Source organism: Dromiciops gliroides, chromosome 3 (assembly GCF_019393635.1).
Source record: "Dromiciops gliroides isolate mDroGli1 chromosome 3, mDroGli1.pri, whole genome shotgun sequence".
NCBI lineage: Eukaryota > Metazoa > Chordata > Mammalia > Microbiotheria > Microbiotheriidae > Dromiciops > Dromiciops gliroides.
Genome location: NC_057863.1, coordinates 55,842,565 through 55,903,512, shown reverse-complemented (window position 1 = coordinate 55,903,512; position 60,948 = coordinate 55,842,565). Strand labels below are relative to the sequence as shown.

The 60,948-nt window shown below is 43.0% G+C and overlaps 1 protein-coding gene across 1 annotated transcript; it reads left to right on the top strand.

Moving 5' to 3' along the window:
• The first annotated feature begins 1,277 nt into the window (after positions 1-1,277).
• GRK7 (G protein-coupled receptor kinase 7) lies at positions 1,278-40,794 on the top strand. The gene is made up of 4 exons (XM_043995243.1): positions 1,278-1,877; positions 2,549-2,986; positions 28,511-28,785; positions 38,132-40,794. The coding sequence occupies exons 1-4, from the start codon at positions 1,278-1,280 to the stop codon at positions 38,466-38,468; spliced, it is 1,650 nt and encodes a 549-aa protein (XP_043851178.1). The 3' UTR covers positions 38,469-40,794.
• Positions 40,795-60,948: the final 20,154 nt, after the last annotated feature.

The following is a 60,948-nucleotide window of genomic DNA, read 5'->3' as shown; positions in this document are numbered from 1 at the left end:
TCATTCAATTCATTTCCCTAAGGGAAAGCCTTTTGTCCTACTTTCCTAAAGGGAAAGAAAAGGTTTTAGGTTGGAAAAATATTATTTCTTAATATTTTTCAGTTGGACTAAAATGCTTCCACGTGAAGCAGCAGAGGAAATGGAGAAGTTGTATAATCAGGAAAAATCAATGTCATGAAAATCAAGAGAAAGGGGGATTTTTGAAGCATCAAATAGTGCCAATTATATGTATGAAAATAAGGACTAAGAAATTCCCACTGGGTTTAGGAGTTAGGAGAATTGGAATAGCCATGTCAAAGATTAAAGATTTCCTATAATAATTTACTTTTGCCACAGAATCCTCAAAACCAGGATGCCATTGATTAGGAGACACTTCTGGAAAGTGTGCAAGGTTGTATTGGCCTTGTGGGATGGCAACAAAAACAGTGATAATCAAAGCCAAAAATGTATGTAGAACTTTAAAGTTTGTAAAGCACTCTCCTCCCAATAAACCTTTCAAGTAGGCTTTCTTATTCTTATTGTGCAGATAAAGAAACTGAGATGCCAAGAGGTTTGGGGACTTAGCCAAGAGTCAAATAACTAATGTGTCTGAAGCAGCCTTCAACCCCAGGTCTCTCGCCCTCTTACAACTGTGCCAAGCTCCCCTGTGCCCTAGGAGTGGGGGGGTCATTTCAGACACTACCTGAGGGGTGCAGGGATTTAGGCTGACTTCTTGGAGAGGTCCCTTTCAGCTGAGGGAATGAGGAGGGAGTACCTAAACTGGCCTTTGAAGGCAGAGATGAAGAAATGATGCCCTTACAGGAAGGGAGGCTGGTCCTTACAAATGTACGGAGGCAGGAAAATGTGAGGTAGGATGTCTGCAGGGGCCTGGAGGGCTAAGAGAGCGCAGACCAGGAGAAAGGCTTTTCCCCTCCCTCTTCCTTTTAATCCTGGAACTATTATGTTTAGGATTGTTGATAATTTGGGATTTTCAGGGAATGCCATTTCTGCTACAAGGAGGGAATAGGGTGGTTTTCCTCAAGCTATAGATAGCCAGACCAAAGCTCCTTACTCGAGAAACCTCTTACTTTCCATAAAGACTTCTCCCTACCCCTCCCTCTCCAAGAGATTTAGTACAAATCCCCCAAGAGGTTATTTAACACTAGCATTGGCTAGCAACGCCCCCCCCCCCCCCGCCCCAAGCCTGCCACCTCACCATCAGGCATAACTGCCAGCCCTATCCTCGTCCTTTGACACCTTCCTTCCTTTCCTTGGGGAACTCGCCACAGTCCTGGGCCATGGTTGACATGGGGGGCTTAGACAACCTTATTGCAAACACAGCCTATCTACAAGCCCGTGATGGAGACACCAGGGAGATGCAGAAACGGCGACGCAGCCTGGCACTGCCAGCCCGCGAGCATTGTGCAGACCTGCGTCGAGCCTTGCCCACTCACTTTGAGAGTTTGTGTGAGCAACAGCCCATCGGCCGCCGTCTCTTCCATGACTTCTTGGCCACAGTGCCTGCCTACAAAGAGGCTGTGGACTTCCTCACTGAGGTGTCTGGCTGGGAACTAGCTGAAGAGGACAGTACCAAGGACAGCACTCTGAGCAGGCTGGTGAATGCTTGTGCACAGGCCAGCACCCCCACGAGCCAGCTCCCCTTCCTCAGCCCAGCCCTGGTCTCCAAGTGCCAGGTTGCCTCTGAGAAGGAGCACGCATCCCTGCTGGCACTGGCCAAGGCCGAGACGATGGCCTTCCTGCAGGATCAGCCCTTCCGGGACTTCCAAGCCAGCCCCTTCTTTGACAGGTTCTTGCAGTGGAAAGCCTTTGAACAGCAGCCAATAACAGAAAAATACTTCGAAGAGTTCCGAGTGCTGGGGAAGGGGGGTTTTGGGGAGGTAAGTGTTTCAGAAAGGTCAGAGTGAGAAGGAGCCGGCAGAGTGTGAAAGTTATTGCTACCAAAGAAACGTACTGTGAGTAAGAAGGAAAACGAATTTCCATGTCTTACCTGGAGAATTTCATGCCACACTCCACCCAACTAGGGAACATCCTCAACAGAATAAATTAAATTAGATAATTGGGTCACACTCCTCACCATGCAATCTATTCATTGACCTTACTTTTAACATATCTAGGGTTTGGGAAAGGAGACTTGATAGCATGTATTTCATAGCATTTCCTTCCCTATTTGGGGTGGGAGCAGGGGTCCTGAATCAGTGTAGAAAGACTTTTCAGAGAAAAGATGAGAAATTAAAATTTTGTTATATAGCTCATTCCTGTTGGCCCCTCCTTGCATTCATATTCCTTTTCTCCATTAACTTGTCATCTCTTTAATATTTTTATAAATTTATATCATATATAAAAACAATATAGTATGTACTAAATGTACAAAAAAGTTATAGACATTTATTTTTAAAAGATTAAATTAAATAATAAATTTATGAATAAAAATTAAATCTACTCTTTATCCTTTCCCTGTACTTGCTATCTCTTCCTTTCCTTTCCCTTCCCTCTCACCTTATGAGCTTTATCACACTTGTGAGCTCTCTCTGTGCCTCATTCTTTTAAGGTGTGTGCCGTCCAAGTGAAGAATACTGGCAAGATGTATGCCTGTAAGAAGTTGGACAAGAAGCGGCTGAAGAAGAAAAAGGGGGAACAGATGGCTCTCCTGGAGAAGGAAATCCTGGAGAAAGTCAACAGCCCTTTCATCGTGACCTTGGCCTATGCCTTTGAGAGTAAGTCCCACCTGTGCCTGGTCATGAGCCTGATGAATGGCGGGGACCTCAAGTACCACATCTATCATGTAGGTGAGCGGGGCCTGGAGATAAGCAGGATCGTCTTCTACTCTGCACAGATCACTTGTGGAATATTGCACCTCCACTCCATTGGCATTGTCTACCGGGACATGAAACCCGAGAATGTCCTTCTGGATGACCGTGGCCACTGTAGGCTGTCTGACCTGGGACTGGCTGTCCAGATCAAGGACGGCAAGCCCATCACCCAGAGGGTGAGTCTGCCTCTCTATGTCCGGGATAGACAGGGGCAAGTGGGAGGAGAGAGTCAGAGAGCAGAAGCAACAGAGCCGTGGCTATTTCCATTGCAAACTGAGCTCAGTCTTAATTCTTGCAATTTGCTAAAGCCCTTATGTGGTCATTTCATTCTAAGTGACACGGGGTAGTAAGAGGATTTGGTTCATTAACTCTTTTGATTAATTACATTGCTCAGAAAGCAAGGGGTGTGTGTGTGTGTGTGTGTGTGTGTGTGTGTGTGTGATTTGGTTTGTTTTCTGTAAGTTTTAACTTGTGCGGCTCTGAAGGATATCTACCTACCTATCTATCTATCTATCTATCTATCTATCTATCTATCTATCTATCTATCTATCTATCTATCTATCTATCTATCTATCTACCTATCTATCTATCTATCTATCTATCTATCTATCTATCTATCTATCTATCTATCTATCTATCATCTATCTATCTATCTATCTATCTATCTATCTATCTATCTATCTATCTATCTATCTACCTGTCTGTCTGTCTGTCTGTCTGTCTGTCTGTCTGTCTGTCTGTCTGTCTGTCTGTCTATTGACAGATCATTGAGGCCAATCCTGACTTCCAAGGACAGATGGTGAAATGTGCCTCCTCTCTCTTGGCAGAAAGGTGGTAGACTCGAGATGTAGAATGAGTCATACATTTTTAGACATGAACGACATTTCTTTCTTTTGCTTAACTGTGTTTGTTACAAGGGGAGGTTTTGTGGAGAGGGGGAGTCATTGGAAAGTGAGTCATGGAGGAAAATTTTTTTCAGAGCACTGACCTCTAGGAGCCTTGGATATTAGTCCCAGGCTCTGCCGATACTTATCTGTGGGACCCTAAGGTTAGCCGTCTAACCATTCTGGACCTCGGTTTACTCTCCAAGGTCCTTTCTAGCTCTGACGTTCTGTTCCACTCTGGCGTATTCTTCCATAGAAAAAAGATGACAGCCAATAAGAGGGGTGTGGGTGGGACTGTGATTTCATTGGTAAAGGGAAGTCTTGGAGAAGGAAGTTTCCCCTGCTGGTAGAGGTGGGCGACTTCACTGCCTCTTACAGTCTTAGAGTTGCCTCAGTCTTGAGAAGTTAAGTGGTTTACCAGCATCACATGAAGTATGTGCCAGAGATGGAACCTGAATGCAGTCTCCCTGACTCCAAGGCCAGGACTCCCCATCAGCTGATAAAGCTGAGGTTTATACAGAGCTTCAAGGTTTGCAGAGCCCTTTACATCTCTTAGCTCATCTGACCCTCACAACAGCCCTGCGAAGTGGATGCTATTATTCCCATTTTGTAGGTGAGGAAACTGAGGGAAGGGAAAGTAAGGAAAGGAGGTGCTTTTCTTCATCTTTAAATTAGAATTGGGTTCATTTCCTAGGTCAGGGCTCCTAAACTTCCTGAATAGGATTTGGAGAAAAGAGGCAGAAGTTTCAAATTTTTCCATCCCACTAACACTAGTTGGGAAGTAATGGTGAGACTCAACTTATGCAAGGCTTTATGGGGGATAAAAATACACACACACACACACACACACACACACACACACACACATATATATATATGGAGCACTTTATATATATAACAAGACATCTGATGTGGTCTGACCAGGGCAAAGTCCACTCAAGGACTCGTGTCCTTCATTCTGGATGTTATACCTCTGTTGTTGTTGTTGTTGTGTTATCATTGTTGTTAATAAGGTTATTGTTATTGGATACCATAACAAACTGTTGGCTCATCCTGAGCTTGTAGCTCCCCTAAAACTCTCAAGTCTTTCTCATACCACCTGTGATCCTGACATCTCCACCACCCTAGCCTTGCAAAGCTAATTTCTGAAGCCAAATGTGAGACTTCATCCCTGTTTGATTTCATCTGGTTAGTTTCAGCCATTCAGCCTGTCAAGATATTTTTGTATAGGCTATTCATCTAAGCTGTGGGTCATCTGCAAATTTGATACGCATTCCATATACACTTTTATCCTAATCATTAACAAAAAATGTTGAGAAAGTAGGGCCAAGGACAGATGCCTTGGGGACGTTCCAGCAAAGACCTTCATGTGTCTGGTTTTAAACTGAAGCCCAAGATGTTAAAACTGGGAAGAACTTAGAAATAGTGCATTCCAAACCTCATTTTACAGGGAATGAAACTGAAACCCAGAAATATTGAAGTGATTTATTTACTCGTGGTCACTCAACTGATTGCTGGCTAAGGTAGAATTGGATCGCTAGTTCAAAGCTCCTTCCATGAAAAAACTGGGATATCATGGTCTCTCCCAAATTTATTTTAGTTTCTCCTTGAGGATAAGTAGTTACCCACACACCTACCACACAAATAGTCATTTGTAACCCCTTATTAAATCCTATTATAGTTTAGTAGCTGTCTTTAATGTGAAAGAGATGGTTCGGGGCAGCTAGATGGCGCAGTGGTTAAAACACCGGCCCTGGATTCAGGAGTACCTGAGTTCAAATCCGGCCTCAGACACTTGACACTTACTAGCTGTGTGACCCTGGGCAAGTCACTTAACCCCCATTGCCTAAAAAAAAAAAAAAAAAAAAAAAGAAAGAGATGGTTCATAATAGGCTTATAATTTGGAAGAAGAATTGTTCTTCTAACAAATTTGCCTAAATTCATCTTATTTTTTGAAGCTTACAAAGTATCAGCTGCAGCAGTTGAATTTGTTGCTTCAGAAACTGCCTTCTACACTATTGAAGGAAATCATTTTTTCCTTTAAAAATTATTTTGTCATGCAATTCATTTAAATTTATGTTAAACTCACTAGCAGAGAACTTTGGCTGTTAGTGGGTGGTAAACAGTGAAATTTGAACCAAATTGATTAAAAAATAAGAAAAGTCAAAAGCAATTAAAACCTATTCACTGCACACAGCAGGACATGCTTTTCCCTGAACAAATACATGAACCCTGGGGCTTAGTACAGACAGAGTCCTGCACCTGTGGACACCCATTAAACACTTGTTGACTAAGTGACTGATAGGTGGGCCCTTGTCAAGTGAGGCGGCTTGATAGCAAGTCTTCATCTCAGAGTTCACGTGCTGCTGAGATTGAATGTGTTTTTAAAATGTACTTAAGTTTTCCCACATTTGTCTAAATGTTTAATTGTTTAGGCGTGCCAGGGCATTGAAACGAGTGCTTTATTTTCTTTTAAGAACTAACAATAAACAACATTCCCTTCTCTGAGGGCAGGGCTTGTCATTTTTTTAGTGAGGAGAGATTTCATTCCAGAGACCACAGGTTGTTTCTAATGCTTTGGGGGAAATTAAGTCTAATATATTGACTGGTGTTGTGGGGCCGTTTTTAAAATGGAGAGGAAGCTGTCTATTAGTTTATGACTGCAGTTTAAGGCATTCTTACACTTTTGCACTGGACCAGTATTGTTTGTTTCCATAAGCTTCACTGTAGGTTGTAACGAACAATAATGTCCTTCCTTTTTTTAATTCAGTGGGCAGACAGTGGCTGGCACAAAGTGAATTTTGTGTGCTTACTTATTCTTAAACTGTGGCTTTCCAGTGCCACTATCAGCATTTTATTTTGTAATCCGAGACTACATAATAATTAAATCATGGATGCAAAACATTTATTAACCTTTGACTGTGTGGCAGGACAGTGCCTTCCCTCAAATAACTGACATTCTTACGGGAGAGACAGCAAACACACGGAGGAGAGTGGTAGCCAGGAAATGGAGTTAGAGTCTGGATAGAGCAAGAGGGAAGTCAGTCAACAAGCTCTTTCCAGGGGCAATGGTGGTTCTCATTTGACTTCACTTCTCTGGGCAAGAGGTGGAATAACAATAGCAAAACAAAGCAAATATCAGTCCATCATTAGAGGTGCATTACAGTAGGCGATGCCAGCTGGGCAGAGAGACAGCTGTGCAGCCTGGCAGGAATGCTGAAATGCTGGTGAATTGAGCCCTGGCAGGATCACTGATGGGATTAGCACCATGGTCAGTGAGATGACACTGCTCCCAAGAGTCCTAGCCATAGAGTGGCATAGAGCTGTAGGCTGTACCTACTCAGAACTGTCAGATGAGGGGGCAGCTAGGTGGCGCAGTGGATAAAATACCCGCCCTGGATTTAGGAAGACTTGAGTTCAAATCCGGCCTCAAACACTTGGCACTTACTAGCTGTGTGACCCTGGGCAAGTCACTTAACCCTCATTGCCCCACAAAAAAAAAAACAAAAAAAACCTCTCAGATGAGCAGCTTGGCCCCGAGGGTGATGGAACAAGTGCACCTCCCTCATATTCTGGTGCTCTAGATGTGCCAGGATAAACTAGATCCCTCTTTGCTAGAAGTGTTTCCATTTAAATGGTGCCTACCACAAGTGCCATGAAGTGGACTGAAGACACAGATGCCTTTATTTTGTGCCAGTTCTGTCATCATAAGGAAAGTGGAAACAGATGCTACTAATTGCAGGCAAGAGCTTCATACTGCCTTTTGTCCATGGTACCCTCAGGTCTGCCTCACATAACAACATATTGCAGACCGCTGCTGGACAATCGTAAGAAATATCTTGACCCCTAAATCCAGAGAAAAACTAAATAAGAGCTGAAGTTGAAGAGCTATTAAAATCTGAGGAGGAAAAAATGAGATACCAAGGTCAAAGAAAATCTTCAGTTTGTGTAAAGTCCAGAAATCGATTATGCCTGACAATAGAACAGATGACAAAAACACTGGTGTCTCAAATGATTTTGAAGAGCTGGCGGGTGTATTTCAAGAAGCTCCTTTTTAGTTTAATAGCATAGATACAATTAGCAGGCCAGCTCTGCTAGAACAGTACAATTTTTAAAAGCCGACTTTTGTTACAGCCGTCCTGAATGAATGCATTCTCCCATAGTATAGGACAGAAAGTGTGAACATTTCAGGACCTGCAAACAATATTGTATGAGGCAGCTTTTGGCAGGGTAAGAACCCCAGGAGCAAAGGTAGAGTTGTTAAGAATCTTCTTAAAGACATACATTACCAAGGCAGAAGCAAATCGAGAAACTTGATGAAGACCTGTGCAAAGATGTTTGAAGATGACATCACTATCTATGTGCAAAGCACCATGTTGATTACTTAGCGATAGCTACAATTAAAACTATTGGTAATAAACACAAAGTAGGCTCAAACTTTTGCTGGCTCAGCAGTTTCTAGGCCTTGCTTATTATAGCAATTGATTCATATCAGCAGCAACATGGGGTAGTGAATAGAGGGCTAGGCTTGGAACCAGGAAGACCTAGGTACAAATTCTATGTGTGACCCTGGGAAACTTTTCTGTGCCTTAGACAACTCCCTAGGATTTGTCTACTAAGTCAGGGACAAGTTGAAATCTACTGCCGCGTTTCCTCCATTGGACAGTGCCCACAGACACATCTTGGGGTAAGTTTCTATAGTAAATTGTTCTTCCATCCATCTCATGTTTTTAAGTATCGGTAACTTGTTTGAATAGGCCAGGTTGAAGTTATTTTAATTCAGCATCAAATAGAAGGTCCTCTGTCATTGAAAACTCTTCATAACTTGGCCAGTTGCTACCTTCCACACCTTACACTTCACTCGCCTGCCCATGCTCAGTGATACTGCAGCCTTGGCCTGTCTGCTGTTCCTCCCAGTAGGCAATCCTCTTTCCATGTCTTTGTACTCGCCATCTGCCTGCCTAGAATACCCTCCCATCTTACCTCCACCCCCTAATTGCCCCCAGTTTTTTCAAGTGTCAGCCCAAATCCCACCTTCTTTGGGAGACCTTTGTAGATTCCCTAGCTGCTGCTGATCTCTGCTCTACTCTGTATATAACTCCTACAGACCAGTTATTATTTTTTTTAATTTTACGGGGCAGTGAGGGTTAAGTGACTTGCCCAGGGTCACACAGCTAGTAAGTGTCAAGTGTCTGAGGCCGGATTTGAACTCAGGTCCTCCTGAATCCAGGGCCGGTGCTTTATCCACTGCGCCACCTAGCCGCCCCCTAGACCAGTTATTTTCATGTAGTTTCCCCCATTAGGTTGTGAGATGCCTAAGGGTCAGGGGCCTGGCAAGTAGTAAGTGCTTAATTATTGATTAACTGAAGGCAACTGATTCAGAAACGACAATATCAATAATGGGTTGATTCCTATCAGTTTCCTTTTTTTTTGGTTAAAATCATTTAATAGAACAATCTTGGACAAGCAGAAATTGCTTTGATTCTATAAGTTTCCTTTTTGTGATATTATTTAGAGCTCACCTTGATCAGCATCTATGAATTTTTTTTCTTCGTTTAAAAAATCAGATTAGCTAATGGTTGATTTGATTTTTCCCCCCTCAAAAAAAGGAAACTTCCTAGTTTCATTTATTAATGCAATAGTGGTACCTTGAACAGAAATAGAAAAGTCTGAGTGGAACAGCAAACTTAGGGAAGAAGACCAAACATTCTATTTTGGACACATTGAACCACAGTCCCCCTGGAGAGAGCCGGGTGATAACCAGCTGTGCTGAGACTGGAGTCCAAGAGACAGATAAGTCATTGAACCTATAGTATTTGAATCTTTTTTAGGTTTTGAGTCTGAATAATTAAGAATTTTCTCCAGGATCTTTGTCAGCAGACTTGGTTGGACTTTTGACCTTATCTGTGCTTTTGTTGTTGTCGTTTTTAACTTTTTATTCTTTTTTTTAAAAAACCTCTGATCATTGGCATGTTACAAGGGGCACTGAAGGACATGGCTGACCTTTAGAGGACTTTATCCTAGGAATAATTATGTCACTTAATGCAGTCTTGCAGTAATGGAGAAGAAAACGATTATTTGTTATTTTAAGATTTGAAAGGAGGTCTGTGATTTGTGGAATACCGTCTTTCTGGATGAGTATTCTGAATCTTTAGGGGGCAAGGGTCTCTCAGGGAAAGACCAAAAGCTGGGAATGATGAATATAAACATTTCCAGCGAAATGGGCTAAGAAGAAGCATAGATAGGCTCCTTCTTGTAAATTTGTTCTCCCCAAACTGCTCCTAGGCCCTTTTTGCATGTTTGAAGGCAATCCCTTGTTGAATGATTGTCATCTCCACAGGTGTGCCAGTAACCTCCAAGGAGACCCTCTGGAGAGAGAGAAAAAACCATAAAACGAAACAACTTTCTTATCAGGATCTTACTCAAAATACACAAATGAATCAGCCTTCTTTCTCATCAATGTGCTTGTTTCTCCAGAGTTGCCAATCCTGTGTTCAGCCCACCCGTGCCCTCCCATCCTTTGTGACTCCTCTCCATGTCTCTCCCCAGGAGAATCAGCCAGCACCATGGGGCCTTTCTTACCTTCTCAGGACATTTACAGAAAGGTCAGAGCTCTTGTGCCAGTTGGCCGTGGGTTCAGGCCTGGGAGTGGCCACTGCCCTTTCATCCTGGGCAAGATAGGGAAACCCAGTCTCGATTGATTGATCAACAAAATAGGCAGAGAAGAGCAGACAAGTCAGACAGCATTGGAATTACGAGGTCACAGTTGAAATGCCCACATACACACAAACAACCCTATCCAGAATAGAGATTCACAGTTTCTTATACAGCCCTCTTGTTCAGTTTTGAGTTATGTTTTGTTTATTTTGGGCAGAAGGAAATGTTTGCTTGTTGATTTTTGCCAAAGTCGTCATAAAAAGAAAAAAGTTTAAAAAAGAATTCTCTATAAACAGCAACTCACCTACAGCTCCCATCTTTTGGATTTGGGTCCCAAATGGATTCTGTGACCATAATTATTTTATCCATTAACACATGGAAAGCAATATGCAAAATTAAGAGAACTCTTTTTTTCAACAACATCAAAATATCGAAATATATAGCCTGTAAAATAATTGCCATATGCAGCTGGAAAATTTAAGCAGATGAAGTGACCCAGTTAACTCCTATGGTCTTCTGATTCCTTCCCAAATTTCATGGGCCTCCCAGGGCTTTGTAAAGTGCCCAGCTCTTCTCTTAACATGGTCTGGTAGGTGGTTCCATCTGTTTGTCTTCACTGTACCCGTGGAGCAGAGGGATAAATATCAGGGGATTCTGCTCACACTCTTATTAACACAAACGATAGCAATTAATAGAGAAGAACAATGAGGGGCAGCTAGATGGCGCAGTGGTTAAAGCACTGGTCCTGAATTCAGGAGTACCTGAGTTCAAATCCAGCCTCAGACACTTGACACTTACTAGCTGTGTGACCCTGGGCAAGTCACTTAACCCCCATTGCCTGCAAAAAAAAAAAAAAAATAGAGAAGAACAATGAGAGAGCGTCTCTGCAGGCAAAAGCAAACATGGATGTGGAGGTCTTCAAGAGCGTCTTTGGTGAAGAAGCATCAGAACCTCAGCCATGTCCTTCAGTGCCCCTTGTAACTTGCCAGGCTCAGAACCTGTCTTCAGCTCAGTGAGGAAGCCAGCCCTTGGCTCTGTGTCAGGTCTCCTTAGAGGTACATCCGTCCAATCCCTATTGGGATTGTTGGCCAACAGGAGTGAGACAGGCTTTGGGAAGATGCTCAGAAGAAAGATGGTATAGAATGATGCCCATACATTAAGCTGGCATTAGCTCAGGAGGTCTAAAAAGAATTCTTGCAGCCTCCTAGGTGTGGGCTCAGGCCTGGAGTTTGGTTCGGTTTGTTAGACACTCTACTCAGTAACAAAAATCTGGCATGTTTTAAAGCAGATATTGTATCCCAGCCCTGTGTGACTTCTTTGTCACAAACCACAAGCCTTGCAGAAGTGCTGACAAAAAGGTATGTGGGGGGTAGGCGTGCGGGAAATTTGTAGACATTGTCATCAGGCTGAGTCAGAGCTGAAAGGGACCTCAGGCATCATTTGCCCCTCATTTGACAACAGAAAAAAAAATAAGGGAAAGAAGTACCTGCGTGGAGCATAGTGTATGTGCTGAGGTCTGTGACGGAACGTCTCCCGCCCACCGAACATGCACGTGCCGCACACTATAATTAAATGGGGTCTGAACCACTGTTTGTGTTGGGTTTTAAGCTCCACAAAGCATGGTCTAGACTGCTGTCTTTAGCTCATGGTGAAAACTATTGGCTCTTCTAGTGGCAAGATGAACTGAATACCTTTTAAAAACTAGAAAATGATGCTTCTCTCATATAGGCTTTGTCCCTCTCACTCCTTCATATACCCAGGGTCTGGCTAGACTACTCCTGCTTTCCTACCATATGGCATGGCTCCTGCAGCATGCTGGGGTAGTTTTGATGGGCACCACTATGCATTATATAGGAAAACTGGCCCTGGGAGCTATAGATTTGCCACCACTGAGGATGTTAAAAAATGCTCTCTGGCTCCAAAGGAAATTTCAAAAGAGTTCAAAAATGATAATATTGGTAAATTTGGGTAATAGTATCTATCTAGCGGGGCTATCTTATAGAAATAAGTGTGTACTTCTGGGCATCCCTCCTTAAAGAGGACAACACTCATTTGAATGTGCCCATTCTGATGGCTAAAAGAGTATAGGGTTATTTTATAGTCCTGGTGGGTACCACAGTGCCTGGCACATAGTAGGCACTTTATAAATGTGTATTGACTGACACAGTAAATAACCTGAATGGATGAAGGCAAGGTACCAGTACTTGAATAAAGGGATCGTCAGGTCCTTGATCTAGAAGGGACCTTGGAGGCCCAGGGGGAATAAGGACTTGCTCAGAGATACACAGGCGGTAAATATTAGAGGTTGGATTTGAACCCAGATCCTCTGAGTCCTGAATCAGTGTTATTTCGTTTCTCCCCCTTCAGCAAAGGGAACAATGTTGAACAGGTTGTTTGGTGTAGATGGTCTCTCGGCTGTGCTTAAGGGCTTTTTTTCCCCTTTTCTTTCTTTTCTTTTTCTTTCTTTCTTTTTTTTTTTTTTTGTGAGGCAGTTGGGGTTAAATGACTTGCCCAGGGTCACACAGCCAGCAAGTATCAAGTGTCTGAGGCTGGACCTGAACTCAGGTCCTCCTGACTCCAGGGCCAGTGCTCCATCCACTGCGCCACCTAGCTGTCCCAAGGGCTTTTCTTTGTCATGGGGAAGGTTTGATTCTGGGATGGGGAGCAGGAAGGAGTACATGCAGAAATGACTTGATAGGAAAAAAAACCTAAGGTAAAGGATCATAGGATTGAGAGCTTAGAAACCCTAGCTATAATCTTCTGGTCTAAGCTTCTTACATCATAGACAAGAAACCTTTGGCCCAGCCTCCCCCGGCTAATCACATAAGATGCCTGGAGAGAACAGGCCTTTAGCAGACAGGGGCAGGGACGTAGAGGCTTCCTGAGGCTTTGCCCAGAAAGCAGTCAGCTCCACACTCCCCTCCGTGTGCTGTGGCTCTGGATCCTGTGCGTGTTCTTCCCACTCACAGTAACTGACATTCGTGTCACTTTCAGGTTTCACCCAGAGCTTTCCCTGCCTTGGTTTTCTCTGCTCGGTGCTGGCCTCAGAGAGCAAGAAGGGGCGTATTCAGGAGTGACTGTTCTAGCACCCATTTTACAAATGGGGAAGCTGAACCTGGCTGTTAGGGCATTGTGCCTGATCACACAGCTAGCAAATGCCAGAGGTGAGATCTGAACCCAGGCTGGCAGAGCCTGTCGCCGCCTCTCCACCCCCTGCCCCCGTGCAGGGCTGCCTCTTACTGCGCCAACCTGGTTAGCTGTCACCATTCTTAAGAGGCCTGTGGTTGTCACAGCCAGAGACTGGGGGAAGGGGGGAGAGTGGGGTGCTGCAGTGGAGAGAAGAGGAAGGAAATGAGGCAGGGTTGGCACATAGGCAGAGGCTGCCCTCAGATGACCACTTCCAAACCGCTGAAGGGACTGAGGTGGCCACCCCAGAGACCTTCAAGGGTGAGTAAGAGCAGAACTGTCAGACCCTCAGCCTCGGCCCAAGTGCTGACCAAACCAACTGAAATGCCTCTGGGAGATGTTTAACCAAACAAGTAAAACGGCAGTATAGATCATATGGACCTGTGACCATTCATTCATTCATTCATTTCTTTCTTTCTTTCTTGGGGGGCAATGAGGGTTAAGTGACTTGCCCAGGGTCACACAGCTAGCATCAAGTGTCTGAGGTCAAATTTGAACTCAGATCCTCCTGAATCTAGGGCCAGTGCTTTATCCACTGCGCCATCTAGCTACTTCAAACCTGTGATCTTCTGAGTCAATTTAAGTATGACACCAATTCTGTATACCAGCATTTCTTGTGTGTGTGTGTGTGTGTGTGTTTTGTGTTTGTTTGTTTTGCGGGGCAGTGGGGGTTAAGTGACTTGTCCAGGGTCACACAGCTAGTAAGTGTCAAGTGTCTGAGCTCAGATTTGAACTCAGGTCCTCCTGAATCCAGGGCCGGTGCTTTATCCACTGCGCCACCTAGCTGCCCCCAGACCAGCACTTCTTAAACTTTCCACTTGCAACCCTTTTTCCCCAAGAAATTTTTACATAGTCCCAAGTATAGAGGTATATAAAATAGGCATACATCTCAAACATTTACTGCCAAATTTTTTGTAACCCCCACATTCAGTTCCACAGCCCCACCTGGGGTCGAAACCCACAGTTTAAGAAGCTTTGCTCTAGACCACTTTTGGATTTCACAAATGGGCAGAAGGGGCTGAATGAGGGAGGGGAACCCCAGGGCCCCAGCAGCACTCTCTTCTCTGCTTCATAGGGTCTGTACACAGAAGAGGAACAAACGGGCAATGAGGGGCTAGTGGGGCCAGCTTGGAAGCCCACAACTCTGCTGTGCCCATAGGCACTTCTTCAGTGTCATTTCCATCAACAAACATTTATGAAGCACCTATATATGCAGGTTGCTATATTAAGTACAAGTAACACAGAGAACTACAAGACCCTGCCCTCAAAGAGTTTACAATTTAATTGGGGAAAGAGGCCAGGAGTCCTGGGAGAATCTCACCATCTATAGAGCATCCCTCTTCACTGTTAACTCTGTACAAGACATCTTCCATGGTAGTATTGAATACCTTTGGCAAACGTAAGTATCCCACCCCTAACCTCTCTCTTGACCTCCAGTGCCCCATCTCCAGCTGCCTACTGGACATCTTCAACTGGATGTCTTAAACTTGAAGTGTCCTAAACTGAACTCTTTATCCTCCCTCAAAACAAAATGTTTAAAAAACCCTCCCCTCTCCCTAACTTCCCTATTACTGTCAAGGGTACCATCTTCCCAGTCACCCAAGTGCACCCCTGAGTATCATTCCCGACTCCTTCCTCACTCTCACTCCCCATATGCAATCATCTGTCAAGTCCTACTTTTTCTACATTGGTAACATCTCTAGTATGTATACCCGCGTCTCTCCTCTGTCACCATGCTGGGGCAGGTCCTCATCACGTTACCTCTGGACTGTTGCAACAATCTGCAAGCTAGAGTCTTTCCCCACCCTGGTCTCTTAGATGTCAAATGGATCTTCCTTAAGTGCGGGTCTGACCACCAGCACCATTCAGTGAACTGCAGGGGCTCCTGTTATCTCTAGGATCAAATATCAAACCCTGGTTTTCCTTTAAAACCACAACCTTTCCATCTTCTTATCACTTGACATTGGCCTCCTTACTGTTCTCAGACAAGACACGCCTCGCAGAACGCCAGGCATTTTCTCTGGCTGTCCTGTTCCCTCCTCATCTCTGCCTTCTGGCTTCTCTGTCTTCCTTCAGACTTCAGATAAAATCTCACCTTCTACAAGAAGCTTATCCCAGGCCTCCTTAATCTTAGTGCCTCCCCTCTGAGATTACAGGGCAGGGGGGTCAGAAGGCTTAGGGAAAGATGAAATGGCCATAGATTCTGACCAGATAAAGGCATTTCAGAGTTCATGAGCATAGAAATGGAACAGTTGTGGGCAATGACAGGGATTTTTTCCTTTGTCTTTGCTTCCCCAATGCCAGTACGATGCATATTTAATGTTTAATGCCTGTTGAGTAGAACCAAATATAATCCTGACTCTGCCACCTCTGTGACGCTGGGCATGGCCTCTGTTTCCTTCTCTATAAGTAGATGATCTCTAAGGTTCCTGTCAATTTCTGAATCCTGTGCTCTCCATATGGGGAGAATTATGGGAAATAAATGTGTAGAAACAGAAGCTAGATTGCTTTGAATGACAAAAGAGTTCATTCCTCAAACAGCCATTCTCTGGCGCCTACCATGGGGGAAGCTCTGCTTTAAATCCTGGGGAGAGGGGCAGCGAGGTGGCGCAGTGGATAGAGCACCAGCCGTGGATTCAGGAGGACCTGAGTTCAAATTTGACCTCAGACGCTTAACACTTACTAGCTGTGTGACCCTGGGCAAGTGACTTAACCTCAATTGCCTCACCAAAAAAAAAAAAAAAAATTAAAAAAAAATCCTGGGGGAGAGCCTGCATTTTGTTCTTTATGGGTAAGCACTGAAGAATCTGAACTGGAGGGAGAAAGAAAGGTCATGCGGTTTCTAACAGCCCCTGGTAAGCAGCAGAGTGAACTTTGTGCTGGAAGAACACAATAGAAATTGTGCCTTGAGATAGGCCCTAAGCAGCGTCTGCTCCCTTGGCGTCTCCCAAGTCGGATGCCTTTCACTAGTAAATCCTGGTCCATTAGAAGTGCCGATAGGATAGTGCTGAATGCCTAAGCAATTACAGAGGAAGCAGAGAGATTCTAGTCCACATTCACTATTTCAAGAAATTTTTTTCAGAATTTTTTTAAGATGGGGGAGGGAGCAGTGAGGTGGTATGGAATCCTAGCTTATGGTGTTATCATTGGTATGAGAAACTCCACCAATGGTCAGCATATACTCTGCAATTTATGATCTTGACTTACCAAGAATCACACAGCCAGTATGAGTCAGAGGCGGGACATAAACACAGGTTTTCCTGAACCCAAGACCAATTCTTTGTCCAGTCCAGTCCACCAAGCTTGTAGCACTCAAAAATGTTCTTGTAGCAGGAATGGCTCTTTCTAAAAGATTTGCTTCAGTGCTCTGAAAGATCTATGGCTTCATCAACATGGGTACCCGCTTCATTGATGCAAATACCCCACACTTTCCTCGGGGTACCTCCACTAAAGCCCTATTCTGTTGCTTCATGGAAATGATCCTGGGGTGATGAAGGTTGTGCCAACAGGGCATAATCTCTGCTAGTTTCTACCAAGATGGAAAGGCTTTAATTAATGTAGGAGCCAAAAACAGTCCATGAACCTTTTGTCAAAGAACCATCCTAGCTAAATATGAAGATTCCTGCTCTAAACGTCTCTATTTCTGCCAAGGCCACCACCATCTTTCTAGTCAAGTTTACAACCTTTAGATCATCCCTGATTTGTCCTTATTCTCACACCCAACATCCAATCGTTTACCAAGTCTTATTAATTCTACTTCCACTCCATCTCTTTATCTGTCCACTTTTCTCCACTCACGCAGCCATTCAGGACCTCACAATAGCCTAAGTGGGCTCCCCTACTTCTGCTCTCCCTTCTCTCCAACCCATCATCCACACAGCTGCCAAGTTAAGACCGTGTCACTCTGCCCCTCAAAAATCATAGTGGCTGCCTGTTGCTTCAAGGATAAAAAACAGACACCTCAGCCTGGCAGTTAAAGCCCCCCTCATTTTGGCACCCAGAACTTATTTTACATTTACTGCTCTTTGGACGCTCTACATTCCATCCAAACCAGACTTTGAGCCCTGGACACCCCATTTTATGTCCCTTCTCATCACCCCCTTCTTATCTCTGCTCCTACAATCCCTAGCTCTGGTACCACCTCCCTTTCTTTACTAGAGGGAGACAGCACTGGACCAAAGGGAAGGTCCTGGCTCTGGAATCTGAAGGCACGGGTTCAAATGCTACCTGTGACACTACCTATGTGATCTTGTCCAAGGCATTGACTCTTCTTGGACCCCAGCTTCCTCAGCTGTAAAATAAGGGAGTTGGGGGGTCCTCTGAAGTTGCTTCTAGCTCTGTATCTGTGCTTATCAGTTATCCTTCCCAAAATATATGGGTTCCATCTCCCCAACTACCTCCTGTCTATTTCGTATGTTTTCTGCATATCCATCTATATCATAGGATATAACATTTTCTATGCGCATGACACACATGTACATACACACATCACGTGTGTGTACACACAGGCCTCCTTCAACAGAATGTAAAGTTCTCAAGAGCAGAGACTGCTTAGTTTCTGGTTTTTCCTTCTTTGAATCCCCAGCTCCTAGCATAGCCCCCTGCACGTTCTGGGTGCTTAATTGATGTTTATTGAATTGAACCAAGTTTTGTGCTTAGTCTGATTTGTCCTGGACATCCTGGGGGCTGCAGTTAGAAAACATGTTTTCATCAGCTGGCCACACCGCGTAGCAATCAGACAAACCCACTGACCTGAAAGGCTGACGAGCCTGGGGAGAGCCGAGCAGTAACCAGTCACACCAAATTTGTCTCACTTTGCAAGATCAACATAGCAAAGGGAAAACTTTGAGTAATTAAAGGATCCTACCCCCGCCCCCACCCCCATTCCCTGTCCACCCCACACACACCATGCATAGGCAACTCCTGATGGAGCCTGGGCACCGTGACATCACAGCGGGGACTTTGCAGAGGGGGGGCTTTCACAGAGGTCACAAGACACCAGGGAAGCAGCGGCTCCCCCCAGGCCCTGCCCCTCCTCCCGTGTAACAAGATGAGTAAGCAACCAAAACAATCCAAGATGTCGAGACAAAGAGCCAAGTCAGGCCACCTTTTCAACCATCTGTCCCCTAGGCTAGAGCCCAGTAACTAGCTTGCAAGAGAAAAGGGGTAGGAAAAAAAAAACCTAAACACTTAAAGCGATGTCCAGGGCCCTGGGGTCTGAGAGCAGCATTCCTCCAAGGTCTGCAAAGGCCACTGCTTAAAGGGGCAGAAGGACAGCTGGGAAAGAGAACAAAGCAGGCAGTGGCACCCCTAGGAGGAAGAACGGACGGAGCCCCAGGAAACAGCTGATAGAGCTCAGCTCAGCGTGCTGTTTTCCTCTGTTCAACAGTTCTGGTGCCACAGCAAACAAAAGATGTACACTCTGATTCCCTGGTCTGTTTAGATTGTGATGTTGGATGATCTGTGGGAGGGAGCGAGGTTGGGGGGGGCAGTGAAAGAGGAAAGGAGACAGTAAGGAGAGAGAGAAAAGGAAAGAGGGAGAGAGAGAGGAGAGGAAAGAAAGGAGAGGGAGGCAGGAGAGAGATAAAGGGAAAGAGGGAGGGAGAGAAAAGAGGAAGGGAGGGAGAAAAAAGGAAGGGAGAGGAAAGATGGGGGGAAAAGAAAGGGAAAGAGAAAAGAAAAGAGGAAGGGAAGGAGAGGAGAGGGGGGAAGAGAGAGGGAGACAGGAGAGAGAAAAGGAAAGAGGGAGGGAGAAAAAAGAAAGAGGAAGGGAAGGAGAGGAAAGGGGGAAGAAAGAGGGAGACAGGAGAGAAAAGGAAAGAGGGAAGGAGAAAGAAGGGAGGTAGAGAAGAGACGGGGAAAAGAGAGAAGGAGACAGGAGAGAAAGGAAAGGAAAGGGGAGGGAGAGAGAAAAGAGGAAGGAAAGGAGAGGAGAAAAGAGAAAAGGGGATAGGAGAGAGAAAAGGAAAGAGGGAGGGAGGAAGAAAAGATGGGAGAGAAGAGATGGGGAAAGAAAGAGACTGAGGAAAGAGAAAAAGAAAGAGGAAGGGGAGGAGAGGAGGGAAGAGAGGGAGACAGGAGAGAAAGGGGGTGGGGGAGAGGCAGAGAGCTAAGGGGAGTCTCCTCTTCAGTTTGCCTGGCTGCACTGCAGGAGAAGGCAGGGGTTTCATCATCTGGTCGCTTCACCCCTGCTCACCAAGGCCCAACATAGCAAAGGCAGCTAGAGCACAAAGGCCCTGTTTAGCTCAGTGACAGAATTAGAAATGGCCAACCATTCCACATGAAGAGGGTCTGCCTGGACCTTGAGGCCTTTGTACTGTGTTCTGTTGGGAACTTCTGGCAGAGAGCACAAAGGAGATTTTCTGTGAACATCATGTGCGCTCGTTAAGGGTGTCTTTGGACTGTCTCTCTCCCCCGCCCAGTGCCAGAGGCCCAGCCTCTTCATTGGTTGCTGCCACTTTGCTGTGCCAGGAGAACAGGATTCTGACTTGCTCCTCTGTCACCTACCTCTGGCAGGGATACTGCTAGCCACTCACTTCTATAGCCATTAAAGGTTTACCAATGGGGGCAGCTAGGTGGTGCAGTGGATAGAGCACCGGCCCTGGATTCAGGAGGACCTGGGTTCAAATCCAGCCTCAGACACTTAACACTTACTAGCTGTGTGACCTTGGGCAAGTCACTTAACCCCAATTGCCCCGGGGGGGGGGGGAAGTTTTACCAAGCACTTTCCTCAGTCTCCCTCTGAAGCAGGCAGGCAGCGATGTGGAGCTAACAGAAAAAGGCTATCTATGGCAGTCAGTCCCCATCTAGGACTTCTGACTAATTAGTAGGGTGGGACTTGTCCAGTCTTCAGTCCTCCCCACCCCTACCAAACATCCCAATAAAGCCCGAAAAGTACATTATGAGGAACAATGATAAAGAAAAGAAGGGGGCAGCTAGGTGGCACAGTGGATAAAGCACCAGTCCAGGATTCAGGAAGACCTGAGTTCAAATCCGGCTACAGACACTTGACCCTTACTAGCTGTGTGACCCTGGGCAAGTCACTTAACCCTAATCCCCCCCCCCCCCCCCCCCCCCCCCCGCCAAAAAAAGAGAAACTGCTATAAGCTCCTTGACCCAACCTATAACTGCCCAATAAGACTATCAGAAACTTCTGGAGTCTCTGAGCAGAGACAGGCATAGACCAGTGGAAGATGTGGCATATGAGCAGCCCAGACCCCCTGCAGGAGACAAGGCCAGGCTGGTGCTCAGACCACTGTCCAGGCAGCCCTCTCTGAGTAGTTTTGATATTGAGCAAAGGAGACAAGGCCAGAACATAAGTCAGGTTGCCAAGAGACTGAGCCAAACCCTAGGTATTCCTGGGAAGTGTTGGGGATGGTTTTGGCCATAATATCTAGGACCAAGCTGGGCTTATCTCCAAGAATTTGGAAAAGAGCAGAGTTCAATGCAGGTACACATGCCCAATACAGAAACTGAGGCTGGAGAAAAGGACAGAAGAAAGAGTCAGACGTAGTGAAATAATGCTCTGGACTGGGAGAAGCCCAAGAGGGGAGCCCAGGAGAAGAGAGGGGGACTCCACAAGTCCTAGTGGGGGATCAGAACAGAGGGTGACTTGGCCAGGAGGACTGCAAGAGAACCTGGGAGAAAGCAATCATGAGATACAAATGTCGAATGAATCGAGAGCTGGGGAGGAAAGACTAGGAAGAAGAATTGATAGTTTAGAACAGAAGGTGATACATTTTAAGTAAAATTAGAGTTTCTGAAAGCTAGAATGGGTTGAACAAAGCAGTGATTCCATGAGGCAAAAAGAAAAAAATTAAAACCCAAGATATAATAATAATGATACCTGGGGGCAGCTAGGTGGCTCAGTGGATAAAGCATGGGCCCTAGATTCAGGAGGACCTGAGTTCAAATCTGTCCTCAGACACTTGACACTGACTAGCTGTGTGACCTTGGGCAAGTCACTTACCTCATTGCCTCCCTAATCATAATAATGCCTACATTTATACAGCACCTATGTGCCAGGCACTTCACTTGTGAGCAGTTCACAAATACTGCCTCACAGTTGATCCTCACAATAACCCTGGAAGGTTATTATTTCCATTTTACAGATGAGGAAACTGAGGCAAACAGAGTTAAGTGACTTGCCCAGGGTCACACAGCTAGTATCTGAGGCCACATTTTTAACTCAAGTTTTCCTGACTCTAGGCCCAGCACTCTATCCACTATCTTTTCACCAATATCCAGAAAACCTTGAAGATGACTGATGGAACTGCTTCAGAATCCACCCCAAACCACAGTGTAGACCTTACTTGTTGCTGCTCCATGGAATGTTAGGCCCTCTTGTTCTTTGCTCTGACACTGTCTCTGAGGCCCCCAAAAGGTGTTTGTCAGACTCAAAGATCAGTCTCTCATCGTGCGGTCATGGGATGCAGGCAGCCTATAAGTGAGGGCAAGTTGGAACCAAGCACAAGGAACGGGGTAGGATGTAGAAGAAGCCTAAAAAATACCATGCTTTTGCTCCCACCCTCACTAGTCAGTGAGCAGGCAGGTAGGGAGGACGCATGAGCATTATGACAGACCTGAAAGCCCTCGCTGAAGGCTGGCTGACCACTTGATGGGTGCCAAGGGAATTGTTCTTTGCACTTGGGTAGGTGCCCTAGGTTCCTTCTGACTCCGACGTGGTGGAGAAAGCCCAGGTTTTAGGACTGTCTCTGCCACTTATCTAGCCGAATAACCCTTTGAATGGGAGTTTCCTCATCTGTACAATAGAGGGAATGAGAATGACATGTACTCTGCCTTCACCCACAGAGTTATGGGGGAGGGGGGGGGAATCAAATGAGCTCATGCATTTATGTTGTGAGAATTAACATTTGCTTTACAAATAGAAGGTTGTTTGATTCCAGAGGGCTGGTGGGGAATGGTAGGAGGCTGAGGAATGGGCTTGGAACAGAGGGATGGGGGGGGGGGAGGTGATTTCTAACCCTGAGGTTTACTCTCTTTGGTGAGCCCGGACTAGCCTCTTAACATATGTGAGCCTCAGGTCCTCTGACTCCACGATCCAGGCCTCTTCTGCCTCTCAAAAGGCATGGGGAGGAGGCCACTAGGTGGCACAGTGGATAAATCACCAGCCCTGGATTCAGGAGTACCTGAGTTCAAATCCAACCTCAGACACTTGACACTTACTAGCTGTGTGACCCTGGGCAAGTCACTTAACCCCCATTGCCCTGGGGGAAAAAAAAAGGCATGGGATGAGTGCTTTGTAAACCTTAACACCTGTAGAAATGTTAGGGATATGGTGGGGTCTGTTTTTTTTAAACTATTACTTCTGTTAACCTGAAAATTAAGGAAACAATCAATATTGGAGAAATAAGGTCTTTAATCAGGGCAGAGAAACTATAACTCGTGGTATCACAAAGCTCGGAAGCTAGGAATACCCAAAGGTGGGAACCAAGGACAGGGTTTTTATGAGGTGACAGAACCGAGGGAGCTACGACACTGTTGTTGGGAAAAGTAAGTTTCTCACAGACAGAAACTTTCATGCAAATGAACCTTTTTACATAACCTAAAGTCCAGGAAGTAAGCTTGGGAATCTTTGGGAAGGAATAGCTTGTTTGGGGGAGATCCATAAGCAATCTAGAGTCTGCAAATGACAAAGATTGGTCAGCCCAGGCAATTCATATGTCTGGGAAAAGGGGACTGGGTGGGAATCAGTTCTCAGTCAATTTTGTAGTTCTCACTTCCCTAGAGGAGTTTTTGGTGCCCAAACACAGGATGTTATTATAGACTCTGATGAGACCTGCCTGGGTAAAAAGGTGTCTCTTTTTGACCTTGACCTTAGATGACTGAATGAGAAATTAGCCAAAGGGATAGAAGGCATTAATTGAAAGGAATGTTCCCTAATTTTCTGTAAGTGGTTGCACCTGGAGAGAGGAGAGAACAAGAAAAGGGGTAGAATGGGGGGCAGGGCTGAAATAATGCATAATTAATGAGACTCAATGTGTTAGGCTGAGCCTAACAGCAGCCCGGACTATCCCGGAAATGTCCCCGAGGAAAGCTGCATGAGGGCTTATCCACTGACTGCTGAAAGTTGTGCAATCCACACAGCCTTGCATTTCCAGGTGCCACAGGGCATCTGTGGGCCATGGGAACCGTTGGCGTGCAAGGTAGTATCACCCTGACCCACACAAACCTGTTAGTTCTGTTCACCCAGGCCTTTCAAAGGAAAGAATAGGAAAGAGGTCCCTGGATTTCGGGTCAGAGGGCCTGGATTCAAATTTGACCCTATTGCCACAAATAGCCGTAAATTTAGTGCTAGAAGGAACCTTGAAGTCATCTCCTCTCCCACTTCCCCTTTCCCCCTTTAGTTTACAGAAAAGTGGACACCCAGAGAAGTTATTTTTTTGTTTATTTTGTTTTAGTTTGGTTTTTGGTGAGGCAATTGGGGTTAAGTGACTTGTCCAGGGTCACACAGCTAGTAAGTGTCAAGGGTCTGAGGCCGTATTTGAACTCAGGTCCTCCCGAATCCAGGGCCGGTGCCTTATCCACTTCACCACCTAGCTACCCCCCCCCCCCGAAGTTATTTGTCCAAGGCCACAGATAATGGCAGGGATTCAAACCCAGCCCCCCCCCTCCAAAATCACCCATGTGACCCATCAAACCACTTAGTTCATCTGCAAAAGTGGGTTGGACACCAGTGATTTATAAAGCCAGGTCCAGCTCTCAATCTCTGCGATTCTGTCATGCTGCAGTAATTTTAGTGTGAAGACAATAACAGGCACAATGACCAGGAAGATTTTTGTTTTCCTGCCAGCAAGAGTTAAAATTAAAAGTCAGGCTCTGGGGTAGCTAGGTGGCACACCGGATAAAGCACCAGCCCTGGAGTCAGGAAGACCTGAGTTCAAATCCTGCTAGGGACACTTGACACTTACTAGCTGTGTGACCCTGGGCTAGTCACTTAACCCCCATTGCCCTACAAAAAAAAAATTGTTTTAAAGGAATAGCAAGTAATCCAGTTTGTCTAAATGGCAATGGATCAAGCTGACCTGAGGTAGTCTTTTTGGTAGGTAGCCAGAAAAAGGTAAATTCTAATAATTAATAATAATAATAACAATAAAAGTCAGGCTGAGTTTTAAATGGACCTTTCATTTTATTCTATTTAATCATGAAATACATCCTGAATCTTGTGTGTGCTGGGTACCATCCAACACCAGGGGGTGCCTTGGGCATCAAGCAGTCCAAGCAACCTAAATCAACTGGTTGTTACTCACGGCTAACCCCGACCTCTGTTGGGGGCAGTGCCTGAATCTAGTGCATTAGCCTGTGAGAGGGTGTGTCCTCCAATCAAATCTCTTGCCCCCAGATGTCTGGCTATCTCCTCCTTCCCTTCACAGCTGTCAAAGACTTCTACACAAAGCATCCTATAGAAAAGTTTTCATCAAAGGTGGTGATCTCAAAAGTATGGTCCGGGACACCTGGGGGTCTCTGAGACCCTTCTGTGGGGTCCTCAAGGTCAAAACCACTTTCACAATAATACTAAGATCTTATTTGCTTTCTAAAATCATCCTCCCTTTCCTATCTCTGTGAGGCTGGATTGTCTTCATATACTTCAACCAAAGTAACATATCGCAAGACAGAAGCAGATATGAGAATTCAGCTGTCCTCTATTAGGCCAGACATAAAAGAGACTTGCAAAAATATGTCAAATAATACCACTCTTCTCACTATTTTAAAAAATGTTTTAATAAAAAAATGTATATTAGCATATAATGGTATTTTAAATGAATTAATAAATATTTTTTAATTTTTATCGGTTTTAATTTCTAATATGGAAAATATTGATACATAAACAAAAGTTTTGGGGACCATCAATAATTTTAAAAAATAATTTTTAAGTGTATATAGGAATCCTCAATTTTTAAGAGTGTCAAGGGGTCCTGAATTCAAAAAGTTTGAGAACTACTGGTCAAAAGAATGAAAGAATATTTTTGTTTTGTTTTAGTCTGGATCTGTGATTTCATTACTATAAGGGGGGGGCAGCTAGGTGGCGCAGTGGATAGAGCATCAGCTCTGGATTCAGGAGGACCTGAGTTCAAATCCGACCTCAGACACTTAATACTTACTAGCTGTGTGACCCTGAGCAAGTCACTTAACCCCAATTGCCTCATACACACACACACACACACACACACACACACACACACACACAGGATCATCATTACTATAAGGGACTTCCAATGTGAAAACTCTGTCTACCAATGCAGATCAATAGCTGTTCTTTAACTTAGAACATTGGTATTATAGTCAGAGGACCCAGCATCAACTCCCAGCTTTAAAGGTTACTATCTATGTGACTTTGGGCAAGTCACTTAATGTTCCTTGACTTCATTTTTCTTAATTGTCATTAGCCTAATGCCTCTTGTCACCCCTAGATCTTTCTGTCTTGTATTTTCTAGTTAATCCTGACTCATCTTCCTGAGTTGACACTTACTAGCTATGTGACCCTGGGCAAGTCACCTAACCCTGTTTGTCTCAGTTCCTCAAGCTGGAGAAGGAAATGGAAAACCACTCTAGTATCTCTGCCAAGAAAACCCTAAATGGGATCACAAAGATTTGGACACAACCGAAGCAAATCAACAACAACAATAACAACCACCTGATTTCCATTTGTGGTAGCTGTTGGGCCAATTAATGTCCAGCTACACACTAACAATTGGGGAATACTCTTGTCATTTTAAATTCTTTATCTTATTTTTTTCAATGACCTTTGTTATCATACCATCACCATTTCTAAATATATACTCTCCACTTCTCTATCCAACAAGCCCCTGAAAAAAAGATTTCTAAAGAAAGGGAAACAAGAGCTGAGCAAAACCAACCAATACATCAGCCACATCTGGCAGTATCTGAAGTATTTTATACCTATAGGCTGCCCCTCCCCAAGTGAGGGAGGTGTATTTTCTCAGCTCTCTATGGCCAAGCTGGGTCATTATACCACCTTCCATTTCTTTGTATTGTTCTTTTCATGAACGTTATTAATTATTATAACCAATTTATTACTAAGTCATGATGTATATTATTTTCCCGGTTCTGCTTTCTTCTCTTTGTATCAGTTCATTGAAGTCTTCCTGTGCTTCCCTGAATTCTTCATATTTATCATATATTACAATACAGTGAGATTCTATCACTTGTAAGCACTACAGTTTAATGACCATTTCCCACATCAGTGGGCATCTACTTCATTTCTTCCCAGTTCTTTATTCTCACAAAGACCACTGCAATATTCATTTTGGTCTTTGATTTCCTTGGGGTATATGCCTAAGAGTAGGATCTCTGGATCAAAAGGTATAGACATTTTAGTCACTTTCTTAGCATAACCAAAAATTGCTTTCCAGAATGGTAGGGCCAATTCAGACCTCCACCAACAGTATACTAGGGTGACTATCTTTCCACAGCCCCTCCAACATAAACTATTTCCTTATTTTATCATCTTTTCTAATTTGCTGGACATGAGGTGAAACCAGAGAGTTGTGGAGGATTTTTGCATGAGAATGCTCTTCTCTGCACCTAGATTTCAAGTTCTTTCCAAAGTCTCTTTCACCCTTTATCTCATTTTGTGCTCATCACTAGTTTCCCTGGGAGTGTCCATATGTAAATTTATTTCTACATGCCCCTGCTCTGTGCCCCTCTCTCCAAACCCTCTCCTAATAAATAGAAATGGCTGCAAAAATAGCAAGGAAATGCCACTTTTTAAAATAATGGAGGGTATTCTCTTCCTGGTAGTGTTTTTTCCTCACATGTATCTCTACTCTGATCCTTTACTTGGGTGTGGAAGTGACTTGAGTTTTCAAAAGCTCTACCAAACTGGAAAGGCTTTAATAAGAAGGCCAGAAACAAACCATAGATCCATTCCATTGTCTGAGGATCTGCAAAGCTAAGTTTGAAGAGAGTCTTCATCAGGTTCTGATTCACTTTGCTTAAAGAAATTATCCCAAATAACCATGATGATGATGGTAAATGTTTAACAACTGACTCTTCCCCACCACCAAAAAAAAAGCTTGACACACATTAAAGTTTAATATGCATCATTAACATTTTCTCCTTCACTTTAAGTCTAGAAATCACAAAACAATAAATCAAGCCCAGACTTTTATCATTTACCAATTTCTGAAATGTAAATGTTCACACAGAAAATTTAACAATCAGCTCTCAAGCTTCCTCCAGCATGTAGTCCAAGCATTAAATTTATTATGCTAAATGCATTACCTTCACCATGCATGATTATAAAAGGAAGGTGATGGTTGTGGTGTCCCACTATGTCACAGCTTTCTTTAAGACATAGAAGCTACCACAGAGAGGGTTTTTCCCCCCAGAATTCCACATGTGGTACTGGCAAAAATATAACATTTAACATCCAGTTCTGGATCTATGACCCTACAATCCTTTGATTTATGTAAGGGAACAAGATTTTATTACACCCCTGCTATAGGCAGAGGACTAGATTCAAATCTCAACTCTGGGGTAGGTGCTATCATGTGACCCCCATTTTATACTCACACCAGCTGTGTGACAAGCTTGGAGCCTCTCTGACCTTGGCTAGGTTTGGTCTTTGGACAACAGACATACAGTCCATCACCAAGTCCATCCTGGATATCTTAAGACGACAAAAGTGTCTGCCCAAGTTATTCTTGTGGCATAGAATTCAAGAAACTAGCATCACTCCCACACCACCATGAGATATCAAACAAGGATTTTCCTGGAGGAGAACCACCAAAGGTAGTAACATTGGCTAATTTAAGTTTCATCTCTTCTCCTGGAGTAGAATTGTTGCCTCAAATTTGAGCAACAAAAGCAGAGGGTGGCAAGGACCAGGAGCATGCACAAATTAGATGATTAGTCCTTGAATAATCAAGAGTTGACTATAATCATAAAATAAACCAAACTGTAAAACTTTTCCCCTCCCTTTCATTACAGGCTGGAACCAATGGTTACATGGCTCCAGAAATACTGAAGGAAGAAGAAAGTTATTCCTATCCTGTGGACTGGTTCGCAATGGGGTGTAGTATTTATGAAATGGTGGCTGGCCGAACGCCGTTCAAAGATTACAAGGAAAAGGTCAGCAAAGAAGATTTAAAGCAGAGAACCTTGAAACAGGAGGTCAAATTCCAACACCCAGGCTTCACAGAAGAAGCCAAAGAAGTCTGTCGTCTCTTCCTGGCCAAAAAAGCCGAGCAGCGCTTAGGAAGCAGGTAAACATAGGTAGGCTGTGAGACTAGCCTTAGCATTATTAATGGTAATTACTAAGGCTACTTTAGATGAATGGAAACGCCTTGTCCTTGACCCGTGATGCGTTTTATTTAGGTCTGGCCCAAAGACCAATCTAACTAAGTGTGAAAGGGGCTGGTCAAATGATCTTAACCATCAGAGAAACTTCTGAATACAGCCCAGAAAATCATCAAAGGGTTGCTATCTGCCTTGGTGGAGGAAGTACCTACCCTGATAAAACCACAGATCCTTAAAGTATTGCCTTAGGCTTTCAGTGCTAACGGAGTCCTGGCCCCTTCCTCACCCCGCCCCACCCCATTCCTTCTCTGAAGTTACCTTCCATCTATCTGTGTATGTCTTGAATAGGTGTATATCTTATAGAGAGGTATATCTTTTTGTACATGAATGAAAAAATCGTTAAGCACTTAAATGTGCCTAGCACTGTTTTAAGCCCTCGGGGTACAAATAGAATTATGTCAGTCTCTCTTCTCAAGGCACTCATATTCTAATGAGAGAGAGAACCCCATGGGAGATTTCAGCTACAAGTCAGATGGAAAGATCCCGCGGTCCTTAGGGTGCAGCAGTAAAGCAGACAGTAATGCCTCTTCTTCAATGTGATTTCCACTGATAAAATATCCATTTCTGGTGTTGAACCATTTGACAATGCCGAGGAATTTGGTGGCATGAACCTTCTTTTTTGGGTGTTCAGCACCTGTGGCCACAGCCTCCATGGGAACAGTTGCCAGGCTGCATCTCCAAAGAGGTTGCTCCCCAGGATGCTGGCTGTACCCAAGGCTTTGGGGCTCAGGATGCTGGGCTGTCTTCAGGGTCGGAGGGGAGGTGGTGGTCAAGGTGCTGGTGGTGGCTTGACTTGCCAGGCACAGGCTGCCTTCTGTCCCTCCCTCAGGGTGCCATGATGCTTCATGTAGTCTCCCTTATTAGAAAGTGAGCTCCTTACAGAAAGGCATCATATTTCTTTTTCTCCCTTCTCCAGCATTTAGCACAATGCCCATCCCTTAGTAGCAAATCCCTATTGGTTGGTTGATTGTTGGTTGTCATTCAAACCATTTGTATACTACGCAAATACCAAACTATATTGTCAATCAGGGAACAAGTATGCTGCTGGGCATACATAGGTAGGCTGTGAAACTAGCCTTAGCATTATTAACGGTAATTACTAAGGCTACTTTAGATGAATGGAAACTCCTTGTCCTTGACCTGTGATGCGTTTTATTTAGGTCTGGCCCAAAGACCAATCTAACTAAGTGTGAAAGGGGCTGGTCAAATGATCTTAACCATCAGAAAAACTTCTGAATACAGCCCAGAAAATCATCAAAGGGTTGCTATCTGCCTTGGTGGAGGGAGTACCTACCCTGATAAAACCACAGATCCTTAAAGTATTGTCTTAGGACAGTGGGGTGTAGAGGATGTGTCAGTGTTATTGCTTCTCCAAGTGATAAAGTAAGCTCAAGTTCTCATGCAAAAAGAAAAAAGTAAAATGCAAAACATAAACAAAACTGGTGGTATGTTTCAGGTTACCCACTACAGAAGCGTGGTTTGATGAAATTGTTTTCTCTCTACTGTTAAGATTGGTTTTGAGACTCTGAATAATCTATATAAATATATCTTATAATAGATTTAGAAGGGGAAGAGCACCCAGGGGTCATCTCATACAGCCTCTTCAATAAAATGAAGAAGATAAAGAAACTGAAAGCCAGAGAGGTCCAGTGACTCAGCCAATGTCACACAGATACGTAGTGCCTGAGTCAGGATTCAAATCCAGATCCTTTGTTTCCAAACCCAATGCCCTTTACATTCTCTATACTGTTTCTTTATAGTTTTACTGGATGGTGGTCATATTATTATTTTCTTCCATCTGCATTTTTGTGCTCCATCCAGGCCATTCAGTTCCACAATCTGCTGCTTCATTAACATTTTCCTCTAGTTTTTATAAGCTTTCAAGGTTTATATTCATCTTTTGGGGTTCTTTTAATGCTTTTATGGGTTTATGTCATTAAAATCATGTGACTGGGGGGCGGCTAGGTGGTGCAGTGGATAAAGCACCTGCCCTGGATTCAGGAATACCTGGGTTCAAATCCGGCCTCAGACACTTGACACTTACTAGCTGTGTGACCCTGGTCAAGTCACTTTACCCCCATTGCCCTGCAAAAAAAAAATCATGTGACTGTTTGTTTTTTTTTTTTACAAATATAGTAGTCCTTTCATACCCAAGGAAGTATAGTTCTCTTTGAATTAGTCACCTTGGGAGGTTTATTCTTTATTCTACCCATGCTGCTATTGCTCAAAATATGTTTGGTGCTCCTCATTTGGAATTGCCTCCCTAGGCTTCAGTATATTCTTCTAGATATCTGTAGTGACAAATCTTTGCCCTTTGAGAATAGACTTTAGAAATAGGAAAGTTTAACCCTCATTGCCCTGCCAAAAAAAAAACAATCCTCCCCCCAAAAAAAAGAAATAGGAAAGTTATCTGGAGGTGAGTCTAATGAATAGAGTGAGTGACCAAGCTGGGTTTATACTGGTTTGGGTCAAAAAACAGGGTTGTGAATAGGCTAGTTTCCTCATTGTAGATGTTAATAATTGCCTAACTTGGTTGTGAAAGCAATTCCAAGCCTAGACCTTACAAAAGTGATGAAGATAATGGCTGATCAGCTTCAAATGCTTTGCTTTTCTTAAATTTTTTTTTTGGGGGGGGCGTGAGGCAAGTGGGGTTAAGTGACTTGCCCAGGGTCACACAGCTAGTAAGTGTCAAGGGTCTGAGGTCACATTTGAACTCAGGTCCTCTTGAATCAAGGGCTGGTGCTCTATCCACTGCACCACCTAGCTGCCCAAGCTTTGCTTTTCTTAAAACCTATCTAATGAGAGAGCTGAATTAAATGATTGCCAAAGACCCTTCCAACTATAAAATCTCATCATTCTCAATTGAATCTGCGAATCCTGTGGTTCTCCTTAGTTGAAATTCATGTGGTATGCTTTTTAAAAATAGAAAATGGACAAAACGCTCAAGGAAAATGTTACCCTAAAGCATGAGTTTTGCCCCCAAGCTTTATGCTACAAAGCATCTGTTGTCATGGCTCTCTTGAATAACTGTTTGTGAAGTTAGGGAGCACAGCATATAAATAACAGCTGCTCAATAACACATCCTCCAACGTTTTCCTTCCAACTCCTCATTGATTCTTTTTTTTTTTTTAAGTTTCATTCAAATAACAAAACACAAGTGAGCATTTTCCTAAAACCTGAACACACTCCAAGATTGCAGATGGCTCGGCCCAGGGTCCAAGTGTCCTTCTCTGGGCTGCATTTGAACATTTAAAATAAGGATAAAAATCCAGTCCCTTGGAGAGGGCTTTCTGTAAAACTGGTCCTCCATAGGTTCCTCTTCTCATTGTGTGACCAGTCTGTTATTCTTCCAGAAAAGCCAGGGATATTTCCTAACACCTTGCTCAGCTACCTCATGGGGTTAATTGAGGTATGTTCCAATCAAAGAAAAGATGGCAAGCCTTTAAGCTTGGAGCCGGGCTTACCCTGCCATTCGTGTGTATCTTTTGATCACATGGCTCCTAAGGGCAACAATGGGCTCTGAGGTTTTTGATAGAAGTGCTTCCAAGACACACAGCCTCCCAGATGATGCCGACATCTGGGCCGGGCTTGACTGGCCACACATTATACTCAAGGGGAGACTTCATACATAAGCAGGTGCTTTCCGGCCTCAGTTAATATGTAAAGCGACCAATTTCTCATCTCAGCATGATTTTCCTAAATGGGGAGAGAGAGCCTTCCATTCCCTGAAGCCCATTCTGCTGGATTCTTGAGCAGGAGAAATCTTCTCCTTGGCCCCCTGGGTCATGATCAACATGCTGCCTCTCTTGAGAGCTTCTCCTTTTCGTGCCAAACCAAACTTTCAGGGCGATGGGTAAAAAAAACACCCAGCACATAGCTGCCAGAGACTGGTCCAAGAGCAACAAGGTCCCTGAGGACTACCTCATAACAGAACCGTGCTGAGCATCTCTGAGGCAGAGCTTAGCAATGAGCGGGACACGTGAGATGGGGGTGAGACGAGGAGGGTCCTTCTCTGGCTCCGTCCTCATCTTCAGCAAGCATTTCTCACATAGCTACTGTGGGCAGGGCCCCCCGCCTAGCTGGGGGAGAGAGGCCCTTCCCTCAGGAAGCTTGCAATCTAGTTGGACATTCTGAGAAAGGCAGAACCTCCAAGTGGTTTGGGATTTCCCTTGTTTGGGTGGGAATGTGGATTTAGAAGTGAAGAGGCTACACCTAGAGCTATCAGAAGGGGAAGGCTGGCCAGTCTGTGCCTTGTTTGGCTGTTCCTGATGTTAAGATTAGTCTTGTAAAGCTCTCCGAGAACACCAAGCCTCTCTGCTACCTCTAGCTACATCAGTTAAACCTCCTCGTGCATACTTTTGACCTCTGGTGGAAGAAAGTGCTCGTTCCTGCTGTCAGGAGGGGTGGGGGTCTCCAGCTCCTCCAGACACTGGCCAGAGTCCAGAGGGCCTCCCCCTGACCCCCAGTAGGATTAATCGTTCTCGTGCGGTCCATAAGCCCACTTGGTTTCCATGGGACTTGGGACCCTCCACTTGCATCACAGCAAAGCAAAAATCCTCTGAGGTTCTCACCCTGAGCCCCAGAAGGAAGGTCTCAGTACAGGACCCTGACTAAGCTCCAGGGTGGAAACGAAAGGAGCTTCCTAAGAGAAGGTCCCAGCAGGTGGCCACTCTGCTGCTCTCTTGGCTCACTGGATCCTGACGTGTGTATGTGTGTGTGTGGGGGGGTGTCAGAAGAAAATATGAAAAGTGTTAGAGCATTGCATTCTGGGACTCCTGATTTGGGTTCAGCCCACGGAGGAGGGAGAGAGGGAAGGAAGGCAGGGAGGAAGAGAGGGAGGGAGGGAAGGAAGAAGGAAGGAAGGGAGGGAGGAGAAAGAGAAAGAAAGGAAGAAAAGGAAAAGGAAAGAAGGAAGGACATATTAAGCATTTACTATGTGGCAGGGACTGTGCTAAGGGCTTTACAATTTTTCACTCAAAATAACCCTGGGAAGTAGGTGCTATTATTATCCCCATCTTACAGTTGAGGAAACTGAGGCAGGCAAAGGCTAAGTGACTTGTCCAGAGTTACACAGCTAGTAACTGTCCAAAGTTGAATTTGAAGTCAGGTTTTCCTGACTTTATCTACTGGTCCATTTAGCTGCCAAACCTAGCTCAAGGTACTTGAATAGTCAACGTGTGCCATAGGTAGCACTTGAACCCAAGTCTGTCTGACTCTTAAGATCAGTCCTTGATTACACCATGCTACCTCTCTGCTGCTGTAAAGATTTGGATAAATGAGACCTTTCTATGATTGAGTTCCTAGAAGTATATGCCAGCAGTGGTATTATTGGATCAGAGAGGTGTAAATAGTTTAATCACTTTCCCCATTTAGTTCCAAATTGTTTTCCAAAATAGTTAGATCCATCCACAGTCCCACCATCAGTGAACCTGCCTTACCATGGGCCCTCCAGCATTGACTTTATATTTTATCATCTTTGCTAATCTGCTGGGTATAAGGTGAGAACTCAGCTGTGGTGGTGTTTTTTTTCAACATTCATTTTTGTAGAATCTTTTTTTGGGGGGGGGGCAGGGCAGTTGGGGTTAAGTGACTTGCCCAGGGTACCTAGCTGCCCAACATTCATTTTTTATAAGATTTTGAGATCCAGTTTTTCTCGTCCCCTCCTTCACTTCTCCCCTCCCCAGGACATTAAGCAATCTGATATAGGTTATATATGTGCAATCATGAAAATATATTTCCACAATTCAGTTATTTTAAGCTTTCTTTCTTATGTTATTAATTGGAAGATTTCTTTCATATGGTTTTTAATCAATTTATAAATCTTCCCAAAACTCTCCATGTCCTTGAACCATTGATCTATGAGGGAATGGCTCTTGGTCTTATATAGTTAAATCAATTCCCTAAACATCTTGGACAGTAGAGGTACATTTGATTCAAAGATTTTCCCCAATCCAGTTTCTTTTTTTATTCTAATCTCATTGGTTTTGTTAGTGCAAACTTTTAAAAAATCATATAAAGTTCTGTTTATCTCCTTTATCCCCTATTTGGTCATGAATCTTCCTCAAAATCATGGGTCTGAAATCCTTCCATTCACCTCTAGTTGTTTTAAAGATGTCTCTATTTTACATTAAAGTGCCTTTTAAATTTGGTGCTTCTTTTGATGGATAGTATAAGATATTGGCCTGATATATTTGTTATCTTGTGGCAAAAAGAGTGAGACAAAATACCATCAGAAAATATGGTTAATTTTCATTAGAATGAGATTAGTCACAGGCAGGCTCATTTTTTAATTGAGTCACACCAGGAAGCTCTTACTACAAAAGAAGGAACTTACCTTGAAAGAGTCTGATTCCACATCCCCATCCCCTTTTCATTCCATAGACACACAGAGCTGAACAGAACATCCAGAGGTGATATAGTCTGGTTCCTGCTTGGTCTCCTGGACTAGGCCAGGCCTCTGTCTCCACTTCAAGGGTGGGTGGTGAGAGCTGCAGGCAGTGGTCAGGACTATTATCACTATCACGGCTATTTTTCTGAGTGCCAAAGGAATGCATCTTCAGATGCCTCTCGGTAGACTTGAAGTCAGACCTCACTAGGTTTGACTCTCACCTCTGAAATTTAGATTTGGAAGAGACTGGCTCATACAAGCCCCACCTTTGGCAGATAAGGAAGTGAGGACCAGAGAGAGAGCACTTGGCAAGGGTCACACAGGTAGTGCATGAAGGAGGCAGGAGAGAATCACGGGTGCTCCATCTTTAAATACAATGCATCAGTGCACATACTGCTTCCGGCATTGTGTCTCTGTGGGCATACCATTGAATCTCTCTGAACCTTAGTTTTCTCATCTATAAAATGGGAATAAGAATACCTGTAAGCACCTACCTAAGAAGGTTTTTATGGAGTTTAAATGAGATAATGGATGCAAAGAGCTTTGCAAACCTAGAGCACAGTATAAGTATCAATTATTGTTATTCCTGAAAATCATGGGGACTTTATAGATCAGAAGGATTTCCAGCAGTGAGCAACCAGGTTTGCAAGGGGTCTCAAAGTCATGCCAGAGAAGAAAGCTGTACACATTTAATCCATATACAATATTAAGCATAGACTAGATAACTGTCTCTAAGGGCCCTCATGTGGGAGGTGGGGGTTGTGGTCTGTGCCTCTGCAGGACAGAACTGGTGACCAGCCAAGGAAAGTGGCCAAGAAGCAGATTTGGGCATTCAACGTTTTAGAACAGGCTATGGAGAAAGGCAGTGGATTGTCAGGGATTCAGGTAGAGCCTGGTGATTATCCATCACACATAGTGGTTGAGAGAGTGGACAACATAACCTGGGAAGAGTCTGTAGTGCTCTAATCTTTGCCATCCCATTACTGATAGTATGAGTCTGGGAGAAAGGAATCCACAACCAACATTATCATCATGATCAGCATAAAGATAGGTAGACAGAGAGCTGGATAGACAGACAGACACATGGATACATAAAGAAATAGACACATTGACAAACACATAGATACATGTATAGATACATAGACAGACACAGATACATAGAGAAATAGACACGTAGACAAACACATAGATACATAGATATACATAGAGAAATAGACACATAGACAAACACATAGATACATGTATAGATACATAGACAGATAGACACAGATACATAGAGAAATAGACATGTAGACAAACACATAGATACATAGACAGATAGACACAGATACATAGAGAAATAGACACATAGACAAACACATAGATATAGGTATAAATACATATACAGACAGAATGATACATAGAGAAATAGAGAAATAAACACATAGACACATAGAGAATAAACACATAGACAAACACATAGATACATGTATAGATACATAGACAGATAGACACAGATACATAGAGAAATAGACACATAGACAAACACATAGATATAGGTATAAATACATATACAGACAGAATGATACATAGAGAAATAGACACATAGACAAACACATAGACACATAGAGAATAAACACATAGACAAACACATGGGTACGAATACAGGCAGAGAAACATAGAAAGATACATAGACACAGATGGACAGACAGATAATTCAGTTTTTCAGTAAGAAGAAGAGTGAATAGAGGGTCAGGCATGCAGTCCAAGACCTAGAGTCAAATCCTGCCCCTGAAACATATCAGCTTTGGGATCCTGGGTAAGTCAGTCAGCTTCTCTGTGCCCTACACTGATCAATCAATCAATAAACCTTTAAATGACTCCTATGCCAAGCCCTGTGAGATGTATGTGTGCATCAGTGGAGGGAGTTTCCATGTCAGGAGTTCTTTGCATAGATGAAATCACAGGCTGAGACCAAAATGATGATGAAGAAGATGACAGGGGGCAGCTAGGTGGTGCAGTGGATAGAGCACCAGCCCTGGAATCAGGAGTACCTGAGTTCAAATCCGGCCTCAGACACTTATACTTACTAGCTGTGTGACCCTGGGCAAGTCACTTAACTCTAATTGCCTCACTAAAAAAAAAAAAGATGATAATAATAATAATAACTTGATTTGTTACATTCAATAAATGTTGCTAAAATGACTCAAAGCTGAGTGGCTATGATGATACAACTTTCGAAGAAGGTTTTATCTCTTCCCCCAGTTTCCAGGGAGAATGGCACTTAAAAAATTTTAGACAAGTTTCCATTCTGTTATTAAGTGGCCCAAGTCTTCTAAAGGATATAATTGGTTGCATGGTCTGGTGCCATCCTGAACAGATGAGAAAGCAGAAAATAATCTTGTTGTTTATTCACAAGCCTCCAATGTCTAAGCTAACAGTCTGGGAATAGGAGGGAAACAATCAGGAACAAGGAACTATACAATCTTGCTTGGAGCCTTGGGTATGATAATTGCCTGTCCATGACTCACTGCTTCTATGGCAATGCATCATAGGCACAAACAACATCCTAGAATTGCTGTTTAGAAAAACAAAAAAAGTACACCAAGCAGCATTCATTGTTTTTGCCATTCATCTTTTAACTCTTCATTCACTTAGGAGTTTGTGCATTAAAGCTGTGTATGCCTCAGAGGCTCTCATTCTCTGTTTATCTTACTCCCTTACAGTAAGAAGGAAGATGCCAGATCTCCTCCACCCTCTGCATTACAGGAAACCCAATCCATGTTGATGGAAGATCAGACAGCTCTTTGAATGCACTCATTTCTCAAAACTGCTCCTTTTTGTTGCTTTATTAAATTTCAGCTGCCTGTCTCCTGTCTTTACAGAGAAGAAGGCGACGATCCCAGGAAACATGCTTTCTTCAAAACAATCAACTTCCCCCGTCTGGAGGCTGGCCTTATCGAGCCCCCCTTTGTGCCAGACCCTAATGTGGTGTATGCCAAAGACATCGGCGATATCGAAGACTTCTCTGAGGTCAAGGGGGTCGAATTTGACGAAAAAGATAGAAAGTTCTTTAAAAATTTTGCAACAGGTGCGGTTCCTATAGCCTGGCAAGAAGAAATTATAGAAACAGGACTATTTGAAGAACTCAATGACCCCAATAGATTGTCAGGCTGTGCAAATGGTAGCTCAGCCAAGTCTGGGGTGTGTGTGTTACTGTAAGCCCTGACCTGAAGCCAGAATGCTTCAGACACTAAGAAAATCTCTTAGAGTTCGATCAATCGGAAGCCTAACAATGGGTTTCCATTTGTAAATGACATTGAGCTCTGCAAAACACCTCTTCGCAAATCTGTGAGATGGGTAGAGCAGCTACAGTAGCCACATGTTACAGGTGTCTGAGGGCATTCACAATTGCTCCTTAGTGATCTAGCCAATAGTGTCTGAGGTAGAATTCCACATCAGAGTCTAGCATCCTCAGACTCCTGATTTTACAGATGAAGTTGTAAGGTGCTGAGCACATAGTAAGCACTCTATAAATGCTTTTTCCCTTCCCCCACCACCTGGCATTCTTTTGATTTGGGGTTCACAAAGTCAAATGATGTGTCAGTTTTTAGTGAAGACAAGGAAAAGGGACATTTGGGTTTATTTTGATAAACTAAAAGTAGGAGCACTCCACCGTCATGTCCCTGTGAATTACGCAAAGTCCCTGAGACAGAGAATGGAACTTTGTGGTGTGTTCTGAAAATGACCATTTGCAATTCTTGGTAAACAATCATTTTTTTGTTGTTTTGTTTTCCTTCTTCATCTTTCAGTTTTCCTTATTCAGTGTAGCTTAAATAAAAAAAAGACTTTAAAGGAGGAGAAATTCCTGACCTTGCCTTTTAAAAAGAGAAATTTTTTTAAAAATGTTTAAAGCTAAAGCTTTTTAATATTACAGATTATAGAATACTTTTCAATGGCATTGGCAGATCTCTTTATAATCCTTTAAATAATTCACTATTTTAACTTAAAAATCCCTTGAAGGCAAAAATGTTTTCATCCAGTAGGTCTGTGGATTAAGGAAATACTAAGATAGGTGAAATCTTTCCAACAAAAGCAAATTCAGATCTTATGTGATGTGATAATAATAAAAATAACAGGTAGCATTTACATAGTGCCTACTATGTACCAGACATTGTGCTAGGAAATATTATCTCATTTGGTCCTCACAACAACCCTGGGAGGTAAGGCATGTAATTCATTGTTTTGGCTACTTAATTAAATCTTCAGTCTGGAATTTAGACAATGAATTCTCAGTTTCTAAAAGAGTATTGTTCTAAATAATTATAGGCTAAGTGAAAATGAACATAATTGATATGTATCTAGCAGAGTCTCTTTCCCTTGAACATCTTCCCAGTATAGCGATCTCTGACTTCAAAGAGGTAAAAAGAAAAATGGAGGAACTCAGACATTGACCAAATAGAAATGTGAATTCCAAATGCTAATTGATAGTCCTGCATGTATATTATACTCATAGCCCTGGCATTGTGTGGAGGTCTCCAAACTTCATTCTTTAAATTAAATATTTTGGGGCTCAAATCAAGATCTGAGGAGATCCAGAAAATGTGTCCATATTCCTAAACATACCGACATACAGATTTTTCTAAAAATCCCCAAATTGTGAGAATAGATAGACTGAAGACATTTTGTTTGTTTGTTTTTAAAACTTGGCCCTGTAAGTTGTCTAAGACTTTCCAAAAAATGCAGCCTCGGGATCTTGATAAATTTTAACCCAATTAACCAAAACCCATTTTTCACACTCAATCTTTAGGGGAAAGAGACAGATGACAAGGAAACCTACACACCCTTATTGAAAACATAATGAAAAACCAACCAAAACAGATTTCAGGGCATATCCTGAGGGGTCAATGCACTTTCAGCCCAATCTCTCCCATTATCTAAGTTAACAGAGCTATGGCTTGAGAATTGATGTCCAGAGGAATAATTTGGACCCATGGTTGGAGCCTAGATCACCAAAGAATGAGTGCCATGTTATTCCATATTGGACTTGGAGTTAAGAAGACCCGAATTTTAATCCAACCTCTGATACTTACTAGCTGGGTGATCCTGGAAAAGTCATTTAACTTCTGTCAGCCTCAGTTTCCTCATTTTTGTAATGGGGTGATAATAGCACCTATCTCATAGGGTTGTTGTGAGGATCAAGGTGCACAAACCATAAAGTGTAAGCAGTTATCATCAGGAAAGGGGACATGTACATTTGTAAGGAAATTTCCACCCAAAGAATTGGCGTGTATGTGTGTATGTGTGTGGGTGTGGGGGGGGGCGGTTCTGGTTAGAGCTCGGTTAACATTAGCCAGAATATCCCATTAATTAGAGGCCTCCAGGTTTAGCTTTATTGCAGATGTTTTTTTTAAACCACACTCAGCAATATCTATCAATTAGACCTTTCATGTATACTTTTATTGGCTTTGTAAATTTCATGTGTAAATCTGTGTGTCATGTCCTAGAATTCCTATTTCATGATCGGTGGAATTAAATAAATGTAATGAACCCATTAAAAATTCATTTTATTAAACCCATTTTGTATGCTAAACTGCACCCAGGTGCTCTCTGGCATATAATACTTCAGAAATGCCTATTTCATCCACATAGTTCCTGCCTCTATTCAAACAGTCAGTGTCACATCATCAGTGAGCATTCAGTAGGCACCTGCTGCGAACCAGGCACTGTGCTAAGTGATGGGGGTAGTACAAAAGGCAAAAACCAGACCCTGCTGTCAGGGAACTCAGTCTCATGAAGGAGATCCCATAAATATGTACCGATAAGGTATATACAGGATAGATTGGGTGTAGTCTCAGGGGGAAGGCCCTGACATTAAGGAGGACTAATTGAGATTGGAAGGAAGGTGTGGATGCTGGAAGTAGAGATAAAGAGGAGGAGAATTCCAGGCATGGAGGACAGGCAGTGAAAATGCCCAGAGCTGAGTGCTTTGATAGATCATCAGCCAGGAAGCCAGTGTCACTGAATCTCAGAGTACTAGGGGAGAGGGGAGGGGAGGAGAAAAGTAAGGTGTAAGAAGACTAGAAAAAGAAATCTTATAAAAACAAATGTTGAAAACTATCTCTACATGTAACTGAAAAATAATAAAATACTTTTATAATCTTTAAAAAAAAAAAAAGAAAGGGCAGCTAGGTGGCACAATGGATAAAGCACTGGCCCTGGATTCAGGAGGACCCAAGTTCAAATCTGACCTCAGACACTTGACACTAACTGTGTGACCCTAGGCAAGTCACTTAACCCCAATTGCCTCACAAAAAAACAAACAAAGAAAAAGAAGACTAGAAAAGGAGGAGAGGGCCAGGTTAGGAAGGGCTTTGAATGACAGATTTATTTTGAATCCGAGAAGTGATAGGGAGCCACCTCCTATTAGCCGGCTTCTGGGAATGAGCTTCTCAAAATTTGACTAGGTTGGTTCTTGGATAACCAACATGCATTTAATCACCAGACATATGCTCTTAGTTTTGCCAACTTGGTAGGATTTTGTCAGAGCTTGCCTTTCAATGGCATAACCTCAGAAAACTCAGGTCACCTTAGGTCTCAGTAAAATATCAGGGTAGGGTTTTGGCAGATAACACAGATGAATTATGAAACATCATACCAGTCCTTGGGAACTAGCACTGTACCTGGGGAAACAAGCCAGTTATTTCCCCTCATTTTTGTTGACCTGGCCATGTGTCATTACTTTATTTCTTGCTAGGGTCTTTACATCCTGGTCCCGGAAAGACCTTACCTTAAAAAGGCCAAGGTCTCCCACTGCATCTGGGGCCATGGCCAGTCCTGACCAATGTCTTGCCACTGGACTCCAGTGACTCTGGAGGAGAGAGTGAGGCTGATGACTTTGCACAGCCCTGCCTCACTTAAATCCAATTCACTTGCAAGTCAAGACATCATCCTCCTGATATCACTGGTCCTTTTCGAAAAGGAAGGATCAACAGTAACAACAAGCAATCTTCTACTGTTGGAAACAACTTCAAACCTGTGTCCAAAGCTTTATATGCAAAGAATGGGTTGCCCATTTTTCGGGGGAAAACTCATCTTTAATCAAGGATGGCCAACCCTATTAACCAAAAAAAACAAAAGTCAGTTGACAAGTGCTTGGGTTTTTTTTGGGGGGGGTGGTTTTTTTCGCAGGACAATAAAGGTTAAGTGACTTGCCCAGGGTCACACAGCTAGTAAGTGTCAGGTGCCTGAGGCCGGACTTGAACTCAGGTCCTCCTGAATACAGGGCTAATGCTTTATCCACTGCGCCACCTAGCTGCCCCCTAACACGTGCTTATTAAGAAAGCTGCTTCCTTAATCTAGTGACTTGATTTATTATTGTTCTCTGTTTCCATTCTGGGTGGGACCCAGTAATAGAAGGGTGAGTTATTATGTCCCATATTTTAAGTAGCGGCAGAATATCAAAGTGTCAGGCAGTAATTATGATACTACCAAAGATGTCCAAGAGTTCAGGTTTCTAACAAAGGAAGTAAATCAAATGTTCTGTCCTTATGAGCAATTTGTGGAACTTAGAGACCATTTTACAAAAGAATTAGAGAAGTGATGCCTAGAGCAAGAGTTCTTAACTTTTTTTGTGTCAAAGATATTGCCCTTTGCCAGTTTATGGAAGCCTAAAGACTTCTCCAAATCCTGTTTTTAAATTGCGCAAAATAAAACATATAATTATATTGAAAAATTTTTTAAAAGATTTTGAAAGGGGGCAGCTGGGTGGCGCAGTGGATGGAGCACCAGCCCTGGATTCAGGAGGACCTGAGTTCAAATCTAGCCTCAGACACTTCACACTTGCTAGCTGTGTGACCCTGGGCAAGTCACTTAACCCAATTGCCTCACCAAACAAAAACAAAACAAAATAAAAATATTTTGAAAGGTAAGTTGCAGGCCTAAAACAAAATTTGGATAGGAGGCATCAGGGAACAAAGGCATTGAGAGAATACAGCTGGCCACCTCAGGTTATGATGGTCATCACCATGGCAGGATAAAGAAGGATGTTTTAGGATTTGGGCACCACCCTCTTTCTAATCCCTTCCACTTGATGCTCAGGATGCCTGGGTTAAAATCACCTTCAGAGGGGCAGCTAAGTGGCACAGTGGATAAAGCACTGGCCCTGGATTCAGGAGGACCTGAGTTCAAATCTGGCCTCAGACATTTGACACTAGGTGTGTGACCCTGGGAAAGTCACGTAACCCTCATTGCCCCACAAAAAAAAAGAAAGGAAAAGGAAAAATAAAATAAAATAAAATCACCTTCACACCAGGGCAGCTCACCAAGGCTCAAGGTCAAGGGTTTTGTAGGGAAGGGATAGGTTCTCCATCAGATGTATCTAATCAATTTCCTATCTCTGATCTTGTAATCAGGTGCTGCTAGGTATTGGGGGCCCAGCAGAATCAGTTTGGGAGTACAAGCGTGGCATTTGAAAGTTTCCAGAAAGATCAGGGAAACAACATATTCCTAGTGTCTAAAATGTAGAGGTAGCATGCCACAAAGGAGCCTTATGGTTCTCAGAGAGGTACACCATCTCCTGTTTTTATGGGCTATCTGAATAAGGCTTTATGGGCATGCCTGCTGTAATATATGCCTAAGAATAAAAAACTCCATACATAGAGAACTTTTAAAGGTTTACAAAGTGCTTTCCTCCTGAAAACCTGTGAGGTGTGTAACACAAAGATTATTTAGTACATCTGTTTCATAGATGGGAAACTGAAGTTTATTCTAGAAGTAAGGCTTTGCCATAGGTCACACAGCTAGTAAGTTTCTAAGGCAGGATTTAAAGTCATGTCTTCTGAATCTGTCTCCAATTACCTTTTCCACTTTGCCAAAAACATTTCAAAGCCAAATAGATGTATTTTTGGCATTATACACTATTTTAAAATTCCAGAATGGTAAATCCGGTGAGAGCCTTATTTATTTATTTATTTTGTAAGCATTTATTATCTCTCCCTCCCACTGTTCCCCATTGAATAATTTTTAAAAAGTGAAAACAGGAGGCAGCTAGGTGGTTCAGTGGATAAAGCACTGGCCCTGGATTCAGGAGAACCTGAATTCAAATCCAGCCTCAGGCACTTGATACTTACTAGCTGTGTGAACCTGGGCAAGTCACTGAATCCTCATGCCCCGAAAAAAAAAAAGTGAAAACTCTCATAACAACTATGCATAACACAGCAAAATACATTCCCTCATTAGCTACATCCAAAAATGTTTGTCTCCCTGTGCATTTTTAATCCACTGCCTCCCTGGCAAGAGGTGAATGGTATGTTTTATCTTTAATCCTTTGTACTTGATAATGATAATCACATTGATCAGAGTTCTAAAAGGTCTTTCAAAAGTGTTTTTCTCTATAATATTGTCACTGTATAAATGATTTTCCTGGTTCTGTTCATATCACTTTGCATCAGTTAATAGAAATCTGTTTCCTCTCAAATGGTCCATTTTGTTCCGTTGTTTTTCAGGCATGTCCAATTCCTCATCCGAATGAGGCTGAATTATATTTTGAATCTTGGGGCTCTTGGGGGAGTCAATATCTACATTCACATTGTAGCCAAATCTTTGTTATCCCATTTGGGATTTTCTTGGCAAAGATATTGGAGTGGTTTGCCATTTCCTTCTCCAGCTCATTTTACGGATGAGGAAACTGAGACAAAGAGAGTTAAGTGATTTGCCCAGGGTCACACAGCTAGTAAGTGTCTGAGGCCAGATCCATTATTTCTTATGACACAATAATATTCCATTATAGTCATACACCACAACATGGTCATTCCCCAATAGATGGGCCTCTCCTTAGTTTCCAGTTTGGGACTATTATGAAAAGACCTCCTATAAATATTTTTGTACACATCAGTCCTTTTCCTCTTTCCTTGATCTATTTGGGGTATAGGCCTAGTAGTAGTAGTAGTATCATCGAGCCAGTGGACATGCATAGTTTAGCAACTTTGGGGTATCTACTAAATTGTTTTTCAGAATGACTAGACCAGTGTTGGCTCCACCAACAATGGGCCTGGTTTCCTACAACCTGGAAAAGACTTTAAATATCACCCTATCCAGTCTCCTCTATTTACAAATCAGGAAAACAGGGCCCACAGAGGCAAACACCTGAGTCTGGAACTGGTCTCCTTACTTCCAGCTCCAGGTTCTTTCCATTTCCCAGGGCATTTTTTCTCTGTTTTGCATACCCGTCCTGTGTATTTATTTGTACGGTCTTCTTGCTTGGGGGCAGAGGGAGGGAGATGCTGGCAGATACACTCCCACTGGCTTCCCAGGAACCGGAACTTGGTCTCCCATGCTCTTCCTATCTCCCCATGGCATCTGATCAGATACAGAGCTCTCCCTGGGGAGGAATGAAAGCCCAGAGGAAGAGAGATAAGAGAAAGAGAAAATAGAGGAAGAGGAGAAGAAAGAGGAAGGGGGGAGAGGACAAAAAGGAGGGGAATGGTTATGAGCCGGCACAATGAGCCAAGCCCCCTGGAGGGAGGAGGATGGGGAGGATGGGGAGGAGAGTTGTTTTGAAAACCTTTCTTGATGCTTGGCACTTGGTTATCATTGACACAGTGGAGGTTCCCTGCTCTTGCCCCCTGCTCCTCACAGGACTAGGAAATCCAAATCCGGGGTTTCTGAATCTTTTCTCTCCCCGCCTCTCACTGTCCCCTTTGGATAACTGTCACAAATCCCCTGGGGCATTGTAAGGTTCCAGTGGCAAACAGGACGGTTACCAGCAGTTGCTTAATACTTCAGGAACCCAAGTCACTCATTCCTTCCCTCTCTGAAAGTCTCCCTCCCTGCCTCATGTTCTCAAAACCTCATTTTTCACCAAGCTGAAAAATTGGGGGCCTTAAAATTCTCTGATTACATTTGCCCGCCAGTGGAAAGTTACAGCAGTACTGAATTATGTGTTCCAGACTGGCTCTTGGCGAATGTTATTACAGCAAATACCAACAGAGGGAAGGAGGAGGGAATATTGATTTTTCACTTGTCATAACCTGTAAGCCAGTGAACAATGGTGAAGCAACAGTTTAACAAAACAAGCATTACGAAGCAATTGTCCTCCTGCTTTTCTTGTGGGACTATAACCCATTCATCAGCCTTCACCCAACCCACCTAGAGCTTGACTGTGTGTCCTAGGGTTGTGTTTCCCAATCTAATTTGGCTACAGAACATTGTGGGGCTTGAATATATTGGCAGAATCTATCAATACTGGCCTGAGAGGCCTGGGAATATGGAATGCCTCCAAGATAAACTGTAGGGGAATGGAGTGGCACTGGAGGGGAGAATTATGGCTTACAAATAGGAAATAAATCCTATTTTCCACATAGAAAATCGCCACATATAACAAGAATTTTTGATACAAGTATAGTTTCTTAATGACCCATAGTAATTCTGTACTGTAGGCAGGTCAATTATTATCCTGCATCATTTTGCAGAGATTCTAAGAAGAAAAGGGACATATACAAATATCAGACGTAAGATTCGATCCCTAGTTTCTTCTGACTCCAGGTCCAGTGATCTTTCTACTCTGCTGTTTTCCACTACACCTCATCATTTCATATTTAAAATGATTACTTCCTTTGACATTTCCTCACAGATGCCCTATTGGCATCACCCAAAACATTAGACTTCCACAGAATACAATTTGGGAAAGGCTATTTGAGGGGAAAGCACCTGACCTATGATATAAAGCTTTTAAATCTGAAGAATTTTCTAGTCTTGAGTTCACCTTCATCAACCTTACAAGTCCCAATTCCAGGTCCAGGCCCTTCTCAATGACACTGGATCTCATAATTCAGTGGGGGGACACCTGGGCCCTCCTCACTACAGCAAGCTGTCTGTTTTTTGGCCATTTTGCAACTTGCTTTCTTCTATATCCAGGACAGAGAAAAGAGGGAGATCTCAATTTTTTTATTTTTTTTTTTTGGTGAGGCAATTGGGGTTAAGTGACTTGCCCAGGATCACACAGCTAATAAGTGTTAAGTGTCTAAGGCTGGACTTGAACTCAGGTCCTCCTGACTCCAGGGCCAGTGCTCTATCCACTGCGCCACCTAGCTGCCCCTCAATTTTTTTTAAAATGAAAAGCCAGTTGTTAAACATTTACTACATATACCTGAGCCAACCATTTAGTGGAAAACAAGCTTGGCACTATTGACTGAAATGAGATATTTGGGCTGTCCGTATGCTATCTTTGTCTATCTCTCCTCTACCCTCCCCAGCGCACCACAAATAAATGAGAATTGTTACAAAGGTTTCAAGATGAACAATTTTCATTATTCTGGGCTTATCAACAAAAGTGGAGTCTGACTGACCGACCTTCAACTGTCTTATCTCACTTTATGCCTTTATTGTCAATGAGATGAATAGAAACTACTCATTTATAGAGAAGAGCAGAGACACAGCAGGTAGAACTGCATAAAACTTAAAAGCAAAAACAAAAATCAGTTGTACCATATGGAAAAAGAAAATAAAAAAGGATACAAGGATAGTATTGGGGCAGGAATAGGATTCTTCTTGAAGAAGATTTCAGGGAATATCATAAGATCATAGACTTAGAACTGGGAGAGACCTCAGAGATATATTCCAATCCCCTTATTTTACAAATGAGGACATTGAGTCTTGGAGAGGTTAAATGACTTATCCCAGGTCAGATGGGTAGGAAGTAACAGAGCCAGGCTTCAACAGATGTTATCTGACTTTCACATCCACTGTTCTTTCCATGTCACTTTCTCTGAGAATGAATTGTTTATTTCTGTTATAAAAAGGGTAGATTTTGGCAAATGTCAATACCTTCTTTAATATGGATACATCAATTTACCTGATACTGGGTGCCCTGTTCCTGTAGTTAGATATTGCCAGGTTCATAGAGTTGCTCCATTGGAATCAATGGCAATAAGATCAACCATTCCACTTTGCTTTGGATTAGAAAAATAAAACCTTAATGTAGAGACTTGAAGGGTCTGTAGCTTCATTGTTAGGAGGGCTCTGTCCACCAAGTCAGATCATAGCCCTCTCAATGCCTTAGTAAATGGTCTTCATGAGTTTGCTGTGGGCAAAAGGAGATCAATGTGAATGCAGATATTGTTGCCCCAAACAAGTTTCAAAATGTAATTCAGCCCCATTTGGATGAGCCGATTTCAACATCTTTTGTGAGTGATATGTCAGCAGAGGTGTGTTCAGTATTAAAATACGATAACATATGCAGCCCCAAAATACCCAGAAATGTAAGAAGTTGAAGAGTCTCTTGAAGATGTCCTGGGGTTGACTTTGAAAAATCCTGAGAGTTAAAGGCCGTGTCAATCAAAGAGAATAATGAGGCAGATTTTTCAAGAAAATGGTTGGAACTATGCTGTTTCTTACTGAAGACTGCAAAAATTTAGCACCTACAGGCTTCCTAGCAGGACACCATCTGGTAGCCAGAATTATACATCAGAAATTTACTATCTTTATTAATTAACAAATCTCCTTACCTCAAATATATAGACCTCAAGATCTCCTTGAAACTGTACTAAAACTGGAGCTTCATCCCAGACAAAATTATTGTCCACCATCATGCAGACATAACATTGATCCATAAAAATATAATAACCACATTTCAATAGATATCATCTTGACAAATATCCATAATCTCCAAGCTTTGTAGAATGAAAAGCTCTAAAGCATAAGAAATTAAAATCACATGAGAACAGTCCAAAATACATCTCATCTCTATCATCCTCTTTGGATCTGTACTAAAGATGCTGCTTTTGGTGAGTCTAACAAAGATAGGCTGACATCCCAATTATTCCATTACAAAAAGCAGTTATTTTAACCACCAGCACAACAGTCTTCAGGGACTGTCTTTTGGGGGAAGGGGGGCAATGAGGGTTAAGTGAATTGCCCAGGGTCACACAGCTAATGAGTGTCAAGTGTCTGAGGTTGGATTTGAACTCAGGTCCTCCTGAATCCAGGGCCAGTGCTTTATCCACTGCGCCACCTGGCTGCCCCCTCAGGGACTGTCTCTTGCCTTTCTTTGTATCTCCAGCACTTCATACAGCATTGAGCACATAGTAAACACTTAATAAATGCTTATTGACTGAGAATATTAAACATAAAAGAAGAGTAGTGTAAAGAATTAATTGTTATTTGAAGTTTTTATGCCTCTGTGCGCACTGGCCTGGGGCTCCGCAAACCACATGGTGCTCCACCCACTGGTTGTAGCCCTTGCCAGGGCTCTGGCACCTCACATCATCACCACTCGCTGACGCCTAACGGGGCCTGGCAAAATTATGATTGGAAGCCTAGTGAGGGCAGTCATGTGACTGTCAGAAAGGCCATCCCATTGGCTGGGGCTGTGTGGGATTTTTCTGGGATTGGGGGAGGAGAATTGGGCATTCTAGCTGGACGCTGGAACGACAAGAGTTCTGCTGCGTATTCTCAGCTGATTCCTGGGTGGTGGTATCTTTTGAGGTTGAATAATTTCCCTTTCCCCATTTTATTTCCTTTCCCTTCATCCTACTGATCCTGTTTGTGTTTTGTTTGTTTTTTTAAATTCGTTCTTGTTAAAATGAATCCTCTTCTGTTTTGAGGGAGGCTGCTGGTCTCCTTCCTTGCCCCAATATTGCAGCGAGCTGCTTAGCTAATACCCCCCCAATTAAAAATTGGTCCCCACAATAGTCATCTCAGTTCTGTTTCTATCTGACCTGTACAAGATAGATGCAAAGAACAAGATAATAAGTAGTAGTAATAACTATTCATAGCTAACAACAATAATAATTTATATAGCAAAGTGATTTATATATGAAATATAGATGGCCTGATCTATGGAGACCAATCCTTTAAAAATGCTTAGATATTCCCCTATTCGGCTCAGTCTAAATAACCATGTAGAAATTCTGTGGGAGCAGGTTTCTAGCCACACGTGACTAAGGGGCTAGGTTCCTAGTCCTGCCACTCACAAGCTCCAGAAGTAGGCTTCCCATTGATAATCAGCCAGTTGATTCAATTATCTTGGAAAAAAAAAAAAGAGGATTACTCAGATGGGATAGTAGTTACTACAAAATAATAACCCCTGCCCCCAAAGCCAGGGACATGCTTTCCCATAAATACACACAGAGTCTGTGAAGAGAGTTAAAGGACAAACATTGTGAGGGATATATGTAGAGAAAACATGTGCCAAAGGAGTAACACAACTCCTGGTTCCTGGAAGACTCTTTCTCCCTTGGTGGAGTCCTCAGTGGGAATATTCCATATTCATTTGGCTAAGATCAAGAAAGAATAAAGCTCAAAGACAACCATGTGCTCACATGCTGCCATGCTTGCAGAGGACCCTGGGCTTTTGCCTCTCCCCAGCCCAACTCTCTGGACCGGTTTCCAAAGGTCTTGTGCCTCTAGGGCAGGTCACCCCTTTGTAGGCACCCTCGGTTCTGGCTCAGCAATCCCTGAGTCATAGATTCAGGCTCCAAAGGCCATTAGGAAACTTTGTGTTATCATAAAGTACTCATTCCTCAGATGTGGAATAGATTCCTAGAAAGTTTCCACGCTGCAGCTGGAACCACCAGGCAGGTAATATTTATGCATGTTTCAAGTCCATGCGTCCATATGCCAGTCCATTAAATATGTATATGTGGAATATTATTTATGTACATATTTTATATATGGAATATTGTATATTCCATAATAGATATATAGACATGTGCATAATATATGCACATAATAGACATATATATGCATACACATATTTTGATCCTTATTAAAACACAAATATAGCTGGAAGGAAGAACACTTTGAGCTGTTGAGAGTAAATATGCATATATTTATTCTTGAGAGCAGGTTTTCTTTGGGCCTATAAGCCTGAAGGGAAAAGGTGAGACAAAAAGGCACACAACCTTCTCAGGTTTCATAATTTTGCTCTAGAGTTAAATGAGCTTAAATTTGTTTGACAAGGAAAGGGGAAGAAGTATTGATTTTTAGCATCTTTACTTGTCTGCTATGCACTATGCTATAATCATGGGTCCCAGGTGCCAGGAAAACATCCTGAGAGAGCAGGCAGTTAGAAGTGACTAAAGATGCAGGGCCTAGAAGTGAGGCTAGTTGGTGAGAAGGGACAGTTTGCTCCTCTATCTATAGGGATAAAAAAGGTCATCTGCATGGATTTCCCTTCCCTCTACTATGCAAATTCTATACATTCTTCAGAATCCAACTGAAGTCCCATTGGCAACATTGCAATCCATACTGATTACTCTCTTCTTTGAAAGTTACCCCAGGTTCAGGGGCAGCTAGGTTGCGCAGTGGATAGAGCACCAGCCCTGGAGTCAGGAGGACCTGAGTTCAAATCCGACCTCAGACACTTAACACTTCCTGGCTGTGTGTTCCTGGGCAAGTCACTTAACCCCAATTGCCTCACAAAAAGAAAGAAAGTTACCCCAGGTTCAAGAAACACTTTGGGTCAACATTCACTTTAAAAAAAACAAAAACAGAATTCATGAGCCCCATCAGCGGTTCTTTTACAAAACCAACCATAGGACGCACCAGATCAAAGTAAAAAGCATATGATTAAACAGCGAAGCCAAAGAAATAACAAAGACAATTGTACTTGGATACATATAGGACTATCCTTTCCCACAGAGTACCACACCACCTGTGGGAGATGAAACACAAAGAGAGCGCATATGATCAGAGGACATGTATAACTAGGGCACCTCCCCGTCCTAGGTCTACAATCACTCATCTCCGATCCTCTGTGAAGCTACTGATATCATCTGCCAATCTGAAAATTTCATCAGGCTTTGATACCACAAAATGCTAGAGCTGGTGTGTTCTCTCTGCCGCCCTACAATCTGCTGGTGTTTCTATTGAGCTGCTCTCTGCCAGGCCTTGCTAGTACTTCAACCCAGTTCTGTTTCAGATGTGCTGCTCTCTCTTTGGTCTTTGCTGCTGCCACCTGCTGGTTCTCCAATGAATTACAGATTTTATACAACATTCTTCTTGTAGGAAAAGAAATGTCAGCTGTCTTAGATCATAGCCCTGGGGACTATCTCAGTTCTTTAGCTTCAGACCCCAACTCAGCCATCCAGCCATCTAGTCAGAGGAACTCTTGGGCTTTAAGTCTGACTTTTAAAATTCTTTGTCTTTGGCCTCAGCCACCATTCCTTGAATTCATTCATTGTTTGTTTTTCTTTTAGTCCAGACCCATGATTTCATCTGGGTGTAAAATTCCAATGTGAAAACTCCCTTAACTGATAAAAATTGGCAACTGTCTGCAATTTATAGTTTCCTGGGCTGCTATATACACATGTGTATGTATATGCATACATATACACAAAATTATACATATACTTATACACATATACTTCTATAGGGAGTGGCAAAAAAGTATTCTAACCATAGATGCAGTTGGTCCAGAAGGAGCAGCCTATTTCTTTTCCTTTCTTTTTTTTTTTTTTTGGTGAGGCACTTGGGGTTAAGTGACTTGCCCAGGGTCACACAGCTAGTAAGTGTTAAGTGTCTGAGGCTGAATTTGAACTCAGGTCTTCCTGACTCCAGGGCCAGTGCTCTATCCACTACACCACCTAGCTGCCCCCCACCTTTATCTTCCTAAAGGTAAGAATTATGTTTGGAGTCTTTGTTCCACTTTGAGCAGAAGAATAAGGGCCTTAGGATAAGAGAGCTCTGCAGGAGATCTTTTGGGTGCCTGGACCCAGCAGCAGCAAAAACTGGAGCAGGGCACACCAGGCAATCAGAGAAACCCAAGGCACCAATATTTGGAAGATTGAAACATTAGGAAAAATCTGATGACAAAGGATTAAAATGAGTAAAAATCTGATGACTAGAAATATTGCTAAAACATAAGAGATGGACTTGGGGTGGGGGGAAGAATGTGGGCTAAATGGATGCACATGCATACTTCTATAGGGAGTGGCAAAGAGTATATTCTAACCATAGATGCAGTGGGTCCAGAGGGAGCAGCCCATTTCTAAGAGAATCTGGTCCTTACTTGATGAAAGGATAGGTTGGGTTCTGAGAGAGAGTCAACACAGTGACAGGACCCCGAGCATGTTTTTATTGCATAGAGACAGAGGACAGTAAAGTAGTTGGGTAGTCTCTGTGAAGAGGAAGTGTACCTCTCTAGGAAGGACATGCTCACCTGGGGCAAGGCCCTGTTTGCCCCATACTAGTCATAGCTCTGGTTAGTAATATAAATATTGAAGTCAATAAGAGTAAGGGCTGAGGTTTGATTGAAGAGGAACTCCACACACACACACACACACACACACACACACACACACACACACACACACACACCCGATATAATATTCCACTACATTAATAAAAACATAACTCCTAGGACTATGGAGATGAAAGTACTGCTATGCCCTGGCCTGGTCAGATTACATCTAGAATATTATTTTCAGTTCTGAGCACCCCATTTTAGGAAGGATGTTGATAAACTAGAGAGTGTCCAGAATGTTATAAACAGGATGATGAAGCTACAAAAGACCATGCCATACAAATATAGAGAGATTGGTGGAGAGCACTGGGCCTGGAGTCAGGAATGTCTGAGTTCAAATCCAGCCTTAGACACTCATTAGCTGTGTGACCCTGGGCAAGTCATTTATCCCCTATTTGCTTCAGTTCCTCATCTGTGAAATGGGGACACACTGGAGAAAGAAGTGGCAAACCACCCTAGTCTCCTTGCTAAGAAAACCCCATGTAGAGTCAGACGCAACCAAAAGACTGAATAACAACAAAAATAGGACAAAAGAATCAGGGCTCTTCTGTTTCCACGTAGCCTTTCTGATTTTGTTCCAAGTTGATTCATATGGCAACAGAGGGGCATAATGGGGTTGTCACCCCAGCTCTACACAGATCCTTTGCAAAGTTGTTCTATGGAGTCCTAAGGATATTTTGAAAAGCACAGAATAATGACTGGGGAGTAAGACTATGGTTGAAAGGCTATTTCTAACTCCCAAGTCATTTAGAAGAAGACCATAGAACCCAAACCCAGAAAGAAGAAAAGCATTTCAAAAGACAGACTTCAAAATACCCTAGATATGTTCTACCTCACAGGTGGGGTACCCATAGCTTAGTAGAGTGGGCATCACAAAAAAGTTCAAGATGGTAGACACCTCAACCTACGGCTACTTAGTAGCTGAAGACCAGTAGATGGCAAGAGCAGTGGAGATACTTATCAGAGAGGAACAAGTAGTCAAGCGGTAATGGGGTATCCAATATTGGAGGTATCCGCAGAGACCAGTGCAGCAGAAAGAACAGGGCAGGAAAAGAACTCAGAGAAAGCAGTATACCTCCTAATGTCAGTAGGCATCATGCAACCTGGACATGGGTGTTCCCTGTACATGATCCCTGGTCACAAGTATTACTTTCATGATCCCACACCCCAGGCGCAATATAGTAACTTTTAGGATAGTGTTATGGGGTTAGGACACAGGGCTAAGATAACTCTCCTAGAGAAGACAGACACACCTCTACTAAGCAAGAGAGATAAGCTTAGGCGTGGCTGGTGTCTGAGTGGCGCCAGGGGGACAGAGACGGCTCTAGAGAGATCAGAGCCACCTCTCGCCGAACTTCTCCCAGCCCACCCCCAGTGGAGGACATGCCACCCTTGGATGATCAGCCCCAATAAAGGAACTTTCCCCAGTCAGATGATCGCTCTATCGGTCCCTCCACCATCCATCCTCTATAAAAGCTATGGCCTTTCTCCTGTTCAGGGAGATAGGTATCTCAAAGAATCATGTGTCTGTGCTATGTCATCTCTCCTTGACAGAAGTCCAGTAATTTTTTATTTAAGCGCCAGAGAAAAGGAACCAAGAGAGAAGTCCAAGTTGCTTTTCTCTAGCGCTTAAATAAAAAATGATTTTATTCTAATTGGATTTGTGTGTGAGAGGGTGTAATTCTTTAAAGAGGAATACCCAAGGGCCCCCACAGAACCATTTCCCCCGTGACAATAGTTTACCCTAGTGTGCATTAGGGAAATTTTTCTTGTCACCTTTCTTGCTATACTATTTAATGTCTTTCACTTTGCACTCTGGTTGATTGATCAAAGAAACACCTGAACTACAGTTTTGAGTTAATGGCTGACCCACGATCACAATACCCAGTGAACCTATCCCATAAGTGGAATGGGCTGGCTTGAGAGGTAAGGAAAGTCTTTTTATATTGTTTTCTTTTTTTATTGATAGATTTTGTTTGAACACAAGGCAAATATAAATAAGCACGTGAGCTATAAAAAAAACAAATTTCCTGGAAACAATTAAGAAAAAAAAACCACCCACCAACAACGATGAAAGCACCATTGAGAGCAATTGTGCAAACAGTCTGTCATTTCTCTTTTGTTAAAAAGTACTGATATGTTAAAGAACACGGGCCATATAAGCATTATGCTTTTATTTAACAAGAGTTTTGTTGCTTTTGAAGGTTGTCTTCATTTACATAGCTGTAGTCGTCAGGAGGTAGCTCTTTCTTTCTTTGAAGAAGCCATTAAACAATGCTTGGAAGCCCACCCTCCTCTCAGGTTCCCTGTATTCCTTAAAAGTTCCAGTCAGATCCGACCTCTGTGAAGCCTCCTCTAATTCTATAGTTATCCAGGCTTTCTCTTTCTCCTTAAATTGCTTCATATTTACTTATTTGTGTATATGTTATGTCCTCACAGCAGAACATAAATTCTCACAGGTCAGTTGCTATTCTTTGTACCTCTAACACTTAGCATAATTCCTTGCATGTAACAGGGGATTAAGAGGTGGGATTTTAGAAGTATGGAATATCGCATATACTGTTGGACACAACTGATGTATCAGTTGACTTTGCTAAACCAACTGCTTTCCCCCCCCCCTTTTGTTTTCTAATCTTAGTTTTAAATTGCCTGAAATCTAAGCTCACTCTCCTCATCTGCATTTGTAATAGCAGGTTGGGTCACCAGAGGATGATTACTTCTCAGCTCCAGGTCTTAGGGATAACTCTGAGGACTTTGTAGGGTGATATTAATTATGAGCCCCCATCCAGTGTGCTCCCTATTGATTATCACCTAGAAAAATTTAATTTGCTAATAGAAAATGATATTTACTGAGATATTATATAGTTGTTGTTTGTCCTTTGTTCTTGAAGAGGACCATGACATAGGGGAGGTGACCTCATGACTTGCAGTGAATTGGATTTAAGTGGGGCAGGGCTGTGCAGAGTCAACAACCTCGCTCTCTCCTCCAGACCTATCTGGGTCCAGTAGCAATATATGCATCAGGACAACTGGAGATGGCCCCAGACGCAGTGGGAGACCCTGTTTTTTGTAACCTAGAGTCTTTCCCAGGTGTCAGTAATAAGTAAATATATAAATGAATGGAGAAAAGAAAGAAGGAAGGAAGGAAGGAAGGAAGGAAGGAAGGAAGGAAGGAAGGAAGGAAGGAAGGAAGGAAGGAAGGAAGGAAGGAAGGAAGGAAGGAAGGAAGGAAGGAAGGTCAGGCCTGGTCTGGAACTCATTATTGGCCAATCTATGAGAATCAAAGTGACTTGGGGTTAAGGCATAGTCCTCAAAAAAATTGAGGCAGTGAACCCCAATTCATCCTGCGAGGTTTCAGCAATCAAAACTTATATTCCTTTGGGCAGAGCACCCACAGGTGAGGGTATAATTCCCTATATAGACAGAGGAAGGGAGAGGGAGGGGAAGCTGCTTTGTCCAGCTGGAGCAGCTGGTATGAAATGTTTGAGAGACACTTTTCTATGTATATATACAAAGTCCAGGGTAAAGTGGGTTCAAGCTAAAAGAGCACATGTAGGGCAGCTAGGTGGCACAGTAGATAAAGCACCAGCCCTGGATTCAGGAAGACCTGAGCTCAAATTTGGCTTCAGACATTTGACACTTACTGGCTGTGTGACCCTGGGCAAGTCACTTAACCCTCATTACCTTCCAAAAAAATAAATAAGTAAATAAAATAAGTAAAAATAAGTAAAATAAAGTAAAATAAAATTTTAAAAATAAAAGAGCACATGTAGCCAAAGGGGAATTCCCAGCTCCTAGTAATTGGAAGTCTTCCTACACAGAATCCTCATCAAGTTCCTCTTTGGTATGTATACCTGCTGAGCTCCATGGGACGGTGACCTTGTAGAGTTCTCCAGCTTCCTGTCCTCATGATGTCTAGATTGTCCTTGAATTCCAATTCAGGCACTGCCATAAGTGATTACTATCTCAGGTTCATTGTTCCCAGTGCTGTCAGATGGTAAACATTTATTCAGCTTCTACTATGAGCCAGGCTTGGAGCAAAGTACTGGGTATGTAAAGGAGGATTTAAAAAAAACCAATAATTCCTGCTATCAAGGAACTCACAATCCAGTGGGGAAGACAACACGCAAATAAATACGCACATATTTTATGTGCTGTATGTGACATGTATATGTGCACATATATGTATGCACATCTTGTGTATTATGACAAATTGGGAATGATCAAGACAAGGAGGGCACTAGAATTAAGGGGGATTGGGAAAGGTTTCCTGCAGCAGATGGGATTTGAAGGAAGAGAGGAGGAAGGAAAATCTTCCGGGCATAGGGGACAGCCAGTAAAAACGCACAGTCCTGTGATGCAGTATTCCTATTACAATAACCCTGTCTTGAGGTGATGAAGACCTGAGCCAGGATTGTGGCAGTGTCAGAGGAGAGAAGGAAGTGAAGGAGATAGATGTTACAATGGTGAAATGAAAAGGCCTTGGCAACATACTGGATATGAGAAGTGGGGAGGGGGATAAGAGAATTGGTGAGGAGTCAGAGATGACAATTGGGTTGCAGTCTGGGTGACCTGGGAGAAAGATGGCGCCCATAACAGTAATAGCAAAGTTATGAGGTGGAGAGAGCTTAGGGAAGAAGGATGAGTTTAGCTTTAGACATGTTGAGTTTAAGATGTCTACAGGATATCTAATTCAAGATGTCCAATGAGTAGTTGGAGATGCAAGACAGGTGGCCAGCAGAGAGGTTTGGGCTGGATAAGTAAATTTAAGAAGCATCCGCATAGAGATGATAATTGAATCTAGGGGAGCTAATGAGATCATCTATAGTATAGAAAGAGAAAAGAAAAGGGCCCAGGACATAGCCCTGTGGAAGGTTCAGATCTTCTGCCTTTTTCAAGTTCAAAAGGTCATCCTCTGATCTAGGCCAACCTAGCAACTTATTCAGCACCAGTACCATAGCGGCTGATGACTGAACTCCAGACTGAGAACCCTCTGGATACTTTTACACCATATCCATCTATCTTCTCCCAGACCTAGTAAGGCTAACTCTGTCATGAAGGACAATAGCCAGCAGAAGAGAGATCTGTCACTGGGCCATAGGATAAGTCTAACCCTCCTTTTATTGGACCAAGATCTACTTCCCCTGTTCTAGGCTAGTTCTGACTCAGACCAGTGTGCTGGCAGTTTAAGATTGAATATTAGAATGAAATGAATCGTACACAGGATATTCAACAATTAACTAAAGGAGATTTTTTTTAGCCCTAGCAGTGGAAGGTTGTTCAACAAGGATATACACCGATGACACTGCAATTTGATCCCCTGCCTCTGAGTTGCCTATCAGGGTCTATCAGCCAAACCTCTAAAGATGATAGAACTTCTCATGGGATTTTTAAAAATTCAAATAACCAGAAAGTGATGGCAACAGCACAAGGCTTTAGGCCCCTGAGATAATCTGATATCAAGAACCATTTCAAAACCTTTCTTTCTTTCTTTCTTTTTTTTTTTAGTGAGGCAATTGGGGTTAAGTGACTTGCCCAGGGTCACACAGCTAGTAAGTGTAAGTGTCTGAGGCTGGATTTGAACTCAGGTCCTCCTGACTCCAGGACCAGTACTCTATCCACTGCGCCACCTAGCTGCCCCTTCAAAACCTTTAAAGTAAGTTAGTCTAATTTTCTTACAGTCAAGGGGTTAGGATGTTGATTCCACTATACACTCCAACCCCAAAGATACAGATGGGCACATTCTGTGCTATGCTATAGAATCCAGCTCTAAGCAAGCTGGTGCCTCTCCTGCGCATATAGCTGACATTAAAGCCGACTGATTATTGTAGAATAAATGGTTGTGAGAGCTTTTATTTCCAAAATAACTGCCCAACATAGAACATCCTGCCCCAGTTTAGGACAGTAGGTAACTTCACCCCATCAGCAAGAAATATGCAATAAGAGGGCAGCTAGGTGGCTCAGTGGATAGAGCACCGGCCCTGGATTCAGGAGAACGTGAGTTCAAATCCAGTCTCAGACACTTGACACTTACTAGCTGTGTGACCCTGGGCAAGTCACTTAACCCTCATTGCCCCTCCCCCCCCAAAAGAAGTATGTAATAAGCCATCTCAAGTTGGAGGCAAGATGTAGAATTTTGGGTTTGTAGTCAAAGAGTAATTTGGCTTTTAGGCCACCTGGTACATGCAATTGCTTGCCTTGGCTTGACTGAATGTAGTAGTCTTGCTTTTAGTGGTGAACTTTTCACCTTAAAAGATGCTTTGTCGGGGCAGCTAGGTGGCACAGTGGATAGAGCACCAGCCTTGGAGTCAGGAGGACCTGAGTTCAAATCCAGCCTCAGACACTTACACTTACTAGCTGTGTGACCCTGGGCAAGTCACTTAACCCCAATTACCTCACTAAAAAAAAAAAAAGAAGAAAAAGAAAGAAAAATGTAATTGGAAAAAAAGAAAAGAAAATACTATCAAAACACTTTAAAAAAAAAAAAGATGCTTTGTCTGGAGGTTAGGTAAAGGTGGGGAAATATCTGAGAACCAGCAGGACAACAGGAGCAAAGCAAAGATGTGGTTGTCCTTGGCCTGCCAAGCCAGAGACTAAAGAACCTACCATGTACTAATTACCCAGGCTTCCAAATACTGAGAAAGCTAGTCTTGTGTGTTTTGCTGTCTTCCTTCTCCAGTTCAAATAAGCAAAGGGAAAAGTTCTAAGTTTCCATGGCAGGTGACTTTCTGGGGCCTGAAAGCCAATTTAAAATGTAAATTTCTATTCACCTGTCAACCCAAGAGCCCCATGAAAAAGGCAGAATGTCTAAACTATGCTGGGAATTATTTTATTTGAGAAAATGTTAAATAAGGTCTACTTTTTTTTTTAAAGCCCAAGAAAGAGGTATAAGAATAAAACTTCATTCTTTCAGGATAGTAATTCAAGTCCCTAAGGAATTCAGTTCAATATTTCTCCAGATTCTGTCACAAGATACAATTAACTTTTTTTTTTTTAGTGACGCAATTGGGGTTAAGTGACTTGCCCAGGGTCACACAGCTAGTAAGTGTTAAGTGTCTCAGGCTGGATTTGAACTCAGGTACTCCTGACTCCAGGGCCTGTGCTCTATCCACTGAGCCACCTAGCTGCCCCTACAATTAACTTTTGAAGTCTTCTCATTGATTTCTCGAAGATGACAGTTAACTCCCTTGGTCCCATTCTTTCACAAGAATGACAGGTAAACAAAGACATCCCCAAAAGGAGAAAAAGATCTGTTGGTATAAAAATATTTCTAGCAGCTCTTTTTGTGTTGGCTAAGAACTGGAAATCAAAGGAGTGCCCATCAATTGGGGAATGGCTGAACAAGCTGGAGTGTATGATGGTGATGGAATATTATTGTTGTTCTAAGAAATGATTTCAGAAAGGCCTGGAAAGACTTGTATGAACTGAAGTATTGTGAAGTGAGCAGAACCAGGAGAA

What these genes read in the sequence shown, in the direction of transcription:
- GRK7 (XM_043995243.1), top strand. Translation starts at nt 1,278, where the DNA reads ATGGTTGACATGGGGGGCTTAGACAACCTTATTGCAAACACAGCCTAT. An exon ending in GCAAGCCCATCACCCAGAGG is followed by an intron (nt 2,987 to 28,510) that starts GTGAGTCTGCCT and finishes CTTTCATTACAG; the next exon opens with GCTGGAACCAATGGTTACAT. An exon ending in GAGCAGCGCTTAGGAAGCAG is followed by an intron (nt 28,786 to 38,131) that starts GTAAACATAGGT and finishes CTGTCTTTACAG; the next exon opens with AGAAGAAGGCGACGATCCCA.